At 66.3% G+C, this 65,812-nt stretch overlaps 5 protein-coding genes across 6 annotated transcripts in view; 3 read left to right on the top strand and 2 right to left on the bottom strand.

Moving 5' to 3' along the window:
• The window catches only part of SCN2B (sodium voltage-gated channel beta subunit 2), a gene marked incomplete at both ends in the record, with an annotated part of 4,244 nt that extends 2,925 nt beyond the window's left edge, over positions 1–1,319 (top strand). For both annotated transcript variants that reach the window (XM_082010019.1, XM_082010018.1), the window contains 3 exons: positions 132–298; positions 716–926; positions 1,120–1,319. In XM_082010019.1, coding sequence (XP_081866145.1) covers positions 132–298; positions 716–926; positions 1,120–1,319 — 578 coding nt within the window. The remainder of the gene's footprint in view (positions 1–131; positions 299–715; positions 927–1,119) is intronic.
• A 7,222-nt stretch (positions 1,320–8,541) lies between these two features.
• On the top strand, positions 8,542–14,125 carry SCN4B (sodium voltage-gated channel beta subunit 4; the record flags this gene model as incomplete). The annotated part of the gene is made up of 5 exons (XM_082010021.1): positions 8,542–8,605; positions 12,300–12,463; positions 13,167–13,392; positions 13,655–13,784; positions 13,908–14,125. 5 exons carry the CDS (start codon positions 8,542–8,544, stop codon positions 13,999–14,001), a joined length of 678 nt encoding a protein of 225 aa, XP_081866147.1. The 3' UTR covers positions 14,002–14,125.
• A 3,547-nt stretch (positions 14,126–17,672) lies between these two features.
• TMPRSS4 (transmembrane serine protease 4) lies at positions 17,673–26,467 on the bottom strand (the record flags this gene model as incomplete). Its single annotated transcript, XM_082009932.1, has 14 exons — positions 17,673–17,684; positions 17,968–18,117; positions 18,301–18,440; positions 18,615–18,710; positions 18,910–19,076; positions 19,343–19,505; positions 20,004–20,044; positions 20,170–20,271; positions 21,212–21,341; positions 21,449–21,601; positions 21,791–21,904; positions 21,985–22,015; positions 25,875–25,882; positions 26,404–26,467. The coding sequence occupies 14 exons, from the start codon at positions 26,465–26,467 to the stop codon at positions 17,673–17,675; spliced, it is 1,371 nt and encodes a 456-aa protein (XP_081866058.1).
• A 10,499-nt stretch (positions 26,468–36,966) lies between these two features.
• On the bottom strand, positions 36,967–41,171 carry IL10RA (interleukin 10 receptor subunit alpha). The gene is made up of 7 exons (XM_082010017.1): positions 40,751–41,171; positions 39,648–39,768; positions 39,344–39,522; positions 38,885–39,051; positions 38,415–38,565; positions 38,103–38,227; positions 36,967–37,994 (listed from the first exon to the last, which is right to left on the bottom strand). Exons 1-7 carry the CDS (start codon positions 40,812–40,814, stop codon positions 37,005–37,007), a joined length of 1,797 nt encoding a protein of 598 aa, XP_081866143.1. The 5' UTR covers positions 40,815–41,171; the 3' UTR covers positions 36,967–37,004.
• A 4,450-nt stretch (positions 41,172–45,621) lies between these two features.
• On the top strand, positions 45,622–54,948 carry TMPRSS13 (transmembrane serine protease 13; the record flags this gene model as incomplete). Its single annotated transcript, XM_082009931.1, has 13 exons — positions 45,622–45,642; positions 50,687–50,858; positions 51,221–51,322; positions 51,948–52,070; positions 52,157–52,286; positions 52,556–52,648; positions 52,738–52,781; positions 53,089–53,248; positions 53,393–53,565; positions 54,019–54,117; positions 54,379–54,521; positions 54,668–54,820; positions 54,934–54,948. 13 exons carry the CDS (start codon positions 45,622–45,624, stop codon positions 54,946–54,948), a joined length of 1,428 nt encoding a protein of 475 aa, XP_081866057.1.
• Between the last annotated feature and the right edge of the window lie 10,864 nt (positions 54,949–65,812).

Here is a 65,812-nt window from a genome sequence, read left to right as displayed (position 1 = left end):
AGGGTGAGCTCTGCGCAGGCAGCTGGCACGCGGGGCGGGATGGGGAGACCGCCTCAGCCAGCAGGACGGCTGCTTGTGCCCCCTTTCTAACTCATCTGCATCTCTGCTCTTGCTCTCCGTGCTTGCGGCAGCGCCCACGGGATTGGGCATGGAGGTCATGGCTCCCGCCACCATCAATGCCTTGAATGGCTCCTCCGTGAAGCTCTCCTGCACCTTCAACTCCTGCTACAAGGTGGAGAACAAGCAGTTCTCCCTCAACTGGACGTACCAGGAGTGCAGGAACTGCTCTGAGGAGCTGGTGAGTCTCGCCGGGGCTGGGGATCTGCGGAGAGGTCCCGGGACCAGCTTGAAGCAGTGGGTGCGTTCCTTGGGGCCCCCGAGCCTTCTCCTGATGTGTGCTCCTGCTATCCGGCCCTCCGCCGCCGCAGGGAAAATTAGCCACCGCCTGCGTAACGAACCAGGGGTCAGGGCAGCTGCCCTGACGTGGCAGGACAGGCAGGCGCGAGCAGGGAGAGGCGCGCGAGGAGACCCTGGCCCTGGCCACTGCGGCAGCCGGAGCACGGGGCCGTGCCGCTCGCGAGCCGAAGGGGTGCTGCCCCGCTCGGGGGCGCGCGCCCGGGGCGGTACGTGCAGGGGAGGGGGGTGCCCGGCCGGGGAGGCGAGCGCGCGGGGTGCCAAACGCCGCCTCACCTCCTCTCCCACGCGGGCTGCCCAGTTCCTGCAGTTCCGGATGAAGATCATGAACAAGCAGCTGGACCGCTTTGGGAACCGGGTGGAGTTCACCGGGAACCCCACCAAGTACGATGTGTCCTTCACCCTCAAAAACGTGCAGCTGGAGGACGAGGGCACCTACAATTGCTATGTCCTGAACCCCCCGGACCGGCAGCGGGGCCACGCCAGCATCAGCCTGAAGGTGCTCACCAAAGGTCAGTAGTACAGCTGTCACCCATGGGTGCTGGCTGGCTGGCTGCTCCACCTCGTGCCCTGCCTTTACCCTGCCTCGCACGTGCAGGTTTGCTCCCCGGCGGTGGGAGCGAGAGCCCTGCCTGTTCCCCGTTGCTCCCTCTGGCTGCCCCAGCTGGGGGCCGCGTGCCCTGAGCCTGTGCCCTGTCTCCCCAGAGCCCCCGAAGCACGACTCGATGGTGGCTGTCGTCGTGGGCGCCTCTGTAGGTGGCTTCTTGGCCGTGGTGATCCTGGTGCTGATGGTGGTGAAATGCGTGCGCCGGAAAAAGCAGCAGAGGCTGAACACGGATGACCAGAAGACGGAGGAGGAGGGGAAGACAGATGGCGAAGGCAACCCAGACGAGGGCACCAAGTAACGCCCCCCTGCCCACCCCTCCCTCTTCGCCCCTGTACAGCGTGACCCCTCGATGTGCTTCCCAGAGCAAGGATTCCTGTTTCCCTAGAGCATCCCTCCTTCCATCTAAGTACCCAATCCCGCCTGGAGCAGGGCACGGAGAGAAGGTGCCCGGAGCCCGGCCGCGGCGGGCAGGGCAGGGGAGGGCGGCTGAGGCGCAGCGAGGCCGCCCCTGAGGCTCAGCTGGCACCGGCTTGTCCCCTGCTCCCGCCGGGCACGCTCCGAGTGCTGGGGACGGCGTGGCGCGGGAGAGGGGGAAGAGCACGGTCCCCACGCACGGAGGGGCTGGAGCAGGGGGTGCCAGGAGGGGCAGAGGGGGGCCGGGCAGCCCCTGCTGTCTGCGCCCTGTCCCACTAGGAGAAGAGAGTGGGGCCAGCAGCCGTCGCCCTCGGGGCCACGCCTCGCCCCCGAGGCGCTCCTGCTGTGCCCGTCCCCGAGGGATCCCCGATAGCTGCCCGTCTCCTCCCTGCAAGTCCCGCGGGCCAGTGCCGAGGGTGCTGCAAGAAGAAGTTGGCGCTCCTCGGGGCCTGTCCCAGCCTGCTCAGAGGCCGATGGCTGGGTAATCGCCGCTAGCCCACGCGCCGTCTCTGAGCTTTGCTGGTTCTCGGAGCCGCTAATGGCTCCGGGTGCGTAACGGACGTACCCTTCTGTCCCTCGGGCTATTTTTGGGCCTGAGCATCTCGGCCAAAGGTGCTGGGCTGGCTTCTATAAAGAAGCCGTCTCCTTCTCGGGGAGGGTAGTTCTAATGGAAAATGTTCTGCTGATGTGCCAAACCGAGGCGGTGGGGTGCGGCTGCTGGGGACGAAGAGCTGCTGGGAGGAAGAGGAGATTTTGGGCGCTTGCAGGGAAGGACTGGGCGCAACCACGGGCCCAGAGGCAGGACAGCTCTGTAACCCCCGAGCACCCTGTGATGCTGAAACTGCCTCCTCCAGCCTCGCTGCAGAGCACTGCGCAATCCGTAACTGCCGCGGCAATGCACTGCCAGCCCGCCCGGCCGCGGGCCCCGCAGCGCCCGCTGCCGCCTGCCTCAGCCCCCACCGTGCTCCCGCGCCTGCCCGGCTTGCGCCGGCTCCCTCGGCCCACCCCGGGAGCTGCCCTGCGTGCTCCGCAGCTCGTGATGAGCAGCGGCCTGGGCAGCTCGTGGGGGGCGAGAGCTGGCGTGAGCGAGCGGCGATGCCAGCTGGTCCCACCCCGCTGCGGTGCAGGGGATGCGGCGAGCCCCCGGCTTGGGAACCGGCGCTCCTGCCTGCCTCGGGCTCGCCGCGTGGCCTTGGGCGAGCCCCTGCCTCCCGTGCCAGACCTGGCCCGGGAGCTGTGCCGGCTGGAGCGCACGGGGAGCTCGCCCTGCGCCCTTTGCGGGTCAGACAGGGAGAACGGCCCGGGGAAGTGTCCCCTGCGGCCCCATGCCCGGGCTTGTCTTCTCCCACGGCAGGCGGGATGTGGGGCAGGAGAGGGGCAGTGCACGGAGCCCCACAGGCCACTGCCAGGGCCCGGTGACGGAGGTCCCCCGTCACCCACAAGCAGCACTGCCAGGGCAGAAGGGAGACCTTTGCCACACCACCCGCCGCCCGGCACTGCCGCGTCCCTGCGCGGGCGCCGTGCCAGCAGCGCCGTGGGCAATGCCGTCAGGCCCCGGGGATGAAGGGACGGCCGTGCGCTCCCTGCTCTGCCCCCATCGCGTGCCCTCTCCACCCCGCTCGACGTCGCCGGGCTCCGCGCCGCTCCCCTTCCCGTCTGCAGCAGGAATGCGCCGTGTCTCGCCCTGTGGCTTCCCCCTCTCCCGCGGGCTTTCCTGCCCGGGGAGGGCCGGGCTGAGGCTGCCTGCCCCACGCCGGATGGCTTTCCCCGTACAGTGCCGGGGGGGAGCTGGCCTCAAGGCCGCTTCCCCGGGGCCGCCTCCCGCTCGAAACCGGGCTGCGAGCGGCTCCGCGCGGGACTGAGCTGGCAACTTCGCGGCCAAAGGCCTCTGACTGTTGCACATGACCAGTCTTGCATCTGCCTTTCATCTCTTTCATGCACTACCCTTGGATTGCAACTTGCCAATGCATCTGTATGTACATAGCTGTACACAACAGAGAGTCTCTACAAATATATACGTACACACAGGAGGTGCTCGTCGTGGTCATGACTACAGTTTCACGTTTGCGCCTTCTGACGGGTTTCTTTTGCCACGCGCTCCGCTGCGTGTAGGATGTTTTTATTGCTCTTTGTACAGCTAAACAAGCAAAAGAACAACAAAACGCGACCTTTGCGCTCGACGCTTTTGTGAGGCTGCCTGCGGAGGGGCAGGGCAGGGTCCCTCGCCTCTGCTCTGCCTGTGCGTCTGTCCAGGGGGGGAGAAGGCTCCTGCGTGCCCGGAGCCGGGTCCCGCTGCGGCAGCAGATTTGCCTTGGGTGCCGAGGGGGCCCGGGGCAGCCTGCGCTTCCGCAGCCCGGTCCCCGGGAGCTGCCGCAGAGCCGGGTGCGGGCGGGAGAGCGGCCGGTGCTGCCTGAGTCTTCCCGCGCCGAGATTGCAGGGCTGCTCCGCGGGCGCTCCGGCAGTGAGCTGGAGCTGCTCCCTGCCCGCTTCCCCACCTCTGCTCTGCGGAGAGCTGGGACGGCAGCCGCTCGGGGCAGGGCAGGTGAGGCTCAGCGGGCTCCAAAGGAGCCCGGGGCGTGCGCCGGGTGATCAACACCCGTAACCGGGCTGCTGTCCGACTTAGCAATCCGGCAACGCCGCGGCGGACGCGCCAGAGCGGCGCGGCACAACCGGGGCGCAGTTAATAGGCACATCCATCAATTTACCCGCCGTGGGGACACAAGGGTGAGGGCAGCTCTGACAGCCGCCCTCAGTCGTGCCTCTCCCAGCTGCCCTTCAAGCAGGGCCGCCCGCAGCCCAAGTCCGCGCGCAAGCAAGGTCTGTCCAGCGCGCCGCCCCGGCGCGTCCCTCTTTCCCAGGCTAACGCTGCCTGCCTGCCCGCCCTGCCTTACCGTCCCCAGCGACCCCACCTCACGCAGCCGCGGCGGCTCCGAGCAGCAGGGTGACAGTCAGCAGCACCAGCGCTCTGAGCTGTTCCCAGTGCCGCCCGCCTGGCCCGGGCGCTGCGCCCCGCACACCTCACCGTCTGCCCGCGGGGTTAACTCTGCGGAACACTCCCACCTCCCCGCAGGCGCCTCTTCCTCCCTGGAGGAAGGGCACCAAAATCACCTCCGCTGCCCTCCGCCAGCCCAGGCGACTGGTACCGGCCCCTGGCAGGGAACAGCTTCGCAGCGGCAGAAAGGAGCCGCGCTCGAGGAGGGTGCGCGGCTGTCTACCCACCCAGCTTCGGAGGGAGCCAGCCCGACGGAGGGGGAGTACAGCCGCAGGCGAAGGGGGCGGGGGGGCCACAGGTTCACAGTTTGCGGACGCCTCTGGGAGAGTCGCTGGCAAGAAACTCGTGAGGCAGGCAGGGACGCAGGCACTGTGGGGTCGCAGAGGAGAGCCCCGTCGGACAAGACGAGGGTAAGTTGTCATCACCGCGAGGGACCGAGGGCAGTGACTGCACCCCCCGCGGCGCCCGGGCTTCACAGATTCGCCGGAACCAGGGACAGTCCCTTTTACAGACCACACACATTCCCTTGCGCCGGGTGGGACTAGAGGCGTTGAAGAGCAGGAGAGCAGGTCGGGAGACGGCCGGGGCCTCTGCTCAGTGCTCAGTGCCGTGCAGAGAGGCTCGGGGCACCGCTGGGTGCCTCAGTGGGAGCCGAGAGCCGCTGGCCCTGCCATGCCGCCTGTAGCCTGGCCGCCCTGCTCGTGGGGCTGGGAAGTAATGAGGGGGGTCCTGGGAAAGGGGACAGCCTGGGGCCGTGAGCTCGGGGAGCTGAGGGCTGTGAAGGGCAGCACTGGAGAGCCGGAGCCGGGTCAGGCAGAAACTTTCTCCTGGGACACCGGAGGGTTGCCTCAGTTTCTTGCAGCTGCCTCTGCAGTGGCTGCCTGCGGACGCTGCTCCGCGTTCCCCGGGTGAAAGGGGGTGAGGAATCTGCCGCCCAGGAGGGTGGCCAGCTCTGCTGAGGGGGGCAGCGGGCAGGACGGCTCTGCGCAGGGAGAAGGAGGCAGGGAGAGGGGAAAGCATCGCTCCGAGGGAGAGCTGCAGGCAAGGGACAATGGCAAAGACAGCCAAGCACTCACCCGCAGTCTGTGTGCCCGGGACCTCTCCTCAGCCTCCAGCCTGGCGTGCCTGGCCCAGCCGGGACGGTCCTGCGGAGCGTCTGATCCCTGCGAGCGCCTGCCGCCCGCTGCCAGCTCCCGGGCTGCCAGGCCACCTTGTCTTTTAAAGGTCACAGCCAGAGGACCTTGCAGTAAATATAAGGTGCTGACGGGAAGCTCCGTTCCAGCATTGCCATCCCGGAGCCCTGCATCTCCCGGCTCTGGGAGGTTTGGGAGGGGGCCAGGGCCATCGTCCCGTTGCTGCCGGGAGTGGGGCCGGGGCTGCCCCGGGCAGGACGCTCTAGGGCAGCCGGGGCCAGCGCAGCGCCTGCTGCATTGAGCCGGGAGGCTGCAGCCCAGCTGCTCTGCTCAGCCCTACCCCGCTGGTACCCACGTGGAGGGAAGCAGGAGCCCTCCTCAGAGAGCAGCCTGGCATTTTAACCCTCCCAGCTCCATTAGTGCAAGGTGAGAGGGAGTGCGGCGTACACAGGGGCCTGGCAGCCCCTGTGACTCCCCCCCGGCAGGCTGCGGCCCAGCTGGCAGGACCCCTGAGCTCTTCTTCCTCTCCCCCCAGGGAGGTGACAGTGTCCGAGCAGAAGAAGGGTGCCCGCCTTCCCTGAAACCAGACCCAGCAGCCTTGTGCTGAACTCAGCAAAACAAGTTTCCGCTGAGCCGCAGTATCCCCGGGTCCCACGCCAGACATCTCAGCATCATGCCAAAATCCCAGGGCCAGCTGCTGTGAGTGCCCTTCCCTGCCACGGCCCGCGGCGCTCACCGAGGCCAGGCTGTGGGAGAGCAGAGCCGTTCCCAGGCCCGCGGCAGATGTCTCACGAGATCAGTCGGCCGAGGAGACTGGCCAGAGCTGCCAAGTGTGACAGCTCCATCAGGCTCCTGTGACAGGTAGCGTCCCCCTCCGAGCCCTCCTGCCATGCGGCGGGAGCGGGCAGCACGGCAGCGGGCTCACCGCCTCTCCCCGGCAGGGCACGCGGAGCCCTGCCTCTGCAGGGACGCTCAGCAGGGAGACCGTGGCCACAGAGGCCTCTCGTCGCGGAAGAAGCTGGGTACCCACCTGCCCAGCACCCCCCGTTTGTGCCAGTGCCCGCAGGAGCCCTTTTGTGTTTACTGGCTGGGTGCTGCTACTGTTCCCAACTTCCCTGCCTCCAAAAGGGTTTAGGGCTCTGCTGGGGGGCTTCCCAATGGCAGCTTGGCCAAACCCATCCCAACCTTACCCGCCTTTTTGGAAGCAAACTTGGCAGACACCTGAGCATCCCGGGAAGGAGTCCTCCACACGTAATGGCCTTTCCCTGCACCAGGGTACGGCTGCTACTGTTTCAGGTCCCCGGTGCTGCAGGTCTCTCTGCTCCTGCTCGATGGATGCTGGAGGGTCCAGCCTCAGCCTCATCTGCCCCCCCACCTTCAGCACCTGTGACCGCGGCCCGAGCAGCCGTCATGCACCCTTGCAGGGCTGACAGTCCTCCGCCCCTTCGGACCGCTCTGCCGAGCGGCTCCCCAGAGCTGTGCCCCCCCCCCGCAATTAGCAAGGCGCCAGCAGATGCAGCGCTCCTCCTCCTCCTGCCTCGGCACCCCGCTTGCCTGGTCACCAGCGCCTGCGGCTCCGCTCAGCAAGCCGTATCCATCACCTAGCCGTATGCGTCCCAGCCGCCCAGCGAGACACCTTCTGCTGCATCAGCAGTGCTCTCTACACTGCTCCCGCAGCGCCGGCTGCCAGCGCTGCCCAGCCCGCTCTGCCTGTACTTTTCCTGTCTCTGTTGCCAGCTCTGCAGCCCTGACTCCTCAACCCACTGGCACTGCTGGCATCCTCTCAGGGTCCCCTGGGATGCCCTTGTGCCCTGCGAAGCCTCCTACTTTCCCTCTTCCCTCCTGCCTCATGCTCCCGGCCACGTGGGAAGGAGAGCGAGCTGCAAAGGGGTCTGGAGTGGGGCTGAGGAGTTTCTCAAACTGCCAAGGAGCTGAGAGGCCGTGGCACCTGGACATGCAGGCAGGGCCCTCGGTGGCATCCCTGTGGGCGAGCTGCTCTCACATCCAAAAAGAAGCAGTCCTGTTCAGGGAAGCCATGCTGTAGTGCGGTACCCAGCAAGGGAGGCACAGCCCTGCCCGGTCCCCGAGGTGAGCTTTGCCGGGACACACGCCTTGTGCCAGCAAGGACCACAGCCCGGAGAGACGGTCAGCGCTGCTCCTGTATCGTGAGTGCGGCAGCACCTCCTCCCCCTTCCCGGTATGCCTGCTCTCAGGATGCGTCACCTCCAGCAAATTGCTGCTCTGCACAGGGGTCTGGTTGTCTAATGGACCTGGGCGCAGAGGTAAAGCTCTATCTCCGCACACCGTGTCATCGGAGGCCGCCATTAGGAGGGCCCCTACCACCGCCTTTTGGGATGTGGTCTGCTGAAGGTTAGGTCTAATGGATGTGAGGGTGAGGAAAAGGTGGTGGAGACGTGACTGGTGTGCAGCCAATTACCCGGGAGCGAGGTCACGGTGCGAAAAAGAAGTTTGCAAAGTGTTCCCTTTGGCGCCGGGCAGATCGCCCCCGCAACCTCGCCCATTGGCGTCGGGCTCGGTGCCCCCGTCGGCGGCTGCCGAGCGGCCCGCTGCCTGCCTTGGGGCTGGAGGGGTGCCAGTAGCCGCGCGGGGCCGCAGGGCAGGGGGGCTGGCGGCATGCCCCTGCCCGGGGGCACCCAGCGCAGCCGAGCCCCCGCCTCGGCCCCTTTTGGGGGGTCCCGGCGACGCAAAGCTGGCCCCAGGGCAGCCCGGGCGGGGGGAGCGGGGCTGGCCGGGGGCGTGCGAGCGCAGCGGCACGACCGCGGGGCCGTGCGGGGCCGTGCAGGGGCCCGGCGGGTGCGGCGGGGGGGGGCGCGGAGGAGGGCGCGGAGGATGCGCGGAGGGGGGCGCGGAGGAGGGCGCTGCGCCGCCCCGCCCGGCGCGGCCCCGCCCGGCGCCGCTCGCCCTCCGCGGGGGCGGCCAGAGCGGGGCCGCTGCGGGCCGGGCGGGAGCGCGCCGCAGCCATGGCCCCGGGCTCGGCCGCCGCCCGCCGCCGCCCCGCGCCGCGCCTGCTGGCAGCGCTGCTGGGTAAGGGCCGGGGGGCTGCGGGGCGCGCCCCGAGCCGCCGCTCCCGCCGCGGAGCGGAGCGGGCACGGCCGGCGCCCCGGCGGGGACCCTGCCCCGGCGAGCCGCGGGCACGGCCGGCGCCCCGGCGGCACCGCGGGCTGCCCGCGGCTTCCAGCCGCCCCCTGGTCCTCCCGAGGCGGGGTGACCCTCGCTAAACCGCCCTCGCTCCGCGCTCGGCTGCTCCGCGTCCGGCCCCCCGCGCCGCGCGGCGCCGGCCGCTGCCGCTCAGGCGGGTTTGCCGTCCGCAGGCGCTAATGCCGGTCGCTCCGCTCCGCTTACGAGGAGCTCGGGGCGCTGAGGATAAGTGACTTGCCCAAGGTGACTTCGCAGCCGAGTCCGAGCGCGGGCTCCGAAGTGCCGGCTCCAGCCCCCTGCCCTGCCTGCACCAGCCGCTGACACCGCCAGCGCTTCCTTCTGCGAGCACTGAGGCTGCAGCCCGCTTGGCCCCGCTCCGCTCTGCTGCTCTGCCCGCCGCTGCCGCCCGCCTGCTGCCGGCAACCGGGGAGGTAGCCGTAGGGAAGCAATGCACTGCTTCAACGCAGCCGCCAGCGCGCCCGCCGACAGGTCATTCTTTTTACAGTTCGTTTTGTAAAACAACCATTTGCATGCGCTTCTCCCCGGCGCGGGGACGAACCCGCACCGCGGGGCCGCCGCTTGGAGCATGACGCCCGGGCCCGTGCCCGAGGACGCCCGAGATGCCCCGGCTGCAGGGTGCAGGAAGGAGTTCGCAGCCGTCCCCTCCGCGCTGCAGCCCTGGGGCTGGTTCCGAGCCACCCGCATCACCCGTCGCGCAGCGGCTGCGCTCCTGCTTCTGTAGGTCATCCTCGTGTCGACGGGCACAGGGAGCCTGAGGCCGAGGGCTGCCTTTGCAGCGCTTGCCGTTGGGGAACTCCCTTGAGAGGCGTTTTAGAGGGCGTAGTTCTTAAGTTCGTTTTACGTGAGCTGGAGACACGAAAAGACGTGTGAGTACCTGACTCCCTGCAGGATTTGGGTGCTGGGCCCTGGTTGAAAGCACCTCCTCAGACAGGTGCAGCGCTAGCTGCTTTTGGCGTGGGGCTGGCGGCGGGGTGGTAGGAGAGGCTCGGGGATGCTGGAGACCGGGGCACTTGGGGGTCTGGGGTCCGGGCCCTTGTCCCGCAGGTTGCTCGGGTGGGCTGGGAGCCTGGAGGGGGAGAGGGGAAGGGCAGAGTTTCTGGGCAGGTCTCTCTGCGTCCGTGTGTTTCGGGGACGCCGAGCTCTCCAGGAGTGGCGGTGGGCTCCTGGCCGCAGCAGAGTCAGAACACAGCTTTTTGCATCGGTGCCCACAGGAGGGGCGAGCAGGGGCGAGCCCCGGATGTCCCGGCCCAGAGGACAGGCTGCCTGGGCGCCGGCCGGCCTGGGGGCTGCTCCCTTCTAATGTCGGTGAAGAGCCTGGCCAGCCCGCCGGGCATGGCTCCCTCTCTGTGCCCAGAGGTCACATTGATTTTTACGGGCAATGAAAGTTTTTGTGGAGCAGCTTTCTCACAGCCGGCGGCGGCGGCCCGTGGCTTTTCAGGTGAATGCCGTGTGCCCTCTCCTTGAGGGCAGCGGTTCTCAGACGGGTTCCTGGCAGGCTGCAGGAACGGTGGGGGGCTGCCAGCAGCCCGTGAGGGGAAGGTCTTGCTCTGGGCTCTTGCCCGGGTTGGAAGGCTATTGCTGCTGGGGCTGGGTCCCGGGTTGTGCACCCAGTGCTACTGCATGTAGCTCGGTGGCTCTGGGACCCCTCGTCAGGGGGCTTGCCCCGGGTGCTCACCCCCTCTGCGAGAGCAAAGAGCGGGCAGCCAAGGCGCTGGCAGCAGCGAGGGTGGCTGCTCCCCGGTCCCCTTCCCTGGCTCTTGGGCAAGGCTTGTGCCTGCAGGCCTGGGAGGGGGCCGCAGCCCCGGAGGGTCTCGCCCTGCGTGCTGAAGGTTGGGGCTCTGGTGCTGCAAAGTGCAGCAGCTTTGGGCGTACGGAAAAGTAACGGCAGCAGCTGGTGTGGCAGGTTCAGTCGGTAACCTCCCAGCCTCCCAACGTGCTTTCCTCTGTGCTTTATTTAGTGGTAACATATCACTTCTGTCTTCCTGAGACCACAGCGTGACAGGAACAAGATCAGCCTCCGTTTACCCCAGACATTCAATTCAGATTACGTTCAGGACGTTGTAACGGTGGCAGACAGGATTAAAAGTGTTACAAGCTGCAAGGAATCGTCTTTCCTGTAAGTAACTGTCCCCTTGCAGCATCCTGCCTGCTCAGGCATACCTGCAGAGCCGGGCGTCCCTCTGCTACCTCTTACTCCAGGTAGCAGCATGGTTCCCCCGGGACGCTCCCGGCTGTGAAGTCCCCTCTGTAGCGTCCCCAGGGCTGGTCTTTCAGCCTGACAACTGCAGGAGACCTCCATCTGGTGGGAGCCGCTCCCTGACGTTAGCTGAAGCCTCTCGAGCAAGATGAAAAGTGCTTCTTTGTAAAGTTAAATAGCTCCTTCCCTGCAGAGCTTGCAATGCAGCACTGCAGCAGGGCTCGAAGCCCAGGATGCAGGGCTCCTGGGCTTGGCTTGGGCTGCGACGTGGCTGGGGAGTTGTTAGCACGGGCATGTGTGGGAGAATAAATCAGCCGCTGAAGCGGCTGCAGGGAGGCGTGAATCTGAAGCCGAGGGCAGTGCATCCAAGTGAAGGGGTCGGTGGAGCTGGGGACCGGCTTGTGGCTGTGGCCCCTTGCCTGGGCTGTCGGGGTGCCCAGGGGAAGCTTTGCAGGGATGGCTGGGTGCCTTTGGTGGCCGAGGTCTGGGAAAGGGGAGGATAGCGCTTTGCTGGGTTGTGTCCGCCTTGGCCCTACCACGTCATACAAGCGGAACAGGACCCCGGTGGGAAGGGCAGTGGGGGCTGCTCCCCCGGCCCGCAGCAAAGCATCCCCGTGCCCGCCGGAAGGGGTTCGTGTGGACGCCGCCGGCCCAGCCCGCTGCACGGTCCCCTGCGTGGGACCCCGGCAGCTTCCAGGCATGCCCTCGGCTCTCGCAGCTGGGCACGTAGCGGATCCTCCACACATTCCTCCCTGCCAACGGGGAGGAGAGGAGCGGGAGAGCTGCGTCCTGCGGTTTGAAGGTCATCCGTCGGCTAGAGCGGGAGACGAAGCTCTCCGCGAGGCAGGCGTGAGGGGTGCCGCTCCGGAGGTCGGCACAGGCGCTGGCTGGCTGCGAGCGCCCTTGGCTGGGGTGGGGGACGGGCGGACTGGCAGGCGTCCAGGACAGCGACGCTAATTAGCGCCCGAACTCCCCGCTTGAAGAACAGAGCGCTCTGCTTTGCTTTGGGCTTTTTTTTCCCCCTCTAAGGTTTAGCCGAAGGCCTTGTGGATAAGACGCAAGTCGGGGCTTTCATTTGCATGCTTTGTTCGTGGCGGTATTAGGGTTCCCTTTGAATCTGCGCTGGCTCCGGGGGTGCCGGCCAGCCCCTGCCGTTCCCCTCCCGCCGCCCCCCACGTGCTCCCTGGGAGGGGGTCACCCCTGTGGCTGGTGCTGCAGCCGGCGGTCCAGAAGCGGTCCCTCGCACCCTCCTCCTCCCTGCCCCATCTGCCCCAGGGCGCACGGCCGCAGCAGAGCCTGGGGCAGCGGGCTGGGCCGCGGCCCGCGCCGTGTCCTCACTCTCTCCTCCCCTCTCCCCGCCAGGTTTGCATGTCTTCGCCATCGCCTTCGCCTTGGAGGTGTCGGTGGGGAAGACCAACACTGTGATGGCTCTGAATAACTCCAACGTCCTGCTGCCCTGCACCTTCACCACCTGCATAGGCTTTCAGGACCTGGTCTTCACCTGGTATTTCAACTCTACAGAGATGGTGGGTGGCTCTCCGGGCTTTGCCTCTGTTTTCCTGCCGGGTCCTTTTGTACTTTCCCAGTGCAGACCAGCACCGCGGTTCTCACAGGGTTCCCGTTCTCCTCTTGCAGGACGCCCGTCCCTCCGAGTGTCTCCAGCTCTGGGGGGACGGAGCTGCGCAAACGGGGGGATTCAAATACCCCGGCACACCTGTGCTTTCGGCACAACGCCGTTCCGGATTTTCTGCTGCCCACAGGCTCCTTTCTTTTCATAAATTGGTCGTATGTTGGCTGTTCAGGTGCAAGTCTGCGCTTTGGGCAAAACAGGGTTAACTTTTTCCTCCTGCGCTTGCTCTGAAATACTAAAGGTTCCGTATAGATGTGCTTCCTGCTGGGAATATTCTGCTCTTCAACTCCTTAGCAGGAGGGCTGGTTTAGAGCAGCTCTGTCCTCGCAGGCTGGCCAGCCCTGCGTGGCCCTAGAGCGAAGGGCCTCTCTCTGCCCTGGGCTTCTCCCGTCCTTTGCGTGGTCTCGAACGTCGCTGCAGGGCAAGTCAGATCGACCCGGGTCCCCCTCCGCGGCAGCGGGGGTGCCGGGACGCTCGGCTGTGCGCGTCCGTGCCTGCAGAGGTGGGGCAGGGCACCGGCAGGAGAACTCCAGCCTTTCCCTCGCCGGGGGCTGCGGGGAGCCCAGCTGACCCCGCGTCCTGCATCCCCGCCTCTGCAGATTTACCACGGCAAGATAAAGAGCAAAGCCTCGGAGCCCATCCTCGTGGGACGCAACCCACGGGTCGACTTCGTCGGCTCGACGACCGGGAAGGACAACAACATCTCCATCGTCCTGAAGAACGTGGAGTTCAGCGATGCTGGGAAATACACCTGCCACGTCAGGAACCCCAAGGAGAAGAACGCGCAGCACAACGCCACCATCTTCCTCACGGTGGTCCAGAAGAGTAAGTGCGGGCCAGGGCTCCCGTGCCCCGTGAGCGGCACTGGGGCGGCGGGGGTGCAAACCCGGGCTGGCCCCCCTTGGCTCACGGTTCTGGCGGTGCACGGGGTGTCCTGGCCTCTTGGAGGTAGTTGGCATCCCTGAAGGGCAACGCTTGGCTCCGTGCCGCCCTGTCCTGGGGGCCAGCGGCCGGTGGAGGGGGTCCCTGCTTTTCTGGGGGCTCCCTGCTCGCCGCCTGAGGCCCCTCAGCACCTTCTCCCCTGCAGTGGTGGAGACGGACAACACTGTGACGCTCATCATCGTGGGCGTTGTGGGGGGGCTCATCGGCCTCCTCATCCTCTTCATGCTCATCAAGAGGGTTGTCCTGTTCATCATCAAGAAGACCCAGGATGGGAAGTGAGTGCGGGTGTGGGTCCCGGCACCCTTCGGCGGGTGCTGCCGTGGGGCGGGGCCGCGGGGGGGCCGGGGTCGCGGCGAGGGGGGCCGGGGGCTGTCAGCTGCCTGTGTGCTCTCCCCCAGGAAGGAGTGTCTCGTGAGCTCGTCGGGGAACGACAACACCGAGAACGGCTTGGCCGGCTCCAAGGCGGAACAAAAAGCGCCACCGAAGGCATGAAGCAGCGGCGCCCCGACCCCGGCCCGCCCGGCAGCGGGGACGAGCCTTTCCCTTTTGTTTTCTTTCCAAACCGCCGACGCTTGAGACATGTTTCTATTACACACGTGCCTGCAACCTGCACTGCTTCCCGGAGAAGACTTCAGCTGCCGTGGGGACCGGGAGCTTCTTGCGGACTCGGACCGGGACGCCGCCGGGACGGAGGGAGCCGCCCGCTCCGCTCTGGGCGAAGGCAGGGAAGGGGCCGGGTGCTGGGGCGTACGCCGGTCTGCAGCCGGGCGGGTGCCGCGCCGCCCGCGCTGCCCTCCCGGGGGCGCGGGGTGGTGGGCGGCCGGAGGCCCCGGCGTGGGGGTAGAGGCTGCCCTTGGCGGGGGTAGAGGCGGCGGGGAGCCTGGGGCGTCTCGTCTGACCCTGGCGGTGCTGAGCTGGGGCGGGCAGGAGCTGCCGGCCTCATGAGGAAGGTTTCTGGAGCAGAGCGAGGACGCACGAAACTCGCCGTAGGGGTAGAGGCTCCTGCCTTTGCCGCGCTTCTCCTGGGTCCGGCCCGGGAGGAAGGCAGGAAGCAGGGCTGTCGCGCGGGGCTGGGCTTCAGCTCTCCTGTTAAGCACGCTCGAGAACCGAGTTGGCGAAGGGCTGGTGGCTGTCAGGGCTGTCATCTCTTCCAGCAGGGGCTGGGCGCCGCGCTCCCGCCGGGCAGCCTGGCCCCGCGGTGCCTCGGGTCCTCCCGCGGCAGGGCCGGGGGGCCGGCGGCCGGGGCTGGCCGTGTCCCGGCGTCGCCGCTGGCCCGCGGCGGGAGCACGGCGGGGTGAAGCTCCACGTTCCACCCTCGCTTTGCCCCCGCGCAGGGCCATCCCCCGGGGGCGGTGGGGGGCTTCTCCCCCGGGCAGCCTTCTCCGGAGGCGCTCCCTGCGTTTGTGCTGCTGCTGCTCTTGCTCCTCCTCCCCTCTTTAAAGCTCGGCACTCAGAGCAGCGATGCTTTCGATGCTGACTCGCCAAGGCTTCACTCGTTACGCGGATATTTTTTATATTAGACTCCAGTGGGAAAATGGCTGACTGCGTTTCCCTTTCACCCGAGGAAAACTGTGGCACTCCATCCGCCATGCAGGGAGGGAGCACGGTCGAGCCCTGGCGAGGGGAGCCGGGCTAGGGCTGCGCCAGCCCGCTCCCAGGCCTGCCACCGGCCCGCTGGGTGACCCTGGGCAAGTCGCTCTGCCTCTCCATGCCTCAGTTTCCCCATCTGTAAAATGGGGATAATACTGCTCTACCTCACAGGGATTGTTGTGAGGCTTCCTTGGCTAACATTTGTGAAGTGCTTTGAGACCCTCGGATGAGGGGTGCCGCAGAAAGCCAGAGGGTCTTTGGGAAGGGTACCCGCAGTGGGGACTCGGGAACCCAGCCCCCTCCCCAAGGAGGGGGGATGTGAGACGTGAAGGGAACGAGCCGATCCTACAACTGAAGTTGACAACAATGTCCTTTACGATGTGATTTGTTCCTAATATCTCCTTTCTTTGTGGGCGTCTGCCAGTGAAGCTGCAGGACAGGCAGCTCCCCCGTCCCCACTCAAAATTGGGAATCGAAGCTGAGCCGTGACTTCGGGGCTTGCACCCCGACAGAGGTGCCGGAGCGGAAGGTAGGCAAGGATTTAGTGGGCAAGGCAAACAAGGAAAGCTCGGGTGCTACCTTCTGTGGAGACTGCTGCGGGAGAGGTGGGACCCCACCCGCCCACCCGTGGGGGCGGTGGTACGGCTGGGCTCGGGGCACCCGCCGGAGCGGGGCCGTGCGTTTGGGACAGGAGGCAGGTACAGGCACCCGGCCCCAGGCAGGTTTCCTCAGCTGCTGCTTAGACGGGCAAGTGGGAGTCGTGTCCCTGGGATCCCGGTCCCCTCCCTGAGGATCTGTGGGACCCTCAGGCAAATCACTTCTCTGTGCTTCAGTTTCCCCATCTGTAAAATGGGGACAGTAAATCTGACCTACCTCACAGGTGGTGTGAGGCTCCCTGCATCGCTTTGCAAAGTGCTCCGAGATCCTGGGGCGAAAGGCACTCTGTAAATGCAAAGTATCGTTAACATACCATCGTCACGCATGAGAGTCTGGGCAGGAAGGCATGAGACCTCCCAGTTGCCCCCAGAGACCCCCCAGCCCATCCTTGGAGGAGACCTCCGGTGGGAGAGGAGAGCGAGGGGAGGAAGGGATTTTTTTAAAGAACTATTTTTAGCTGTCCTAACCTGTTGGCCTTTTTTAGACGGTATCTGGACACGGTTCCGCTTACCGCAGGATATGCAGTGCTGTACTATGCACGGATTACCCCTCTGGCTTGAGGGAAAACGTCAGCGGCACCCGCTTTGGAAACGTGACTCGGTCTGCGTACGCGTGCGGGTGCTGTGCGCGGCGCGGGGGGCCGCGGGGGAGCGGGCCGGCTTGGGAGCTTGTGCCGGCTCCCGCGGGGTCCCTGCTGTCACAGGGGCTTGGGGGGGCTGCAGAGGCTTTCCGGGGCGCGCGGGGGAGAAGGCTCTGCCGGAGGCGCGTGCTGCGACAGACACCTATGTCTATTAGCATGTATAAATACATGTAGGAGATACCTGCGAATAAACACGGGATGCGTACGACATGCTGTGTGATGACTTACAGCACATTTCTGCACCGTAGAGGTTTAGTTAGCTTCGCCTTGAATGAAATAAAGTTTACGTTTACTAGAGAAGCTCGCTCTAGTCTGGGTCGCTGTGGGCGTGCGTTTAGGCTTACCGTGGCCCCCCGGGGCGCGCGCGCCGCAGCGCAAGCCCCGCGCCGAGGCAAAGCAGCGGCATTTCCCTCACGCGCCGAGCACGGGCCGCGTCCGTTCCCTGCGGCCGCCTGTCCCGGGCGTCCCGCTGCCGCCGCTCCGCCTGCGTCCCGCTGCTCCCTCCTTCGGAGGGGCACTGTTTGCAGGGCGCGCGGGGCGATCGCCCAGCGCAGAAGGCTCTCCGAGCGCAGCTGCCGGGAAAGCAGGACCCCTCGCCGCCACGTTGCACGAGAATGGCCCTGATCTCCGCTGGGGCTGAAGCCACGCTAGAAAAAATGGATTTAAAGCAGTGCCTAGCACTGCTGCTTGTCTGATCTGCTTGTCCGACTGAGCGGCCGAGGTCTGCGCCGCGCTTTCTTCCTTGTGCGCTGGAACAGCTTGTTCACAAGAGCCAGCAAATAAACCCTGCCTTGCGCTGGGAAAGCCGCTCCGGCACAGAGCAGGGTATTGCAAAAAGTAGCCCTGCAAGCGAGAGGGACAAAGCCTTCAGAGGCTGCGTGGAAGAACAAATACGTCTTTTAATGGGGGTACTCTCCAGCACAAACATCATTTCTCTCCGTGTAACGGTAGCGAGCAACAGCAGCTTAGCCCCACAAGAGCCTTCCTGCCACAGCAGGGTCGGCGCAGGGCGATAGATTAATCTCTTTCCGGAAGGGAGCTTGAGCCCATCGGATTCCTTCACGGTATCGGTGGCCGTCACCCCGGGCCGCCCTTTGCCGCCTTGGCTGGCCTCTGGCGCGCTAAGCCGCGGCCTGCCGGCACGGGCTCGAGAGGCACCGCTCGTCTTCCGTGCCTTCCGCTCCACTTCCCAGCTGCTGCCGGAGCGGAGACGGCCAAGCGCGTAGGGATGGGGAGGCAGGCTGGGGGGGGGGACACACACCTGTCCTGGGGGGTCTCAGAGCTCCGACTGGAAGGAGAGGGAGAGAAGAAATTGCAGGCTTTCAAGGGCAGCCGAAACCGGGAGGAAAAGGGAGTCGCGTCCTGAAGGAGCTGGCTCGGCTCCCGCATCTGTGCAGCCGAAGGGGGCCGGCCGGCTGCAGCCCCGCAGCCCTCCGGGCACTCCGCCGCTGCGGTTCCCCTCTGTGCGGAGCCGCCGAGGGGACCCTGACCCTTCCCCACCGCCCCCCGAAACCTGCGTGCCAGAGCAGCCGCGCGTGTTGCTGCGGCGCTGTCGGCACTACGGCACTGACCCTCCGGACGGCGGAGATCCAGTCGAGGTAGGCACGGACGCTGGTGTAGACGCCGGGCGTGCTGGGGGTCCCGCAGCCCTGGCCCCAGCTGACGATGCCCACCACCTGCCAGTGCCCACCCCAGTAGAGCAGGGGCCCGCCGCTGTCCCCCTGCGAAGGACGGCGTGCCTGAGCGGGGGCTGGGGACCCCCGTCCCCCCGCCCGGCGGGGGCCGGCGCTCACAGCTGCGGCCTGCGGCCGTGTCCCAGGAGCGCGGCTCTTCCCTGAAAGGGGCTATTTGGTTGATAGGTGCGGACCGACCCACCCCCTCTTTCCGGAGCGGGGACCCCCCACCTGGCAGGCGTCCACCCCGCCTTGGGGCAGGCCGGCGCACAGCATCCTCTCAGTCACCTCCCCGTGGTAGGCGGCCAGGTTGCAGCGCTCGTTGTCTACCAGTTTCACCTCCGCCTGCTGCAGGGTCTCCGACAGTTTGCCTGCACGAAACGCGGCCGCTCGGAGGGGCCCCCCAGCAGCCCCAGGCGAGCAGGGAGCCCACCGGCCCCGTCTCCTCCTGCGGGCGCTGCTGGGGGGGACCCTGCCCTCGCCCCCGGGGGCTGCCCCCCGTCGCCGGCGGGCGCAGCGCTTGCCCCCTGCGCTGTCCCGCTCACCGTGCTCCTGCGTGTAGCCCCAGCCCGTCACCCACAGGGGCGCGCCTGGCACCAGCTCCTCGTCGAAATAGGGCAGGCAGATGGGCTTGCTGCTGTCTGGAAGGGAGGGGTGAGGCGCAGGAGACGGCTGGGGAGGCTCGCGGGGAAGGTGGCGAGGCACCGCTCGCGCACGGCCCCCCCGCGCCGCCGCTCGCTGAGCGGTGCCACGCGGGGCACCGGTCTCCTAGCCCGCTCCTCCGCGCCGTCGGAAGACGCTCGGAACCCTTGCTCCAAGGAGGTGTGCGCCACGCCTCACCTGAGACACGCAGCGGAGACCGCAGCTTCACCAGGGCGATGTCGTTGTCCTTGGGAGAGGCGGGCGTCACCTCAGCCAGGAAGACCTTCTCCACGGCGAGGGTGGCGGTGCCCGAGAGGAGGTCGGAGCCGGCTTGCACGCGCCACCTCTGAACGATGGGGTTGTTCCTGCGCACAGACGCGTCTGTTACCGCTCCCCTCTTTCCCCCCCGTGACTCTGCTGCGGGGCCAGGCGGCAAAGCCCTGCCTGCACGCTGCCCCGCTCCGCCTCAGTCAGCCGCGTCGGACCGAGGGGCACAAAGCCCCGCGCCGACACGTTCGTTATGGGACATTTAAGCCACACGTGGCTTAAACCCAGAGGGACTCAGCCTGGCCTCGAGGAGCCGACCCAGCCCCGGCACGTCGGCGCCGTGGCGGAGAGGTTGCCGACTCACTTGAAGCAGTGCGCTGCCGTCAGGACCCAGCTGGGGTCGATGATGCTGCCCCCGCAGATGTGCATCTTCCTGTACTGCAAGCTGACCTGCCACGGCCAAGCCTCGATGGCGGCCGGGCTCCCGCCCAGCACGCGCGGAGTCCTTACGCTCTCCCCGCAGCCTTCTGCCGGGCGCCGGCGCAGCGACAAAGCAACACGTTAGCTGCGGCGGCGGGGAGAGAAAGAGCACCCACTCTGCCCTCCTCCGCCCTCGGGGTGAGCGGGGACGGGGGCTCCCGCGCCCCGCAGGGAGGGGAGACGCCTCGGCCCCGTGACACTGCCCGTCACCCCTTTGAGGGCCGCTCGGCACACCCCCTCTTGTTCTCTGTTTGCCGAAATGGGTTCCGCCATTCCTTGCCCACCGGGCAGATTAGTTTAATCGGGGTAATCCATCCACAAAAGCAAACCCATCCAGGCAGCCTCTCTTAGTTGTTTCATTTCTGGGAGCTTTATGCTGGCTTAAGAAGGTGAGCAGTAATTAAATCCGACTTTTCCCATGCAAACAGCGCGGGAACCCGGAAGGGCTCAGGCCGGAGCCGAGCTCTGGCGGCCGCAGCGCAGCACCGGGCGCGGCACGAGGCCCTGCGCGCCCGCGAGGCGCGAACAGCCCTGCTGATACTTACTGGAACACGAGAGCGAAACGGCCGACCCAGAGAGGCATTTCCTGGAGGAGGGAGGAAAAGGGCTGGATCGGGCGGAGGAGAGGCTCCGGCTCCGCGGCCAGGCACGGCCGGCCGCCGCGCAGGGTGAGGGGCGCGGCGGCCACCTCTGGGCAGCCCCCCCACTCACCTGCCCGGCTCGGGCACCTGGAGGCTGCCGTCGCTCAGCACGACCTCGCGGGGAGGCAGGGGCTGCCCTGCGCCCGCCGGCACCGCCCGGAAAGCGGGGGTGCTGAAAGACACGGGGGAGCAGGGGTCAGGAAGCAGACCCCGGGGTGCGCAGCCCCGGGCACGGGTGCTGGGGCGGGACCGGCACTGGTGCGGACCCCGCGCCAGCGCGCAAGAGGAAGACCCCGTGGAAGAAGGGGGTTCCTTGGGACAGGGCCGGGGGCAGGATGGGGGGTCTGGCCGCGGAGCTCGGGAGCGGGGCCGGGAGCGTACTGAAGGAAGGGAGACTACTCGCGTTCAGGGGCATCCCTGCTGTTGCCTCTTGGGCCGTTTCAGCCTGTGCTCAAAGCCGCGATCCCCGACTTTTTGGAACTGGAAAATACCATCTGGGGCTCAGTCTGGGCTCCTAGAGGGGCTCAAACACCAGAACCCACCTTCTCCCGGGCACACCCCTAACTGAACTCAAACTCCCCCCTAACCCAGCGCCGATGCCACGCACGCAGGGCTCGCGAGCTGTTTCCCCCAGCCTCGGCTTTAGCTGAACGCAGCACTCCAAACCCGCCGCCAGCTCAGGGCAGAGCGCGAGGCGGGCGCAGGTGGGTGGCACGGAGCTCCCCCGCAGCTGCGCGGCCCCAGCCCAGCACCACACCCCGGGCCAGCTGCGGCTCTCCTGGGGCTTTAAAAGGGGAGTGCGGTGCCCCGGGCCCCGCCCCAGGAGAGCTGCGGGGAGACTGCAAGCGGGTGAGGGCGAGGCGAGGGGTGGGAGCCGGGCAGGGTGCCTGTGGGCTGGGGACGGAGCGGGGGGCACGGCGCTGTGCTGACGTGGGACGCTGCCAGGGCTTCTGGCGCAGAGACCGGCCAGCCCCTGCGTGGCGGGGCTGGACTGAAGCCGCTGGTGCCGAGCTCCGAGTGCTTTAGAGTAGCCGGAGCCCTGCTCAGAAAGCTTTTACGGGAGAGGGGTGGATAAACCAGGCGAGAGAGGCCCGGAGAAAGCAGCCCTGTACCTCCTGTAGCCCATTTGCTCGCAGGCTGCTTTCGCCAGCACCGGGTTGAAGTGGTCGTGGCAGACGCAGGACCAGGCTCCGGTGTTTCTGTTAAGCACCTGCAGGATGGATCTGTCTTTGGAAACGCGGGCTGCAGACAGGCACAAAGTCAGCTTTGTCACCGGTGACTTTCCCAGGCGGAGGCCGGCGGCGGCGGCCCGGCCCCTCCGGAGCTCTAGCGGGACGTGCTGGACTCACCGCCAGCGGGCGGCCCCTCAGGGACCCACTGGGGACAGTCGGCCTCGTCCTCGCCCTGCGGGCAGTCCACCTGCCCGTCACAGACCCGCCGCAGCGGCACCAGCTTCAGGGGCTGTGTGCAGAAGAAGTAGCGGTAGTCCAGGTAAACCTTGACTGGAGGGAAAGGGGGAGCTCAGCGCTGAGCTCCTGGTGCTGGGCGGGCTCAGGGCTTGCGCTTGGGGGCTCGGCAAGAAGGTGGCAGAGCCGCTCCCAGCTGAGCCCGGGGTCCAGCACCGCGTCTGCCGAGCCGTGGCTGCGCCCAGCCCAGCAGGAGGAGCGGGGAGAGGAGAGCGGGAGCCGTACCCAGGAGCCCGACTGTAACGAGGCAGGTGAGGATGAGCGCTGCTGCCAGCACGGGCATGCCGATCCGCCTGAAGGACTCCAGCGCCGTGGAGGCTTTGCGTCTTGTGCCGGCACCTGCGACACAGAGGAGCGTGGCCCTGCCGCGCCAGGCCCAGCACGGCGGCACCCACGCCCCCGGCTCCTGTGCATATTACCTCCGCCATTCAGCCGCTCGGAGGCTGAATCCTGCAAAGGAGAGGGGAAAACCAGTTACCGAGCTGAGACTTCAGCCCAAAAGCAGTTGGCAGGCGGGCAGGGTCTGTGGCAGCGTGGCTAGCTGGCCCGGTGGCGATTCCCGTGCCAAGCGCCCAGCTGACGTGATCAGGCACCCCGGGGAGGGCAGCCCAGAGAAAGCGGAGGAGCAGCGGGGGGGTGGCACGTCCTGGTGCGACAGCACTCAGCTCTGCCATCACCTGGGATCACCGGCCGCGGTGTTCCCGTGGTCCTCACCTGTGCAATTCCAGTAACCAGCTGTTAATGTTACAGCATTACTATCGTTAATGCACCGGAGGCTTAAAAAGTCACGGGCATTATGCAAGAGGCGCTTTCTGATGTGCCAAGAAACCCTGAGTCAAAATACACACGCCTGCAGGTCTGTGGCACCCAGACACGCCACGACGGGGGCTATATTCTTCAGCTGGGCCAGCACAGGGTCAGAAACTGAGTGGCACAGCCCAAACCCTCCCCAACAGCCTGGCGGAGCCTCCGGAGAAACCAGCCCGGCCCATGGGAACAAGCGCTCTCAGGGCGGGGAGGGAGGGCTGTGCCGCTGCCAGGACACGCAGTAAACACAGCCCCGGCAGCCGCCGGCACTGGAGCGAGCGATGAATAAGGTGTCGAGCCTTCTTGATATCTGCAAAATTATTTTCCTGTAATCGCCTCTCGTATGAGATGCCCAAGTGCCGTAAGGAAGGTCCCGGGAGCTGAGCTCAGCGGGCGGCTTGGTGCTGGGCAAAGATCAGAGCCACTTTGGGGGGATTTCAGGTGGACACTGCACGTTCCGGTTGCCCTGGTTTGCAGCCATGCTTGTGCCGTGCTGTTGAGCGCTGCTTCCCGGCAGCTCGCGGCTGGAAAGCGTGCTCCTGCCCTGCTGAGGCTGCGGGAAGCAGCGCACTCGCTTTTCCCTTTAATGCCTTTCCAGCCCTGAGCGAGCTCTTTTCCTTTGCTGTTGCTTCTGGACTCTCCCACAACAGGTAAGACTTGAGCTTTTTTGCAGAGCCCGTACCCAGCATGAACAGAGGGAGATCAAAACCGCTGCAATAAACCCAGAGAACCAGGAGCACGATTCGGGTGGGTTTGGGGTCTAGAAGCCTTTGCTCTGCTGGCTGCTGAGCTTCGGGAGCAGCTTTTCTCTGGGCCGCAGAGGGCTGGAGGCAATTGCATTCGTGGTCTCAGAGAGGCCCCTGTGCAGTCTCAGGGCTCGGCGGCTGGGGCTTTGAAGAGCAGCGGTGCGGTGAGGCCGTAAAGGGGCCGCGCTCCAGCCCAAGGCTGGTAGGAGGCACTGCTGGAGCCCTCCCTCCCCGAGTCGCTGCGTTTGGGCATGTTTAGCCACGCGCAAAGACTCTACGAGCAGGTTTTTACAGGCCAGTGCCGCGCGATTACTTGTGGGCTAACGCACAAAGGTAGCTCGGATTTAATGTGCTGCCTGCTCAGCCGTTGCTGCCCCTCGCCCAGCCGGGAGGTGTTGCCTCCCCGTCACAGCCCCGCTGCACGGCCTGGGCCGCCAGCTTCGGCAGCTCCCCAGCCCGGGAGCAAGTGGCAGGGGAGGGCCGGACCCTGCGTGGTGCTGTGGGCACGTGGCTGTGCCCCAGCACGCAGCCGTCGGGCTCTTTTGAGGAAACGCCGGGGGCCTTTCTCCGAACAGCCGGGCTCCTCTGGCGCCCGGCCCCTGGGTGGGCTCTGCACACCCCTCGGGTCTTTTTGGCTCCCGCAAGGGCACTGCAGTGCTACCAGGGGCTCCCAGCTCCTAATCAGCTCCCCGGGGCACAGACCCCGGCTCCTGGTGGCAGGGAGTCAGGGACCTGCTGGGAGCAGGAGGGCAGGGTGGGAAGGGGAGCGTGTCTCCTGGACCTCCCTTCCCGAGCCGCTTATCTGCCGTGCCCGGTGCCTGCGGGAGCCCTGCGAGTTTGGTAACGCCGGCCCGGCTTGCTCCCAAACACCACCTACGTACACCCTCCAGCGCAGCCAGCCCAGGGCACGTGGCGCCGGTCCTTCCTCATGCTGACCTCTTGTGTCACCGTGGGCCTGGGCCGGGCATGACCCGGATAATGGGATCGTAACGGTTCCCTGCAGGAACGGTCCCAGGGCCCCGGCCGCGAAGGCTCCTCCAGGCTGCACGGTACGGCCAGGGCTCTGCGGCGGCGACGCGGCTGCCCCCGCCTGCCTACGGGCCCTTTGGGATGGGCCAGCACCCACGCTCCGTTGCCTCTGCTTGTGCCTGTCGCCTCGACGGGCGTCCAGGCTCCTTTCCGACAGCCCCGTGCAGGCCTGGCGCGGGTGCAGGAGGGAGGGATGATGCTGTGGTGCTGGCCGCCTTCCCACACCGACAAGGCATTGCCTGTTGTTGACGGTTTTTTCCCTCCCTGATTTTCTTCAGTCCATGAACGTCCTCGGTTTCAGAGCGGTTCGCAGCCCCAGGGGCTGGCGCTCCATGGCTGCCCACCTGCGCTCAAAGCCCGCGCCAAGCAAGGGCTGCACCGGTGAAATTCAAAGCAAGGCAAGAGCTGTGCCAGCCCCTTTCCTGGCGTGCAAGCACATGGTTTCTAGAGAACTCAAGGCTACCGTAAGTAATTGAGCTCCCTCGCCGTGTTGTGTGGGAGCACGCAGCCTGCACCCCAGCGGTGGCGAGAAGGGGGAGAGCCGCTGTGGTGCACCGAGTAGCTGCGCCAGCTGCTCCTGAATGAGGGAAGGTGGGATGTTCCTGTGCGAAACCCGGCTTCAAAGGGTGCAGGGCGCTCGGATCGCCGGCTAGCTGCCCGGCTGCCGGGGATGTAACCCATGCTGCCGTGCAGGGGGGCGAGTTCCCCGCCCTGAGGGGCTGATGTCCCGGTGTGGTGCTGCTGGAGGGTTTTGTGGTGCCCAGCGAGCTGGGCCGTACGTGGCTGCCCTCTCTTAGGGAAGCCTTTCCCTCCTAGGGAGGGACTGCGTGCCAGGCTGGGGTTTGGTGGCCGCGGCTTTGCTTGCAAAGGGCACCGCAGGAAGCCGAGCGTGTCCCTTGTGCTGAGCAGGTGGAGCGGCGGTCCCGCAGTGGGAGCTGGGCTGGGGGGCAGGGGCGCCGGGCTCTTGCCCAGGCCTCGCCCACGAACCAGCCCCTTCTCGGGGTGATAAGATGTTCCAGAAAGGCACGTTCCCCTCGGCAAGCAGACTTGCGAGACACACTGCCTTACTCGTCTGCTTCCCGGTCTGGGAGGCGGCCGAGGCAAGCCGCAGAGAAACGTGGGAGCGAGCGCCCGTGGGGATAGCCAAGAGCCGTGTCCAACAGCCACGGCGGGGCGTCGAGAGAGACGGGTCAAACGGCTCCCTGCCTGGGCGCTGCGGGGGGCTATGGCCAGGGAGCAGCAGCTCTTCTGAGCCTGGGCTGCCTCAGCCCCAGCAAGCGGCTCCTGGCAGACCTGGGCTGCACACGCAGGCAGCCGCGGGGCGTGCGGGGTGCCGGCTGCCCGCTCCCGGGGCGAGGGGCTGACGTGCTGGGAGGGCGCAGGGCGGCGGGCGAAGCTGTCGGTAACTCACCATGTTCATCCAGCTCTGACGCGGTCGTCTGCCTGCAGAAACCTGGCCGATACCCTCCAGTCGGGGGCCCGGGGCGGCTGGGGGGCCCCCGATGCCCATGGAGCCCCGGCCGGCGGTGCTCCCACCGCCCTGTGCCTGTGCCGCTCTGCCCGCGCTGTACTAACACTGGGGTAGGACCGCCCAAGCACTCCTTAACACCCACAGCAGGAGCTGTGAAACAGGAATTATGATTTGTATTGTAATACAACACCGGTCTGTCGGCAGCACCAACCCCTGCGGTAATCTCCCCAGCATCTGCCACCGGAGCGTGACTCACCTGCAGGGCTGCTCGCACCAAACAGCTTATCAGGCGTGAACTGACTGACAGAGCAGGATTTTTCCTGCTCCTCTCCTGATAAGAGGAACCACAGCCATCCCGCTCCTTGTCTCTGCCGCCTTGCGGCGGGTTGTTCTTAAACAGAGGCTTATAGTAGGTGGAGGAGGAAAGGAGAAGAGTTTACACATGAGGTTACCGGGCCATTATATGCTCCTGTCTCTCGGGTCACTTGGTCTGCGTGTCCCTGCGCAGCCCCGGGTCGCGGCTGGCAGCACCGGAGTGAGGTTAAAAGGAGAGCGCGTAGGTGCCGGGTTACGTCTGGGGGCGCGGGGGGTGCTGGCAGCGGCTCGGTGGGCGCGGGCAGGGGTCCGGCTGTGCGGGAGTAGTGGGTGTCCTGGGCAGGCTGCGTGGAGTCCTTGCTCCCGGGTGGGAGCCGGGTGCCCACCCCTGCCCGGTGACTGTAACAGCGAGCGCCCTGGCAAGGTGGGCAGGGCAGATGTTTGAGCGTGGTCCCTCCCGACTCCCTTACCTGTGCTCTGGGAGAAACCTCCCTCTTTGTTGTCCGTGCTGTGGTACAGCAGCACTGCAGGCATGCCGGCTGCCAGTTCCGACCTCACTGGGATGCTGCGGGGCCCTTTACGGAGGCTTAGAGGCGGGCTGTCCAGGGGGATGGGCTCAGGAAGTGGGGGAGTGCGGTGCGAGCTCAGGGATGGCCGTGCCCTTCTCCCGCAACTCTGATAGAGGCCAGGACGCTGTTGACCGCCTTGGCCACCTGGGCACGCTTCCAGCTCATGTTCAGCCGGCTGTTGACCAACACTCCGGCTCCTTTTCCACCGGGCAGCTCTCCAGCCACTCCTCCCCAAGCCTGTAGCGTTGCATGGGGTGGTTGCGACCCAAGTGCCGGACCCGGCACTTGTTGAACCTCATATGGTTGGCCTCGGCCCATTGATCCAGCCTGTCCAGATCCCTCTGCAGAGCCCTCCTACCCTCCAGCAGATCAACTTGGTGTCCTCTGCAAACTTATTGAGGGAGCACTCCATGCCCTCATCCAGGTTGTTGATAAAGGTATTAAACAGAACTGGCGCCAGTACAGAGCCCCGGGGAACACTGCTCGTGACCGGCCACCAACTGGATTTAACGCCGTTCACCACAACTCTCTGGGCTCGGCCGTCCAGCCAGTTCTTTGCCCAGCGAAGAGTACAGCTCTCCAAGCCACGAGCCGCCAGTTTCTCCAGGAGAATGCTGTGGGAGACGCTGTCAAAGGCTTTACTAAAGTCCAGGTAGACAACACCCACGGCCTTTCCCTCATCCTCTAAGCGGGTCACCTGGTCACAGAAGGAGATCAGGTTGGTCAAGCAGGACCTGCCTTTTGTAAACCCATGCTGACTGCGCCCGATCACCTGGTTGTCCTGTACGTGCCGCGTGATGGACTCAAGATGCCATCTTACAGCCCCTGAGCCCTGTTTCGGGAAAGCGCTGTGCCTTAGGCAGGTGCCGAGGCTGCTCGTGGAGCTGCGCACGTCTCTGATGCAAAGCTGGGCTCCGCGTCCAGCAATAATCGCTCTGGGAGGAAGAGCGGCTTGCTTTAGCAGCGCTGCCAGGCAGGACGGGCGTTTAGGTTTAGGCGTGCAGGAGCCGCTTGCTCCAGCTGGGTGAGGGCAGGCACAAGGGAGCGGGCTGGGGTCAGGGAGTCTGCGGGCTGCGGCCAGCCCCGCTGGCAGCCGGCTGGAGAGCCTGGCCTTCTGCAGACTCACGCTGGAAGTGGTGGGTGTGCGGGCTTTGCTGAGCAGCTAATTACCCTCTCCTCCTTTTGTAATCAAGCTTACCCAACGGCCGGGGAGAGCTGCTGCTGCCAGGTGAGTGCACTGTGCCAGCGGGAGCCTGCGGAGCGTCCGGGACCTGCAGCTCCTTGGCCGGGGAGCCGTGCCAGCTCGCCCCTGCCGCAGCGGGAACCCTGCCGGCTCTGGGGAGAGCGGGCAGAACAATCCGGTAGCCTGACCAGGGATCCTGGCATCTGCATGTGGCTCTGCAGGTAAGGGACACCTTCCCCACGCTCACCGGTGAGGATCCAGCCCTCCCGGGAGGTGTGGGGACCGTGGCAGGCTGCAGTCTCGGCTCCTGCCTGCGTGGTCCGTGGGAAGGAGAGTGGGCAGCGGCAGCCGGCAGGTCCAGCCACACGCTTTGTGCAGGAGGGTGCCCGGCGCTGCCGCGGGAGCTTGCAGCTCGCAGAGCGGCGTAAGGGGCTGCGCGCAGCAGCGGGGACCTGGGCAGAGGGCTTGCGTCCCTGCTCTGCCAGGTGGGTCCTGGCTGGGGCAGCACAGGCAGACGGCTGGGCGGGCACCTGCTGCAGCGTGAACCGCAGCACGGTGGAGCCAGCTCTCCTCTCCAGTCTGGGCCTGCCTGTCCCTTCTCAGGGAACAAAGTCGAGCTTAAAAACAAAAGCAGCTCAAGAGATGGGGGCTGCCGGGCCAGCAGGGATTGGACAGAGGCTCTGGAGCGAGCTCAGTCCCGTGCATCCGGCACCACCTGCACAACTGCAGCCACGGAGTCCCCCTCGAGGCATGGGCTGCCTTCCCAGAGCATCCCAGTGCCAGCCCCACGTGCCTCGTGGCCGAGCCCTGCTGCGGTGGGAGGGAGAGCAGCCCAGGAGCACCCGTGGGGTAGGAGCTGGCCTGGCGGGGAGCAGCTCTTCCTCCTTCGAGGTTGAGCGAAGGCTTTGAGGAAGCAGCTGAGGTTTGCAGATGTTATGTCACAGCTCCGCACGCCTTCGGGGCTTTGCTTCCTGGACTGCAGCTGAGTTTCCAGGTCATCACCCTTCCCTGGCCTCTTGCGCACAGAGCGCTGGCGTGACGCAGGCTTTCGGGCACCCCGGCTCCATCTGGGGTCAGGCAGAGGCCAGGCAGGGCTGGCCCAGGGCTCTGCGCAGCCACCAGCCTCCCCGAGCCACATGGCCGCGCGCCCTGTCCCTTTCCTCTCCGCTGCCCGGCGAGGAGCAGTCCCGGCCTCGCGGTCTGAGCCGGGCGCTGCCGGCACACATCATCCCCTCCACATACTGGCCAGCGTCCCCACGTGTCCCAGGCGTTGCCCCTGGGTCTCGGTGCAGTGATGCTCGCTCCCGGGGAGGGTGCTCAGGGGCTTGGCTCCTGCCCTGGCCGCTTGCGCCGTGGCACGGCACAGCCGGCGGCTACGTGCAAAGCGTGTGCAAAGAGGAGGGTCCGGGGGGGGCCGGATTTTTGCCCCTGGCTGCCTGGTTTCCGAGCTGTTAATGGTCATCCCTCTTTGCTCCCTCCTACCTGCAGCCACGGGAGATGGTTTCCCCTTCCTTCTGCAAGCCGGCGGTGATTGCCACCTAACCCTGTGGCTCCGGGCTTCGGGAAGATGATCGAACAACAGCCGTAAGCGCGTCGCACCGGGAGGCGGCTGTCACTGGGGGTGGCGGGTGGGGGATGCCCTGTCACCCTGGGGTCCTGCCCTCCCCATGGGCGCCCTCACCCTGCACAGTGCCAGGACCTTTGTGGGTGTCCCCAAACGCCCAAGCCCAGGTTCTGTCTGGGACCTTGCCCCCCTCCTGGCAGCTGCAGAGGACACAGCCCTTGGGCACCGTGCCGGGGCTGGACACCCCTGTGTCCAGGGCGTCCCTGCCCCCAGGCTCCCGGCGCGGCCATTTCAGCCTCTGCCAGGGTGCCTGTCCCTGCCAGCAGCGCGAGGGCAGAGCTGCCCGCATGGGTGGGGAGGCTGGGCTGCGAGCAGCCGCCCCGGGCTGGGGCACGGGCGCTGTGCGTCCATCGCACGGGGAGCGATGTCTGCTGGAGCTCTTCCGCTTTCTCCCCTGGGAAGCAGTTGAGCCGGCGGGCGAGGAGCGGTGCCCGGCCTCGCTGCAGCACGGGCGGTGAGCTGGCTGTGTCACCGGGAGAGGAGGGGACGGGCAGGACGTGCCGGGCTCCAGCACGCACCGGGCTCCGCGGCAGCAGCTCCCAGCCTGGGCCAGCCGCGAGCGGTTCCTGTGGCACGGCGCTGGGCGCCAGGAGATGGACTCCGGGGCGGGTGAGTAGGTGGCCTTTTCCCCCCCTTATGGAGCAGAGGTGGGGATGTTTTACGGCACGGGTAGTGGCTTGGTACCCTTCCCTTCCCCTCTGCTGCCTGTGGAGCTGGGGCTTGGCTGCTGGTGTGGCTCTGCCTCGAGCCGTGCTGCTCAGAGGCACCTCGCTGGGACGCGAGGACGTCCGCTCCCGAGGGCGTCGGGGCAGGGAGCGCTTCCTGCGCGTGGCACAGCGCCGGGGCCGGGAGTGAAGCCGTCATCCTCCCACCAGCGGTAGGCGTGGGGAGAGGGCAGTTTCGGCAGCCGGCTGATTCAGGGAGGCTATTGCAGCGCGCTCCTCCCGTCCCGTGCTGCGTGAGTCACTGCTGCATCAGGCTCCCTGACCTCACCCACGCCGGCCTGTGCCCGCGCCCGGGCTCCCGGGGCTCCCAGCTGCCCCCGGCCCAGCAGGAGCGGGGCGCGTTGGCTGCCCACGTAGCCCGGCCCCCTGAGCCCGGCCGTGGCGGCCCAGCAGAACAGAAGGGCAGGCTGGTCCCGCTCGTCTGCTGCATAACTTGGGAGCTGGCAGCGCGATGCTCTGCGGCTCCCCGGGTGTCTGCCGGATCCCATCGGGTAGAGCAAGTGCTGCGGGATGACCTGGGACGTTGCTCACTATGTAAACACGGTGACCACAGGGGAAATGTTCTCACTCCTCCGGCATCTGTCTAAATTTAGCTGCTGTTAGGTCATCCTTTTCCGCTGCCTCCTCGCTCCCGATGCTGCAGGGCACAGCACCCTGCCGGGTGCCTGCCCCAGGCCTTCCGCGCGGGCAGGGGAGCGCGGCGGGGCTGACCACGCTCTGGGGTGGTGGCCAAACCCTGCTGTCACCTCCTGGGCGCAGCAGAGCCAGCAGCCCCCGGGCCGTGCCCACCCCCACCCCTCCCTGCATTTTGCTAATGGGCCACACTGGGACTGACTGGGCGGCTTACTGGTCAGGGAGGCCCCGCGGGTGCGTGGGGATGCCGGGGTCCAGGCAGACGTGAGAGACGTTGTGCTGCCTGTGAGATGGGCTCATGCTGGAGCCCGCTGTGACAGCGGAGAAGGGTCCGGGATGGCGTTTGCGCAGGGTTTTGGAAGAGCGGGAGCTGGTGGCAGCTGGAGAGAGGTGTGATTAGCGGCCCTGTGCTGTACGTTGCACGAGATTTGAGCTGTGCACCAGGCGAGCTGTTGTCAGCAGAGAAATGGCTGCTCATCGGCTGCGCCTGGGCATGTCGGCATCCCCCTGACAACGCCGGGAGCCTTGGCCGGCGCTGGGCCTCGCGCTGCAGGCGGGCAGGATGGAGGGGGCGCAGCGCTTCTGCAGCGGCCCTGTGTGGCCCCGTCGTCGCCCGGCCTCAGCCCTGACAAACGCATCCTCTAGAGGGAACTACCTGTCCAGAAATGGGTCTGCGCGGCTGCGCAGGTATGCCAGTGGGGGCAGACCGGGGTACGGCACCGGTACGGCACCGGGTGGCTGAGGGAGCGCGGCGGCAGCCAGCCCCGGCGCCACAGCTGTGGCACCGTGCTGCTCTTCGGGCTCTTCTCCGCTCAGCCGGGTGCTGCCGCGCCAGCAAGAAGCACCGGAGCTGTGGGACACCCCGGCCGCAGGAGGTGACAGCCAGCATGTGCCTCGTCGACCCCAGCCCTGGTCTGCTACCCCCCTGCCCTGCCGGCACTTCTGCTGCCAAAACCACAGTTGCATTGCATGGCCAAACCCTGCTGATCACCCATGGCCCCCTGCGCAGCCGAGAAAGGGGCTTCACCCCTGAAGGGTGTGGACGGGGGGATACAAGCGTTGTCAGGGTGGCCAGGCGCACCCCTCCCGCACTGCGATGGGCCCTGGGCACGGCCAAGAGCTGCTTGGGGGCTGGGTGAGCTGAGCTGAGCCGGGGAGAGCGGGGGGTGGTCCTGCTTACGGGGAATGTGGGCTCCTGTTTACAGCCGTTCCCGCCCCAGGGCACGGCCAGGACCCCCAGCCTCCCAGAGGCGCTTGTCTGCAGAGCCCCTTCTCCCTCCGCTTTACAGGGCGAGAGCCCGTCAGCGTGCTTGGCGTTGTCTTGGGTGTCGGGCTGGCCTTGCTGATCCTGGTGCTTTTTGGCTACGCCTTCGTCCGGTGGTACCAGAGGGGCCGGTGCTGGCGCCGTGAGTACGGGCAGGGCGGGCGGCGGCCGGGCGGGGAGGGCTCCAAAGGGAAGGGCTGCAGCGCCCGGGAGGTGGGGCGCACGCCTGCCCTTTGCTGGTCCCGGGGGCTGGGGAAACCCGCGCGCGGGGTGGCTCTCGGGCAAGATGGGGGCGCGCAGAGGCGGCGGAGGGGGACGTGCGGTGACGCCAGGTGCGGCTGGCGGGCCTGCCCGCGCCCACGCCGCTGCTCCGACTCGTGGCGCGGCGAGCTGATGGCGCCGCACGGCGCTCGGACGCCTCTCCTTCCTGCCTGCCCAGGGCCCGACTTCGTCTTCAACCTCTACCAGCCGCGGTGAGTGAGGCCGTGCGCGGAGCTGGGGTGGGCTGGGCGCTCCCTTCGTGTGGGGCCGAGGTGCCGCAAGCCCTCGCCAGTCCCAAAGCCGCCGAGCTCTGCTGTTTGCAGGCACTGCCTGCCTGGGACGGAGGTGCCCCGGGGAGCCCCGGCTGCCCGGGAACGGCCCCCGCCCCGCAGGCTGGCAGGGCCTGGAGGGGGGCCGGCAGCTCTGTGACGCCTCTGCCTTCCCTGCAGCGGGCTGGGATCGGTGGCGGCGGAGCTGGTGCCGCCGTTCAGCATCAGCGGCTCGCTGAGCGGGGTGGGGAGCGGCTACGTGCCTTTCCACGAGCGGGGGCCGTGAGGCGGGAGCCACGCTGGCGTGCAGGTAGGACATCACCCCGCTGCTCGCCGCCCCGTGATGGGTGAGCGGGTCCCCGGCCGCGTGTGCCCCTCGCGCGGCCCACAGCAGCAGCGCCGTTGCGGCCGCCCCGCGGTGCTTGGGAGCAGCCAGCGCTCGGGGCGGCTGCGGCAGCGGGGGCCTCTGCGGGGAGCCCAGGCGCTGGGCGAGAGTGCTGCATCCCAGAATTTCCGTGCTTCTTCGTAGCCCCTGGTCATCGCAGCTTTCCCTGGGATAGTCCCAAGGTTTTTCCTGCAAAAGTCCTCCCCAGGCCTGTGGGGCATCAGGGGCTTTCCCTGGGTTCTGGTTTTATTTCACCCCCACACCCCAAGCAGGTTTTGGTTTGCGTTTCCTTTCCGGTGCCCGGCGGTCCTTGGCGTGGGACCAGGCCTGTGGGGGGAAGCAGCCCCGGGCTGGAGCTTGTGTGTTCCCTGCGCCACTTCCCCATGCTGCTTCCCACCCACCCTCCAGCGGCAACAGAAAGCGCAACCAAAACCAGCCGTGGGGAAATTCCTCTTGTCTTGCTTTTTTAAAAAAAGCCCCTGTATATGCTGGATTTCTACTGAAAGTTATAGAATCATAGAATCAGAGGATGGTTTGGCTTGGAAGGGACCCTAAAGATCGTCTAGTTTCACCCCCCCCGCCACGGACAGGGACCCCTTCCACTAGACCACGTTGGTCAAAGCCCCGTCCAAGCTGGCCTCGAGCGTTTCCAGGGACGGGGCATCTACCGCCTCTCCGGGCAACCTGTGCCAGTGCCTCACCGCCCTCAGAGCGAAGAATTTCTTCCTTACGTCTAATCGAAATCTACCCTCCTTCAGTTTAAAGCCGTTGCCCCTTGTCCTATCGCTACGCACCCTCGTAAAAAGTCTCTCCAGCTTTCTTGCAGGCTCCCTCCCTTCAGGCACTGGCAGGCGGCTGCAAGGTCTCCCCGGAGCCTTCTCTCCGCCAGGCTGAAGAAGCCCAACTCTCCCAGCCTGTCCTCACAGCAGAGGTGCTCCCTCCCTCTGATCATCTTCGTGGCCCTCCTCCGGACCCGCTCCAACAGGTCCACGTCCTTCTTATGCTGGGGCCCCAGAGCGGGACGCAGGACTCCAGGTGGGGTCTCACCAGCCTGGAGCAGAGGGGCAGAATCCCCTCCCTCGCCCTGCTGGCCGCGCTGCTGTGGGTCCAGCCCAGGACATGGTTGGCCTTCTGGGCTGCGAGCGCACGTTGCCGGCTCGTGCTGAGCTTCTCATCATCCAACACCCCCAAGTCCTTCCCCTCAGGGCTGCTCTCCATCCCTTCTCTGCCCAGCTTGGGACCCAATGTCCCAGCAAAATTGGAACAGTGCAGTTTCTGTTTTTAAAAGAGCATCTCCATCTGCTCCCTGCAACTCTGGATCTCCTGCCGGCTCTCCCTGGCCATGGGCAGCACCGGAAGGTGCCCGGGGCCGGCTGCCATCCGCACGCCAGCGCACTGGTGCAGCCTCCCCTTGCTTGGGATGGAGGAAGAGGGAGCTGCCTTACCCCAGGCTTCCTCAGCACGCATCCCCACAGACCCCCACGGCTCGGAGACACCCCAGCCCTCGGGACCGGCAAGGAGACCTTGGGCCGGGCTGTTTGTGATCGGGGCAGCGGGGGTGCAGGCAGCCAGCGAAGGAGGACGGCGGCGAGCTACAGAACTGGGCAGCTGGCTTTGTGCAATAGGGGAAAATGCCGTAAGGAAATGAGAGTGCTTCAGACTTCCCTCCTCCATCAAATATCTGGACCAATGTGGAAATTTGTCCTCCGCTCTGATAGTGCAAGCAACCACCTCAGAAAGCCCCTGTGGGCTTTCTCATGGCTTTCTCATGCCAGCGGCCTTCAGCCTCGGCAGAGCAAGCTGCCGTGGAAGTGCCCGGAGCACAAGAGCGGCCCTGGCAGGTGGGGCTGGCGAGGCACGGGGGCTTTGGGGCTGTTTCTTTGCAAACTGTTTCCTCAGAAGGAAAACAAGGAGAAACTCGGGAGACCACGCGGCTGCTCGTAGGGAAACCGGTGAGGACGGAGCGGAGAGCTCCAGCCTGCACTCCGGCTTGTAAGGGAGCCGGCGGCCGGCCACGAGCCCCTCCCTTCTTCCCCATGCCCGCCGCGCTGGGGGCTCTGCGCCCCGTTGTTGGGAGGGTGTTGGAAACATTTGCGCGAGCGGGTGCTGGGAGAGGAAAGGCGTTTCTTTTTGCAGCGCTGCTCCCTGCTGCAAGGAGGAGTCGGAGCCGAGCGTCCTCCATGCCTTAGGCCGTGACTTAATTCAGGAAAATGTGAGCATCTGGGATTTCCAGAGAGCCGGAGAGACTGTGCTCTCGGCTAGCGAAGCCAAAGCGCGTGGTCTGTGGCTTTCTGGCAAACTCCTCTGGCTTTCGTGGAAAGGGAAGCCCTGGCCGCTCACAGAGCGGGAGGGAAACGCCGCCTCAGCGCCGGGTGCTGCCCCGGACGCTGCCGCTGGAACCTTTCGCGGCGAGCAGGAGCCAGCAGCACGCAGCACTGCACGGGATCCGGCCACAGAGCTCGACGTCATTTCAAAGGAAGGAAAAAAAAAAAAAAGTCACGCTTAGTTCTGATGAGACTTTTTTCAGAGGAAGTTGAAAAAAAGAAAGCAAAAAGCCCTGACCCCCAAAATACCCAGAGGCAGAAGAGATGGTGGAAATGGAAGGGCAGGAGGATGCACGGGCTGGCAGCGGCGGCGCTGCTGCAGCGGGGCGCCCGCCACGGCCAGCAGCTGGGTCCTCCGCGTGACGCAGGGAGCGTTTCTTAAGTGTGAGTAGCGTGACGTCAGACATAGCAGAAGGAAACGGCAACACATCAGCAGCCCTTCTCCTGACTGCAGTGATTCATGTTCTCGCCTGAAAAAATGCGCTCCCCGAGCTGGGTTTCCACCAACGGTTTTAATGGGACCGTCCCACCGTGAAGGATCTTGGAAACTAAGTGACTCTTGGAAAAACTCTCCAGTGACCGGGCAGTAGGCAAATGTAGCCCACGGTAAGTCGTTCCCATCTCATGCTAGTTTTCATTCTGACAGAAACTATTTCTGCCCTGCCCTGGGGGTGCCCCTGTCCTTCTCTGGTGCGTGGTCCCTGAGCCGCTGCCCCGCGGGACGAGCGCACCCCTGTGAAATCACCGCAAGCTGCCCAGGTCCCTTTCCCTGCTGCTGCTCCAGTGCCTGCTCCCTCAACACGACACGCGCCTGGGACAACTACCCTGGTCCTCAGATGAGTGTGACGCTCTCAGCGGGCTGGCTTGGTTCTCCTTTTTCCAGCTGCGATGTGGAAACCCTTTTCCCTACGTGAGGCAAAGGCACGTTGCCCTTTGCTGCCGGGGAAAGTCCGTATCTGAAAACAGAAAGCGCAGCTTGGCCTTAGAAGAGGGTGTACAGATGAACGGGCCACATAAATAACACGCCATTCTTTCTGTATTTACAAATTAAATAGAATAAATAATGTCTGTATTGCAATAGTGGCAGAACATGGACCATAGTGTGGGCAGGGCCGCCCTGGCTCATACTGGGCTCGTGTGGCAGCTGCTGCACGCATCCTGCACCCTGCCAGAGGTAGCCAGCACCCCTCTGCCAGAGGGGCCGAATGCTGAGGGGTCTCTGTAGGGTCAGGAAAGTCCCTCACTCCCTCCAAGTGAGGCCAGCCAGCGTGGGAGCTCCGCGCTCCCGGCAGCCGGATGGCTGACGTCAGGCTGCTCTCCACTGTCGTCTGCGGTGTGAAAGGTTCAGACGGCGTTGCGGCGTGGACATCAGCTGGAGGAGCCCGGTGCTCACCCGTGAAAGAGGAAAGTGGGGAGGGGAAGCGCGGGGCTGGTGCCGGCCCCAAGGGTGGCCCTGAGCCCGGCGGCTGCGAGCCCCGCGCTGGGCTGCTGGGGAGGGCAGACGAGGCAGGATCGCCCTTTGGAAACGTCCTGGTGTGTATCCTTGGGCTCGGCGGCCAGCAGCGGTGGGGGCGAGCCCGCCCGGCGCAGCCCGTCCCCACGTCCCGTTAGCTCTGCGCCGGGGACCGGCCGCAGCAGTGCCGGGGCCAAAGCAGCTCCAGAAGTAGCTAAGCCGGTGCTTCTCTTGGCCGGGGCACCGCTCAGTTTGATGCGATAACATTCAGGAGTCGGCGGTAGCTTATCGGAGTAGCTGCTCCCCGGGGGCAGTGGCTAGAAGAGGTAGTTGGGCCGGCGCGCAGGGCCGGCGGCGCCCGCGCCGCAGTACGGGGACGGCTCACAGGCGGCTGTCCTTGCTGTCCCCGTTGAGCAGGCTCAGGGGGCTGATCTGCGGCGTGAGCCACTCGTCGGTGCTGAGGCTGGAGATGAGGGGCAGCGTCCCCAGGAGGTCAGTGGTGAAGATGCTCAGGTCGAAAGGAGCTTTCAGGAGCTCGGGGCTGGCTTTGGAGGCCAAGGGAGCACCCGGAGCCCCGTAGCTCAGCGGAGTGGGTGCTCGAGGCCCCACGTGGCTGGAAAAGTCCCGGCCAGCGGGCTCCCGAGGGGTGCCCCATGGAGCAAGGTCCTGTGCGTGGCTGCGGGGGTGCTCGGGAGAGCACTGCTTCAAATACCCTTTGGCCACAGCCGGCTCGGAGCACTCCGGGTCCAGCACGGCGCCCGTGCTGCCCCGGCCCTGCGGGGGTCCCGCGCAGCCCGAGAAGGGCACCCCCTCGGCTGAGCCCTGCCTTGGCTCCACCGTGCCCTTGGACTGCTGCAGGTACCCACGGAACGCCACGTCTTGCTGGCTGTCCCGGCTGGCGGCGGGGGAGAGGCCGAGCTCCCCTCCGCGGGACTGCCTGGCCTCCGCGGGGCTGCTGGTCCTGCCGCCGGAGGAGCACGTGGGGCGAGGGCAGGTGCCCTCCAAGCCCACGCCGCTGTCGTTGCCGGCGGGCAGCTGCCGCTGGTAGCCCTGGGGCCTGGGGCTTGAGGAGCCGCTCGGTTCGGAGTGGGAGGTGCGCAGGCAAATGCCGCTGTCGGTGCTGGTGCAGCTGCTGTCCCCGCGCCCCGTGGCCCCCGGCCCCAGCAGGCGCACCCGGTCCTCGGGCCGTGCTGGGAGCCTCCAGCCCTTCTCCAGGGGCAGCTGGGCTGTGCCGGCGCTGCCGTCGGGGCCACTGTCCTGCTGCGGCTCCTTCTGGCACAGGAACAGCTGCTGCACGGGGTCTGCGTCCGGGCTGCCCGAGGACGAGGACTCCTGCTCCAGCCAGAGCGAGCTCTGCTTCATGAAAGACTTCTGGGAGGGAGAGAAAAGAGGTGAGTGGGCCGTGCTTCGTCCCTGCTCGTTCCCTGCCTCTCCCACCCGCGCCGGCCGCAAAGGGTGCCGCGTGCCCGGCTGCCTTACCAGGACAGACGGCGGCCTCACGGGCTTCTTTATGTAGACGCACACCAGCAGAGCCCCCAGGAGGCCCAAGAGCAACACGGTGACGACGGAGGAGCTGACGATGCTCAGGACGAGGTCTGTGCTCCCTGCAAGAGAGGACGTGCCCAGGTGAGGGGGGGAAGGCGGAGTCCTCAGTGCACGTAGCACAAAGGTCCTGCAGTGGGGGCACGGAGCGGCCGCCCTGGTGTGGACCCCCGCGCCCCCAGGGCCAGGAGGCTGAGGAGGATCCGCGTCCCGCAAGGCCTCCCCTTCCCTGCCTCCCCCGCTGCTTACAGTCTTTCTCGCTGATGGTGACGCACTGCTCGTCGGTGCGCGTGGCGCGGGTGTGCCGGCTGGCCACGTCGGGCTCCACGCTGATGCAGTACTCCGTGTCCCAGAAGAGGTTGCTGATGTTGAACTCCGGGGTGGTCTCCACCACTTCATACTGCAACGACCAGAGCGCGGGCTGGTACCCGAGAGCCCCCCTGCGCCTGCGGGCGTGCTGGGCCCCGTGCCTTCCTCCCTCCTCCTCCTCTGCTGTCCCCTGGGGAAAGTCCCCAGGGCACTTAGCAGGGCGGCTGACAGCAGCTGGACCCAAAATCCCAAGAGCTGGGGAACCTACCGCAATAAAACGCATAGAGAAATCTCTCCGCGATGTTGTGGCTGTGAGAAATCTCCATACTAAGTTTTACAGAAGACCGGACTTTAAAAATGGCAGCGCGTGTGGCAGATGGGGGCAGCAAGGGACCAGCAACGCATCTCACCGTCTGGTTGTCCTGTGCCCTCCTGACGTGCACCCGGTATCGCCTCGTGTGCTTCTGTATGTCGTCGTATTTCACGGTGAGGTTCCCGGCCCGGAGGAGCAGCTGCAGCTGCACGTGGATGGTGTTGCCCGAGACGGAGATGCTCTGGCCCGACAGGCGCAGGCTGGCTGGAGACAAGTCAGTTGGACGGGCACGTTAGGGTTTTCTGCTCTTTGTGGCAACAAGAGCCTTTGCAGCAGTGGGCTGAGCGGCGACCGTTCCTCGCCGCCGGCGCTGCGCGTCCTAGGTTTGCCCCATCCCATCCCGCAGCCCGGCTGCCCTCCGGGAAGGTGTGAAGAGAGGGACATCCCTGCTCTCATCTGTCCCAAAGTTCTTCGCCAGCAGTTTGGCACCCTGACCTCTGCCATCCTTGAAGCCTCCTGCCCGCGGCCGCAGGGTGGAGGCAGGCACCCGACCTACCTTCTTGCGGGGAGAAAGAGTTGGTCCTTTGCCACGGGGACGTGCGGTTTCCAGACACGGCCCTGACCCGCGCGTAGTAGCGCAGGGCAGGATCCAGGGTGTAGTACGTGAGGTCGCAGGAGTGCCCCGAGATCTTCCTGCAGTTTGAGATGGCTATCCAGGGGAAATTCATGCCATAGCTGTGGGGAGAAGCGCCCGGGGTGAGAGCGGTGCAGGCAGGTGCCAGGGACCCAGTTGTCACCGCTGTCGGTATCGGAGCCCGGGCAGGGGCCGACCCCGCTTGCGCCCCCACCGCCGTACTCACACTTTGTGCTCCACTTCGTAGCGGACGTCCCTGGGGGGGTTGCGTCCCGGCTCCCACCGCAGCAGGTGATGCGCTGTCTCCGCAGCGAAGCGCACGCGCGTGGGGCTCGCCAGCTTCTCACCTGCGGGACCGAAGGAGAGCGTTAGGCGAGGCGGCACGGCGTCCCGTCCCGCTGGTGCCCGCAGGAGCTGGGCAGAGCTCCTTGCGATTGCCTCCTCGATGGCCGGCCTGGAGCTTCACCCCCCAAAGCTGACCACGCACCCAAAAAGCTGCAGGCTCAGCCCTCGCTCAAGGATTTGCTCAGGCTTGTCCCACTTCCAAGACACGGTGTTTGCTCGTCCCATCCCCGTCCCCCCCCACTTTTTCCCTTCCTCTGTCTTCTGGGGACAGCCTAGCTCAGCCCCGCCGAGAGGATCTGGGTGCTTTTCTGGCCCAAGAAAGGAGCCTGCTGTATTTGCGTGGCTGACCGCCCCCGCCATTTACTAGCAGCTTTGTTTGGATTCGGCTTTCCTGTTTTGCTTATCTGCTGTCTGGAAGAAACAGACTTTTTCACACCTCCTGCCTGGGTTTCAGTATTGTCACCTGGCAGCAAAGCAGCGCCAGATAACATCCGTCACCCTTTCTCTGCTGGTTTCCTCAGCAGCTGCTGTCTGCCGGCGGACGCTGAGCCGCGCCGCTGCCCGGGAGGACGGCTGTCAGCAGAGCACCGCGCTAGCGACCGCAGCGTTTCACCGCCATATGAGGCACCGCGGCCCATGCCGGCGGAGATAAGCGAGGTTGGTGCCTCTGGACCAACGCAGCCTTCGGGCTCCCGAACAGCGAAGAAAGGCGAGGGGCGAGCAGGGAGCCCCGGCCGTGTCCCGCTCCAAGCAGGCGGGAGCCTGCGGGCACCGCCGGCCCGAGCCCCGAGCAGGCAGCAGCGGTGTCCGAGCTGCAGCTCCCGACCACAGCCGCTCCCCGCGTGCCTTCCCCCGTCCCGGTCCCCGTTGCGGTGCCGGGATCTCGGGCGCGGAGGGGAGCCGAGCAGCCTGCCGGGAGCCGTGGGGCTCAGACACAGCGAGCGGGAGGGGCTGAAGGCCACGGCGTGGGGAAGAGAGACTCACCGTCCATCCGCCGGGCGAGGAGCAGTGCCACGCACAGTGCCAAGGCTGTGGCGGAGGGGGCCATGCCGGCTCAGCATCCCCTGTGGGCGCCGGGCTGGGCGAGCGGGGGGCCGAGCTCTGCTGCGGCGAGCTGCCGAGCGCTCGTTTTTCCTCTGGAGGCCGGCTCAGTGACGTCTCGGAGGCGTTAGCGCGGCGGGAGGAAAGTAGCTGTGTAGCGACTTCCACTTTTATTTTTTTTTTACTGTCCACCCACTCACCCACGGCTCCTCTCTCAACCCAGGCTGGGCATTTCCTACCAGCAGCCTTAACGAAGAGCTTTTCAGGGGCTTTTCTGAACAAAAGGCTACGTTGCTGACAAAGGGAAAACAGGAGTAAATCATGTGTCTGCCCTTGCTGCCTCGTTATTAAATGAGGCGGTAAAAGCACAGCACAGGGGTGAGCACCCAGGATGGCCCGTCACAGGGATTTTACTGAGCATGGCACCCGCCCAGCAGCGTCCCCTTGGGCCAACGCCCTGTCCTGCCAGCGGCTAAAGCCGGCCGGATCACAGCCAGCCCTGGAGCCCCGGGAGGGGGTTCTTGCTTTCCCTCCCTTTGGGCTCAGCCTGTTCCCTCTTGCTGGGGCCGAGTGCCAAGCTCTGTGCTATTGCATGCCCTGCAACCATCGTGTGCATGGGTGGCGGGGCAAGCTCCGAAGTCGGGTGCCACCGCACCTGAGGGGGCCCCGGTCCGGACGCGGTGCGCGTGGCTGCGGGGCTCCGGCGCCACGGCGATGTCCTGCCTGTCTGGTGGCACCGGCCTCAGGTGCGAGTCTTCGGCTTTGCCTTCTGGCAGGCTGAATTACAGCGGAGCTTGCTTGAGGGCTTCCCTGGGGCTTCTGCAAACCCAGGGGCCCTCACGTGATGGAGGGCGATTCGTCTCCAGAGGAGGAATTTCCCACGGGGGAATTAGTGGAAAGGACGCAGATAAAAAGAGCAAGAGAGACCGAGAGTGTTCTGGACGGCCTGAAAAAGCTTCAGAGCAGCCCACGGCTCGGCGGGCGCAGGGGCGCAAGACCTGGGACCTTTGCCACAGCAAAGTGGCTCCTCAGAAAGCCATCTTAAATGCCCGAAGTGAGAGATTTCTGCTTTTTCCCCTGACTCGTCCTTCCTGTTAAAGCCCACGGCTTCCACGAACTCGCAGCCTTGCCGGAGCACCAGCAGCTCTGTCAGCTGCAGGGTGGGTCCGGCGGTGCCTGGCGGCAGGACCTCGGGCACGGCACGGCGGCATGCCTGGCTCTCGTGGCGCCCGGGGACACGCAGGCTGCGGCTGCGCTCCGCCGGGGCCCTGGGGAATACGGGCGTGGGGTGGCGGCACCGGGTGCCCGGCGGCGGGGAGAGGCTCTCCCTCGCCAACGGCCGTTCCTTTGCTGAGGGCCAGCCATAGGGATTGGCGGCGGGCACGGCTCCGGCAGCAGATCCCCACCCCGGCTTGGCTTTATTCTCCCCTCTTTGGGGGAGCAGCTGATGTCCCGTCGCTCTGCCATCAGCTCGTGACTCAGATCTGGCAGCCACTGAATTTAGGAGTCCTGAGATGAAGCGCAGCCCATCGCACACAAAGCCACAGGTCGTGTTTTGTGTAAAAAAATGAAAATTGAAAGCAACGGGACCAAAAATGAGGAAGGAGGGAGCCATGTAGAAAAGACAAGACGGGGCCGGTCCTGCAGGTGAGGCGATTCAGGGGCTTTGGGAGAAATGGTTGGCAATTTAGGGGAAAACGAAACAGGCGGAGGAGAAATGACAGTTCTGCCGAACGCTCAGATCGTGAGCGGCACAGCCACGCCGCGGTGCTTGTGCTGGCACCCGAGCCGCTGCACGGGAGCGGGCACTGCCAGGCGCCGCCGGAGGAGCCGGTGCCGGCACAGCGCGGCAGTGTGCCCGCACCGCGGCTCGCGGTGCAGACGCTGCCCAGGATCCCTGTCTTCTCTTGCTTTCCCCTCTTCCTCCATGAAACGTCGCTTGGCATCCTCGAGGCTGCAGAATTCATGTCTCTGTGCTGCCCTTGCAGCCACCAGCTCTGCTGCGAGGGGCCCGGGAGGGAGCCGCTGTCTCGCAGGGCGAGGAGGGCAGCGCTCAGCCCAGCCCGAGGCAGGCGGGCACAGCCGCCCCTGCCCGGCACGCAGCCCCGTCCCGCGGCCATGTGCCATGCCCGGGCACCCCGGCACAGGCAGGGACCCAGCGATAGCCACGGGCGAGCTTCGCATCAGGCGTGGCTGACCGCCCGAAGCCCCGTGTTAAAGCCAAAGCGTCACAGAAAAGAGCAGCCCCGCGTTTTCGGTGTCAGCAGAAGAGGTCTTGAGTTCACGGGGTCAAACCAGCCCTCGAGAACGCTGCCAAGTTTCCTTTTCATCTTCAAAACAATTGACTAATCTTGGAATAGGAATAGCCGTGTTTTTAATAACCTGGAAACCACCTGAGTCAGAACTGCACAGCAGGTCTTTCCCCAGAGCCTCTGCAGCTCCTCTCAGGGGCAGCGAGGGCTGGAAGCTGCAGCCGCCCCAGCCCCGAGCCCGGCTTCCACCGGGACCGTCCTGCCAGCCGCTAGCCCCGGGCACCCACCCAGCCAAGGGGCCGCCTCGTCCGCGGGGCAGGCTGCTGGGCGAAGCACGTCCTCGGCACCGTCCTCCCACCTCCCACCAGGCGCCCGCATCCTGGCGCCGAGGTTGCCGCAGCATCGGGAAGGCCACCACCTTCGGCACGGGCGAGGCTGGAGCGGGGCTGGGGTCCCCAGTGGCCCCCGAGCCCCGCGGGTGATGTGGCTGACCCTGAAGTACCCCCTTGCGGGCCGCTGTGTCGGCCGGCAGGGTGACACCACCGCGGAGAAGCCTAGCCCGCAGAACGCCCGGCGGGGCTGGTCCCTGCTTTTCCCTGCCCTCCGCCACTGCGGACCGCGGGGGGCTCGGCCCAGGGCGGAGGGGCAGGCTCGGGCAGCGACACTGCGTCAGGGCGCGGGCCGCAGCCGGGGGGCCGGTTCTGTGCGGCCGCAGCCCTGCCGCGGGACAAAGCGCCTCGCCTGGAAGAGCAGAGTTACCCTCAGCCCTCCCCAGTTCCCTCACGCCTGGAGGTCGGAGCAGAGAGCGGAGGAGCCGCCGGGCTCTCCGGGGCTGGCGGTGCCGGCTCCGGCTGCGCGTGCTCTTAGCACCTCGCTTTGCTAGCTGGGAGGGCAGGAGGGTGCAGCAGGGCTCACGGGAGCGGTTACCAGCAAGAAAACGCAAGGATTTCACCCGGGAGGCGTTGCGCACGCGACGTTTAACGTCAGGTTGCCGGCGTCGAGCCCAGGCACACGGTTCTCCGTAGCTTGTTTTCCGTGGGTGGCTTTGCAGAAACACCAGCAAACAATCATTCCTGGAGCTGCTTTCTGAGAACCCCTTTTCACGAAGAGGACGCGGCGCCTCGCGCAGGCACAAGGGCAAGGCCAGCTCAGGGCTGTCCGGGGACGCAGCGGGTGCTTGGCCAGCCCCTGCCTCCCTGCACCCCAGCGGGGCAGAGCCCTCGGAGGCACGGACAGCGGGGTCCCTCCCGGGCTTTTCGGCCTTGAAGTCAAGGGGGCTTGGAAGCAGGTTTCCTCCAAGCTTGGATGGCCCTGCTTGTCTCCTGCCCTTCCGATGAGCCGGTGTGGGTGGGGAGCCCAATGAATAAGGGACTTATGCTATGAATAATGCCGGGAGAAATGTGCCTGGAAAATAGAGTGTCGGGCTGGGGCTCACGGGAGGCACCACACCGCCAGACGGAGCCTGCCGGGACCGGGCCGCCGGAGAGGGTGCCCTCCTCCCTGCCGAGCCTCGCACCGCCCGGCGCCAGCCCTCTCGCCATAACCTCTTATCCCCCGGGCTGCTCGTCCACACACCGGCTGAAGCTGGGAGCCTCCCGGTTACATGAGGCACGGGCTGCACCTCTGGGAAAGCAGCTCGCCTCGCTGCCGTGCCGTGCCGAGCAGAGACCGTGGTGCGGCCCCGGCCAGCAAGGAGTGCAGGCACAGGCTCCCCACCAGCCTCCTTCATCCGCCCCGCAGCCGCTGCTCCGGCAGCCAGGGGCGAGCGGGGCACACGGCACTGCGAGCCGCAGATCCCGGCGTCAGAAAGCGCACGATGGAGCTGAGCTTTTTTTCCTTTTAATCTGGATAATTTTAGCCGTTTCTCCCAGGTGTGAGTTCTGGGTTAAGCAAAGCGTCTCCTAGCTCACGCCCACAGAGGAAGCGGGAGACCGCTGCTTTCTCCTCGCACAATTCCATCAGCAAAGGAGTGAAAGAGCAGCTAGAGAAACTAGAGGGAAACGATCTCTCATTTCACTGGAAACAAGGCGTTCTGGACTTCTCGGTCTCCGGTTGGACGCGGCTGCGCATCCCCTCCTCTCCCGTGCTCAGCTGGCGCTCGCAGCCCTCGCTGGGGCAGCAGAGGTGCGGGCGAGCGCGTGGCGGGCACCGGCAGAGAGGGGGGCACTTGGGCGGGCAGCCAGGAGAGAGGTGAGGAACCCCCGGGTGTCCGGGATGCCACTGTCCCCCAGGGCCGGACCTCGTCTGCTCCCAGACCTTCGGCCGCAGCCGAGGCTCCTGCTGCTCCTGCCCAGCGCTCCCCAGCGCCTGGCTGGGGCGACCGGCAGCAGAGGCAGGTATTTTGCATGCTGTGCCTGGAGCAGTTGGGAAACAGGCAGCGGTGGAGCTGGGCGGCAGGTCGGACTGGTTTCCCTCCGCGCCCGGCGCTGGCACTGACGTAGAGCCCGCTCGCCAAACAGATTCTGCCCTGTCCCCGCGGACCTGACTTCGCTCTGCACCGCGCTGCGCAGCGAAGGATGGCTGTGCCGGAGCTGTGAGCCCAGCCCAGCCCTGCAGCGGCCGATGGACGGGAAAACCTCTCCGGTAAGGTGCAGGAGCTCCTCCAGCTCTGAGCCGGCTGGGAGTACTCTGGCCGTATGGACTCGCTTTCCTCCGGGTTTGGTGGAGGGCCTGGTTTCGCCGTCCTGCTCTCTGGGGCGTTGCCTTCGCGGCAGCCTGGTGCTGCCGGCGGGGAGGAGGACCCGGGGCGAGCTGCCTGTGGGGCCGCTGCCTCCGGCACCCCCTCGGCACGCAGAGGGAGGAGGACTGCCGCCAGCGTCCCTGGTGTCGGCCCCGTGCCGGCAGAGGCGGCGTCAGGCACCCCCGGCACCACTGCTTTTCCATGCTGGAGGGATCCACTGCGCCAGCAGCTTTGCGAGCCGGGGGGGACCGGCTGGCGGGGTGGGTTGACACTGCCGGTGGGGGCCGGTGCCGCTTGGCACCCATGGGGCTGCACGTTCCTGAGGCCTCTGGCACCTCCCACCAGCACCCCGGTAGCAGTGGCAGCACGCTGGTGGCCCCAGCCCCTGCTGCTCTCCCTCGCCCGCTCTCCAGGCTCTTTTCGGGCTGGGTGGCCGGGGCCTGCCCAGTCTCGGCCATGGGGCCTTGCCGAGCATCCTGTCATGAGGAAAACATCCATCCCCGGCTGGGCACTGGGCTCAGCCCGCCCGGGTGAGGCAGCGGGTAATTACTGTGCCGAGCGCTGCCGGCTGTGCCAGCGACGTCCGGAACGTGCAAAGCCGGCAGTGACGGGGTGGATGGGGCTCGAGGGGAGGCAGGGCCAGCTGTAAAAGCCACCGTTTTCCTGCCCCTTTGTGTGCGGGTGCGTCAGAGGCAGCCGGGAGCGGAGCAGGCTCGGGCCAGACCCTGGTCCCGAGGGACCCAGCACCATGTTGCAGGGTGATCCCGGCTCTAGGTGGCCCCGAAAGCAGGCAGCGGCACCGCGTCTTGGTGAGAGCGGGGCAGGAATTGGGATGCCCGCGTATGGAGACAACTACCCAATATCGGGCAGCCCCCCCGGGCCAGCTGGGCTTCGTCGCGTGGATTAAACGGGCCGTCAGGAGTCCCAGGTGCCACCCTCGGCTCGGCGACTGCAGGAGTCGCTGCATCCTTCCGTGCCGCCGTTCGCCCGTCCGTGGAGCGGGGTGAGCAGCGATTGCTCACCCCCTGGAACACTGTCTGATCTCTGCCTGAAGGGCTGCTCGCCCCGGCCGGAGGGCAGCCTGTCCCTGGCCAGCTCGGGCTGGCTCGAGCGACACGGCTCGTCATCCGCGCTTGCCAAAGGGCCCTTGCGTGCTCTGGGACGTCGCCTCCCCGCGCGTCGCCCCTCTGCGGCACCCGGGGCTCGGCAGCGTCCTCCCGCAGCCCCCGGGAGTCGTGGCCCCAGCGGCCCTGCCCAGCCCCACGCCGTCAGCAGCCGGGGGCCGCGGCTCGGCCTGGGGTCCGCGCCCTCCCAGGGCGGCAGCGCGCAGCTGCGGCGCTCGAGCGGGACGGCTGCGGCGGGAGGCGACGGGGGCTCTGACAGGCTCGGGAGGGTTTTGTCCCGGGTGCGCGCGAGGACAAAGGCGCCGTTGTGTGCTCGCCGAGCTCGTCTGCCCTGCGCGAGCAGCGCTCCGCAGCCGGCTGAAGGGGCCGGTTCCCGGCCCCCGACAGCGGGCCGTGAGCCGCAGAGAGGGCTGGGGCGGCGGGGGCTGCCGAGCTCAGCTGGGAGAGATCAGCACCCATTTAGGCAGCTCCTTGCAACTGATTTAAGCCAGGCCGCTTCCCTCCCCTCTTGATGCTCCAAATTTTGGGCAGCTGCCGTGCCCTTCTGCTCCCCTGGGACACGGCCGGGCCCCGGGTCCGGTTGCAACACCCCAGGTGTTCCCAGCTTCTTCTGCTCTCCCTCCCACTCCGAAACTGCGGGTGACTGCTGGCTGGTTTCCCTGCCTGCCCTCCCCGTCCCGCATGGATCCTGAGCCCGGAACCCGGCCCGCCTTTCCCCCGGTGTTTGCCCTCTGTTGGCGTGGGTTTGGTGGCCTTCCCGCTGCGGCAGGGGGCACAGCCGGAGGTCCGTGCACGAGGCAGCTCGGGGTGCAAAGGGGATGGCCTTCTCCGGTGCCGCTGCCTGCGGTGTCGGCGCTTTCCCCAGCTCTGCTGAACGCCGCAGAGCAGAGCGAGGCAGTGTTTGTGCTCGCGGGAGGTTTGGCAAAGGGCTCGCGTTGCAGGCGGGCACCGTCCGCTCGTTCCCCGGACGTCCCGGGTGGCTCCCCCGCCACGGGAAGGAGCCGGTTGCGCTCCCCCTCCCCACGCCGGCCATTCCGGCTGCAGCCTGCAGCAGCGCTCGACGCTCTCGCGGCCGGTGGAACCTTTGCAGAGAGGACGTCAGGAAAAGGGCTCAAACCGCAGCCACGCGTGTGAGATAGGCATGGCTCCGGGTCTGACTTTTACTCAAAAGCCAGCAAGGGATGAGTAAAGGTTTTGTGGGCAGGAGTCGCAGCTCACTCGCTGGCGTAATGCACGCTCCTCGGCAGAAATACCTTCTAAAGCCGCTGCTGTTTGTCCTCCGCACCGGCGGCTGTACAACAGCAACCAGTTATGCTGGTTACCGGGCACCCATGGTAAAAGTTTTGTTAGCTTCTGCGATGGACCTAAACAAAATAAAGCTTGGACTTTAGACTTTTAAGGAAATAAGTAGCTAATACTCCACCCAAGCGTAAGAAAGGGCCTGTGTTTCCTGCTAAGGAGTAATAAGAGCAATTTAACCTACGGTGTACTTGTGTGTTAATCTGAGATGTTTGTACACTGGAGATGGAAACGCATTAGCATCCGGCATCGCTGGCGTACCGGTGAAGAAAACACTGGCTGTGTTTCCTAGTACGATGGCGGGGTTTGTCCTTAGCAGCATTGTAATCCTGCTGATCCGACAACCGAAGGGTTACGCTTGCAGCAGGATGAGGCACGCGAAATATCAGACGTGCCGAGATAGCATACAAATGCCAACGTAAATGATACCGCCTGGGTATTTACAGACGCCCCATTCACACGTAGATAGGAGAAGCTCTTTTCCTAGGAAGGCTTCCCAGCACCTGAGCGGCGGTGCGGGACGCGCTGCAGCTCTGGCTCTCTTGCTGATGCCGTACGCTTTTTAACAACGGGCGCCAAGGGTACCCAGGGACGTTTTGGGGTGCGGGCGCATGCTGCTCGCTGCGAGAACTTGCATCCCATCGCCGTGACTGCTCAGACTCGTCAGGGGAGGACGCTGCCGGGGCGGTCTCCAGCCCTGCCGGCTGCCGTGCCCAGCCCCACAGAGCACACGGAGGGGTCTCCCGGGCTCGCCGGCACCTTTGGGAGAGCTCATGAGAAGGCAAGCCTGCGGCACAGCTGTTCCGGGCTTGCCCACGTGCCGCTGTGAAATTCAGGCGCGGGGAAAACTGGCCTTCGGCTGCGGGCTGAGCAAATTCGGGCTTGTTATCGGTGTCTGGTGGGGCAGGGGTGAGAAGGGGTGGGTGATGCCGTGGGTGGCCGGGAGATGTTGGCGGTGCCTGTGCCGAGGGCTTGGCGGGAGGAGGGCTGAGACCCTGTGCCCCGGGGTGGCCCTCTGCGCCTCGCTGCTGGCCAGGGCTCTGCGGCGGCTGCGCCTGGCCTGCCAGCAGTTCCTAAGGCACGGTTCAAGAGCTGGCGCGTCCCCCGCGACGTTCGGTCGGGGCTGAGCAGACCGCGCGCGGGGAGCGCGGCACGCGTGGCCACGCCGGGGCGCGTGACTCACGGGATAATGCCCAGGAAGTTACGCCACCGTGTTGCGAGAAAGGGCACAGCCATATTGACAAAGCATGAGCCTGAGCAGGCTCCCGACGTGCTCATTAGGGCCCTTGATTCCCAGCAGGAAACATGAGGGTAGAGAAAATCCAGCTGGAAAGAGGCGACTCGGCAGCGGCTCCTGCCGCTCCTCCTGCTCTGCCCACAGCCCCCGTCCCCTCTGCCCGTGCCCAGAGCCGTGCACCAGCCCAGGTGCTTCCTGCCAGCTTGGCAGGGAAGGGGACGTTTTCTGGTTATGGGGAAACGTGATCTCCAGTGGCTGCAGGGCCAAAAATCCCCTGGGTGCCCCTTCTGCGGGACAGCAGCGACATTGGCTGTAGGGACGGACACGGTCCAAATCCGACTGGCAACGGTTTGACCGGCTTCCCTCGAGCAGCCCGCTGCCGCCGCCGCGGTCGGTCACGGCTGCGTGGCGCGGGGAGCAGCGCCGGGAGGCGGCGGGCAGGAGGAGCGAGGCAGCGTGGGAAGCACCTGCCGAGAGCGGAGCCCAGGCCGGGTGCCGCTGCCGCGTGCTGGCTGGCGATGCCCTTGCGGTACCGTAAGGCACGCAGCCGGCTCTTACCGCCAGAGACGTAGCTGAGATTTTACAAATGGTGGATTTTACAAATTTACAAAAATGGTCGGCGTTTATTGCGGGCTTTGTACACAGGTCCTCTCTGGGGGAAAACGAGAGGCTCTCGCTTCTGTAGCTGATGGAAGCCGACGGAGAGTTTGGAAGAGTGTATCTTGAGGAAAGGAAACAAATACATATTCTTTGGCAAATTCATGGATCAGGAGTGACACAACTGCAGAACAGCATTCCAGGGTGCAGGACGTTTCAGGGCTTGGAAAACACTGATTATTAAGTATTACTAAATAACAGCTGGAAATTGCACTGTATTTTTCAAATGGCTAATTAAGGATAGATGCATAAATTGGGGCACTAGCCTCGTGGAACTGGGCCACAGCGTGACTGTCCCGATGCCAGATACCCAGTTGATTGCACCCATCGAGGCGATCGGTTTGGGAAATTTGGCCAGCACCCCCCCGAAGGGGAAAAGCTCTGCAACAAAGAGGGTTTCAGCCGTCCCGGCCAGGCTTCGCGGTACAGAGAGAGGCACCGCAGCAGCAGCTCTCTCTGCAGTTCACGGTCCCGGGGAGGAATAGCCACCAGCGGCAATGGCCGGCCGTGGCGGGGAGCTCGGCTCCGCGCCGCCTGTGCCTTCGCAGCTGCTCGGGCGGGGGGGTGGCAGCCACGGGGGCTCTGCAGCGGGCGACGGTCGCTGCCAGTAACGGTCGTCTCCGCTTGCAGGCCACGGCGTCGCCCAGCAGTGTCCCTCCCGGCCTCCATGCCTCCACAGTCAGCAGCATCTTCGGTGCCCGACCTCCGCAGCCTCGAGAAAGCGTCCTCGGCGTCAGCTTCAAGCCCTACAGCCCGGAGTCGGGCCCGGCCCCGGCCCCCTGCACCGCCTGTGAGAGCACACGTAAGAGGATGGTGCCGAGGGCGGTTTCTGGCCGCCCTGGCCCCAGCCCCACCCCGGGTGGGGAGGGATGGCGGGAGGCGAGGAACGGGCCCCTGTGCCCGCTGCTGGCACAAGCCTCAGCCACCGGCTGGTGTTTCCCTGGGCGGGGTGAGGGGTGCCGAGGGCGAGGGAGACGACCGTGACCATGGCGGGATGGAGGGACGCCACGGCGCGGTGCGGGGTGTGCGTGGCCCGGCTCCCCCACATCTCGAGGGTCCCCTGGGGAGCCAGGGACCTCCTGGTGCGGGCCGGTGGGCAGCAGGGTCCGGGGACGCCGGGGGGGGCAGCCGCTTCCCCTGACCCTGCCTCTGCCCTGCTGCCAGGATCCTCCATGTTCAGAGCTCCCTGCATGAGCCAGCGACGGCTCGCGCTCATCTTCTGCACGTCCGTCCTCATCGTGCTGCTCATCGCCCTCATCCTGCTGTGTGAGTGGGGTCCCGGCTTGGGCCCCCCGGGGGAGACCTCACAGGGGCTGGGGGCCAGCAGAGGCTGGGGACACCCGCGCTGGGAGGGATGTGCGCTTCCCGTTCCCTGAGCGTTCCTGACATCTGGTGGAGAGGCAGAGCAGGATGGCGGGGAAAGGCCAGCCGCGCTCCCCTTCCGCGGGCCTTGCTGCGGCGGGGCACCCCGCAGCCCCCCGCTCGCCCTCCCTGAGGCGCCCGGGCCCGGCAGGACCCTCAAACACAGCCGGCACGGCCGCGGGGGAACCACTTTAGTCCCCGTGGCATCCAGCTGCTGCAGCTGGAAGCATTCGGCGGGCTGAATGCATCCTTCGGCAGGAGCAAGCTCGCGGTGGGTGCGCTGGGAGAGGCTTGCAGCAGCGGAGCTGCGCCGCCGGGCTGGCCGGTCCTCCTTCAGCCCTCCGTCCTGCAGCTCTTCCGTCCTGGCTCAAAGGGCAGCCCTGCACCCCAGCCCGCGCCCGGGGCTTGGGAGCGCCCCTGTGCGCGGCGGACCCCCTCCGGACTCCCCTCCGGGGGGTCACAGCACCCTCGCCCACGGCGAGCCCCTGCCGGCAGCCCCGGCCTCACCATGGCGTGCGCTTGCTTCCAGTTATGTTTTGGCGGTCGCAGACCGGCATCGTGTACAAGGAGCCCGCCGAGAGCTGCAGGGACGGCCCCGTGCGCTGCGACGGCATCGTCGACTGCTCCCAGAGGAGCGACGAGCTGGGCTGCGGTGAGGCACCAGCAGCCGGGCGCGGTGGGAGCGAGGGGGTCCCCAGGGCGCCGGGTACCACTGACCCGCCTGCTCCGTCCCCGCAGTGCGCTTCGTGTCCGACGAGTCCTCGCTCCACGTCTACTCCAGCACTGAGAGCCAGTGGCTGCCGGTGTGCAGCAGCGCCTGGGACGACTCCTTCTCCAGAAAGACCTGCCGGCAGCTGGGATTTCAGAAGTAATTCCCCGGGGCTCGGGTTGTCCTGCTCGGGCACTGGGGCCCTGCCAGCCCCCAGGCGTCGCTCTGGCCCCTCTGCCCTGGCCGGGTGCACGGCCCGCTGTGCTCTCTCCCCCAGCGCTGGGCTTTTCTGCCGGCGGGCTGCGTGTCTGGCGCTGCTCTGGGCGTTTCGGTCCATCCCCCGCCGGCTTAGCCTGCAGAGCCTCTCTGGGAAGGCGGGGACCAGCGCCCAGCGAGGAGGGACCCTCACCGCCTCTCTCCCCTCCCAGTGCGTCACAAACCGAATACATCCCCCTGCACGTCTCCGGCAAGAGCCTCACCGTGACCGACGAGCGCGAGACCATCCAGCAGAGCCTCAACAGGTACCGGCCAGCGTCGGCTCCCGGCCTTGCCCCTGCCCAGGTGCCGCGGGGCCGGGGCTGAGGCTGCCTCTCCCTCTTCTCTCCTGCAGCTCACAGTGTCTCACGGGAAAGTACGTCTCCCTCCGATGCACAAGTAAGGGGCTGGCTGGCAGGGCACCGGCCAAGGGCGGGCGAGGCCAAAGGCAGGCTGGGGAGCGCCGGCCCCCGTTCTTTGCACGGGGTTGGGCACACAGGGCGTCTTCCAGCAAACCTGCTGGGCAATAGAAAACCACGGAGACTGCATCCCCCATGGAGGCTGCATCCCCATGGTCTCCGCAGGCCCCTGTGAACGTACTGAGCACCGCCGGCACCGCCGGCACGTGGTGGGGATGCGCTGTGCACACCCCCACCGGGCTTGCCTCCCCTCTGAGCCCTTCTCTCAGCCCCGCTCTCCCCTGCAGCCTGTGGGCAGAGGATTTCTGGCCGGATCATCGGAGGAAAGGAAACCTCCGTGAGCAAATGGCCCTGGCAAGTCAGCGTGCAGTACGGGCCGATCCACATCTGCGGCGGCACCATCATCGACGCGCAGTGGGTCCTCACCGCAGCCCACTGCTTCTTCATGTGAGTGCTGCCGCAGGCAGCTGCCCGCAGTGCCGCCGTGCAGCCCGGGGGCGCCGGCTGCGGCCGGCAGCCCTCGCGCCGGCGCTCAGCCCGGCCCCGTGCCCTGCGCCTCACTCCTCGCTGCCCCCACCTCTCCCTGCCCAGGAACAGCATGAAGATCCTCGACGACTGGAAGGTGTACGGTGGGGTCTCGGACCTGAAGCAGCGCGCAGAGGGCGTCCCCGTCTCCCAGGTCATCATCAACGCCAACTACAGTGACGATCACGATGACTACGACATCGCTCTCATGAAGCTCTCCAGGCCGCTGACGCTCTCAGGTGAGGCCTCTCAGCTTGCCATTTGGCCGGGGCTGGTGCTGGGATGGGACAGAGAGAGCCTGGGGATGGGCGGGAGCCAGAGACAGCTCGGGTCCCCTTGGAGCCCTGGGCTGCGTGGGGCTGCTGCCAGCTGGAGCATCCCGCTCTGCTGCGGCCACGCGGCTTTCCCCGCATGTCCCGGGGCCGGGAACTGGCCCGTCCTCTCCTGGCGGGGCCCGGCGCGCACGCAGCCGCGGGCTCAGCGGCGCAGCCGGCGTCGTGCTGCTCGCCGTGCCCCGCGTGGGCGGTGCGGCGGGGGGCCGGCAGGGACCCTGCCTGGGTGGGCGCAGAGGGGAGCGTTTCGTGCACGCCACGCTCCTCCCTAGCCACGGGGCTGGTGACTACGGCGGCTCTTTTGCTCCTGGGTGACTCATTCCTCTCTCCTCGCCTGGTTTTCATCGTGCCTCCCTCCAGCCCAGGTTCGCCCAGCCTGCCTCCCCATGTACGGCCAGCGATTCCAGACTGGCAGGTCCTGCTTCATCACCGGCTTTGGGAAGACCAGGGAGAACGAAGGTGAGGGAGGCCGCCGGCTCGCCACCCGCAGCTCCCGTGTGCCGCGGCCCGGCCTGCGAATGCAGCAAGCGTGGCTCTTGCCGCTGTGTCCGAGGGCCGTTCCCGCAGGGGCGGCTCACAGCGGTTGCCCTCCCGGCTGCGCGGCTCTGCAGAAATGAGCCCTGCAAGAAATACCAGCTTCCTCCCTCTCTGCCGCGGAGGGGCCCGGGGGCAGTGGGGGGACGAAGCCCACCCTGCCCCACGGCTCCTCCTGCCTTGCAGATAACACGTCCCCAAAGCTGCGGGAGGCTGAGGTGAAGCTGATCGACTACAAGATCTGCAACAGCGACAAGGTGTACGAGGGCTACCTGACCCCGCGGATGATGTGCGCCGGGTACCTGCAGGGAGGCAAAGACGCCTGCCAGGTGAGCCGGGGGCACGCGGTCCCCGCCCGGCAAGGTGGCGCGGGACCGGCAGGGCTGCCCGCCTTTCCCGCACGCTGGTGTCCCCTGGCTGGGGACTGGCGGAGGGGCGTCTCCTGGCTCCTCACCCCTCTGCCCCTCTGTGCCAGGGAGACAGCGGAGGGCCCCTGGTCTGCGAGGACAACGGCCGCTGGTACGTGGCCGGGGTGACCAGCTGGGGGACAGGATGTGGCCAGAAGAACAAACCGGGCGTTTACACGCGCGTGACAAAGCTCCTCAGCTGGATATACAGCAAAATGGAGGTGAGGGGCCCGGCAGGGCTGTGCTGGGGCAGGGAGGCTTCTCGGGTGAGGGGCTGTCCCCCCCAGCCCAGCCCCTGGCACCTCACCCTTGCCCTCCCCTCTCTCCCGTGCAGAGCGAGAATGACTAAGACCGGGATGGACGCTTGCCCGGGCTGTGCATCTCCGGCCAGCGCGGGCCCCCGCCCTCGGCGGCCGCCACGGCACGATGCTACCAGCAGATCCCCCGCCTCTCTCTGGACTGTCTGCGCAGCCAGGGATCTGTCGCTGCCCCCAACCTCTGAAAATACAGTGCCTGCAAAGTGACTCTGCCCTCGCCGAGCGCAGGGGAGGTGGCCTGGCGGCGTCCCGGCAGAGCCCCCAGCCAGCCCTGGCGCGGCAGCGCGCAGGAGGTGGCAGCTTGTGCCGGCGGCTGGTCGTGCCGGCTGGCAGGCAGCTCTCCTCGCCCTGTGTCTGTCGTTCTTCTCCTGTAAATAGACGTGTCCGGACTGGGGTGTCGCGAGTGCTTCCTGGCAGGACTGCGGCACGCTCGGTGGGCGAGGGGCTGCTAGCGCTGCCCGTCGATGCGGTGGAGGTTGATGTGGATGGAAGCGAGGAGCAGGAAAGCCACGGGGTGCCCGTGGCGAGGGAGCCCTCTCCTCTGGGCGCGGCCGAGGCTCAGCCGGCACGGCACGGCTGTGTGCCACGCCGCCGCGCCGGCGGGCAGCAGCTGCCCGCACCTGCGAGGCCGCGGTCCCTGTTTGCTCCCAAGGGCTGAGCAAAGGGGAGCCCCGCGGTACAGTCACGCCACTCTCGGGGAGGAGCAGGAGTTGCTCTCATGTTTGCAGATAGGTTTGGGAAGCGCCTTTTAAAGGAGAGAAATGCCCGTCTGTTTATTTTTCCGTGCCGCGGATACGGTCAGAGCAGGCCTGCGTGCAGCCGGTCGCGGTTCCCCCTCCTGCTCGGATGAGGGTTTCGGCGGCGCTGTGGGGCAGGTCCGCGCGCTGGGGGTGGCTGCAGAAGGGGTGACAGAAGCCAGCGGCAAGCCGAAGGCCAAGGTGGAGCGTGAGGGAGAGCAGGCAGCCCTCCCCGGCAGCGCCCAGCCCCTCGCCAGCGTGAGCCAGCCCCCGGATCTCACAGGTCTTTGTTCAGGGACCGGTGCCGGATGGCTTCTTCCTCCCTCCAGCCGCTGAGCGTGCGGGGTTCGCGTAGCCGGCCTTACCTCCCTGGCTGCGCCACAGCGGGGATGCGCTTCCCCCCAAGGAAACGAGTGCCCGCGTCTCCGCGCGAACGCTTTGAGGCACGCAAGGTGCTACGGGAGAGCCCCAGGATGGCAGCGTCGGCGGCCGGCGGGTGGGCAGAGGCTGGCTGCCCCTTTGCCCGAGGCCGCGCTCCTCTCCCCGGAGGCGCGGTCAGCTGCGGGGAGGGGTCCTGGGGAGCCTGGCCGCCCGACACTCTTCTCAATAAACGTTTCGGTAGTGCTCCGCGTGGAGACGGCTCTTTTGGACAGGCTGGAACGGAAGCTGGCGAGCCCCGGAGCCGTGGAGCTCCAGGGCTGCCCCCCTGCTCACGGGGAAAGGCCGCGTGTGCTGCGGTGGGCCCACGGCCCCCGCGTGCAGCCTGCGGGCGGGGGGCTGCAGGATGCGCTCGGCACCCCACCGCGCACCCACCGCTGAGCTGCGCCGCGGCTCCTGCCATTCCTGCGGGCGCGTGTGATGGAGCGGCTTTTCGCAAAAGCCCTTCCTGCCCTTCGCCCTCCGGGGCACCGGGAGAAAGGGGGTGGTTTAGGTCTTACGGGAGCTTGGCAGTAGACGCCCGGGTATGGAGGTGATGTAGGGACAGAGCTGTACGGGGGTCAGGCCTCCGGGGGGGGATCCATGGGCGTGAGCCCAGGGGAGAGCCGTATCAAAATGCAGCTTGTGAATGCTGTGGACCACAACAAACCCCTTTTCCGAGAAGGCCGCACGGCCTGTGCAATTGCCCCACGTTAGAGGAAGGGCAGTACCGAGCGTTTGGCCTCGACTTTTCCTCGGGGGGAGGAGAGGTTATGTGCACTGGTTCTTTGTAACGCACCGTCTTGCAGCTGCAAGCATTAAGGGAGGGACGGGCGCTGCAGGCAGCTCGCTCACTCTCTTGGAAATAGTCCGAGGCTGCCTCACGAGTCGGTCTCCGCTGGCTCCAGCAGCGGCGGCCCCTTCTCCCCCCGGCACAGCGGCGCGACGGCCACCCGCTGCAGCCCGCCTCTCCCTCCCGGTTCCTCCGGTTCCCCAGCCGATGCGGGTACCGGGCTTCGCAGGGGCCAGGCAGCCCGGGTTCTCACCCGCGCCGATGACAGCGGCGCCTCGTTTCCCAGCAGCGTGATGGAGAAGGCCGTCCCTCCGCGTGCGCAGGCTCTGGAGCCGCGCGGGCAACCTGCAAAGCAAAGATGAGAAATTCTCGGGGCGCGTGGGCTGCCGCAGGCACGTCCCCTCCTCACCTCCTGGGAGCATCCCCCGGGTTCCCCGAACTGCCCGCCTGCTATGGAAAAGGTTATCAGCAGGCAGAGAGCTGCGGTTTGCGCTTGAATTTTGGGATAGCGGGTCTGGTCCGGCCCTACGTGCGCAGAAAGCACCTACCTCTCCCCGGGCCTCGGAGCAGCACCAGCGCAGCGCTTGGCGGCTGCTCTGGACCTGCACTGAAACAATAAGAGTCGTCGCCTTTTGGGAAACACTGAGTCAGCCCGACCTCAAACAGCTTTTCAAAGAAGCAACCCAGAAACCTCCCACGGCATGTGCGAGCCTCCCGCGACGGGGGTGTGCCGAGGCCAAGGGGCTGTTTTTGCTGTAGGAGGTTCTTTGCTGCTCGGTGAGCTCAGGGGAGAATAACCTGCTGCGGGCAACAAGCTGCCCGGAGCTCAGGCCGGAGAGGGGCTTCGCCTCTGCAGCCGTGGTGCAAAGCCCAGCCTGTTCAGGCTCCCCTCGTAACGGGGCAGCCACCCTCGGCCAGCCCCGGGCCTCCTCCGCAGCAGGGGTGCTCAGGTGCCCTGTCTCAATTCGGGAGAGCGGGTGGCTCGGGGAGGCCGGTGCCCCACCTGCAGTTGGCTGCAAAGCCACCAGCCCCCCGTTTCTGCAGTGGTTTGCGGAGCTGCGGGGCGCCGGCCACGGAAGCGGCGGTGCCGGCGCGAGGGCGTTCCGGCCCCGGCCGGCGCACCGTGCCGGGTGCCACCAGCCACGCGGCTGGTGCCGGGCTCGGGCGCCTCGGTGGCCCTGCTCCGCCTCGTCCGTTTGCAGCAGAGGAACAGCTGTGGGGTGGAGGCGTTCCTCCCGGTACCACGGACCGGCCAGGGCAGGATACGCGACGCAGGCGCGACGCGGTGCCGCCGGGTGCCTCCTGTTGGGGGCTAAGCACCACCTCTGCCCCTGGTCACGGGAGAGGCAGCAGGGAGGAACGGGGGCTCTTGCTCCCGGGCAGCCGGCGGCACCGCGTTTCTGCTGACCGCGCTACAGCTGGCCGCCCTGCACGCGCAGCCGTGAAGGCAGCGGGCTTTTTTGACAAACAGAAGCAGTTGAGAAGGGGTAAGAGCACGTTGGTCTGATGAAACGGTGAATTCAGTGGGTCTTAAACGTAAGCTGGGTCCGTAACTTGTCCAAAGGCTCTCTGGGGGGCTTCTGCTGCTTCTCTCGGGGCTTCGCTCAGAAAAGGCGTAGCGTGTGCCACAGAGCAGCGGCTCGTAACGTCTTATTGCTGTCTGAGATGGCGTGCTGGAGAAGCAGATTCTTCTCAAGAGAATAAAACAAAAACTGGTACCTAGTAAGAGCTGATCTTGCCGGAACTGTGTTCCTGGTAACGGTGCCGTTTCAGCGCAGGGAGGACCTGCTCCTCTGCTGTGGATTTCACCTCCTCAGAGGTTATTGCTCTTCTGCTCTCTGAAATTGCCTCTCGAAGCAGAGAAACTATTTCAGCCCCTAATAGAAATTTAATTATTTCTTCTAAACCTGCCATCCAGTGCTCCCTCCTCCCAAGCCCACAGAAAGGTAGGCTGTGTTTTCCCGAGGGCTGACGTTTTCTAACCAGATGAGAAGCGCTTAGTTTCTCGGGAAGCTGCCTGGCTCCTCTTGGGCGCGGCAGCCAGGTAGGGCCCCTGGCACCTCTGCCTCGGGGAGGGCCCCGCTGGCAGCGGGGTTTGGCTCCTCTCTTGCACGGAACCGCCTTTCCCCTGCGTCCAGCTGGTCGGGGGCCGAGGGAGGCGATCGCGCTGGGCTTCGGGTAAATCCTGTTCACGCTGCCGATGCCCTTCTGGGCAGCTCCCAGCTGCGTCGCCGCTGTCCCTCGCGCGCGCTCTCGGCAGGTCCCGTCGGCGGGGGAACGGCCTGCAGCGGGCACACACCCCCGGCAGGCAGGCCCTCCCCTGCTCGCTCGGCTGCGTCCTGCCCTGGAGCATCTTCCCAGCCAAGGGCCGCCGAGTGCGGCCCCACAGCTGGCCGGGCCGTTTCGATATTCCTCTGTGCTTTGGAAATCATAGGCCAGCGTCCCCAAGGAATAGAAATTACAAAAATACAGCCTGGCGGGCACCGTGTGACTTACCGCCCATGAGCGGTGTTCTTCCCAAACTCTCCTTTTATAGCTCTTTGTTCTGTTGTGTCAAAACCGATTTGTTGATATGGTTTCAGAGATGATGTTTCTCTACAAAAATGTTTTTCCCATCGTTTCGGATTGGTTCCCTTCCGCAGTCGGTAACATCATCGCTTGGCACAGAGTCGCTGAACTTCAGCTTGTGCAATCGCCACGCTGGCTGCGCTCGGCCAGGGAGCGCGGTGCTCGGCAGCTTCCGAGCTGTCTGCTGCTTTGCCGTTCGCTCCCGGGGGAGCTCAGAGCGCAAGGAATCCCTCAGGCCTGATGCGAGGAGATGCTGTTGGGTTAAACGCAGCCATGTGGCTCTGCCCAACTTTTGTCACTGCTCGGTTCCCCTGACCATGCGGGGGGCTGCGTTGCCACCGAAGGGGCGGCTGGCAAACCTTTGCAACCGTAAGGGAAAGACCTTAAAATCGAAGGGGAAGGTTCTGAAGAGCAAGCGGCTCCTTCCCCTGCTCCCCGCCAGGCCTCGCTGCCCCAGCGTGAGAGGACGCAGGCCGAGAGGAAATCGTGCCCCTGTTGACGCTACTGGCGATGCTCCCGTTGACTCAACCAGCATGAGGAGACCAGCCCGGCCCCTTCAGTAGCATTGCTGCCCAGCGCCCGCCTGGCCTCGGTGCTGCTAGCCCGCGTGACACCAGCCAACGGTCTGGCCCAGTTTCGCCAGGAAAGAAGCCGTCGCTCTCTCCAGCGGCGCGGCTCTGTGCGGCAGACGTCTCCCTCTGCCGCGGCCCCGGCGTCAGAGCAGTGCGCGGGGTGCAGCGGGTGACAGCGGCTGAGGGGCGGGTGAGGCTGGAGAAGCCCGAAACTCGATTATAGCTGCTTGACGCCCGCCTCGCTCGCCGCAGGGTAACCGCCGGCCTCCCCGCGTTCTCCCCGCGCCCCCCGCACTTGACCGTGTCCAGCTCCTCCGCGTGGGGCTGCGCCTGCCGACCCTCCCGCGGAAGCGCCTTGCAGCGCCCGCTCTGCCGCTCCCCCCCGCGCCCCGGCGCCAGGCCCCCGGGTGGCGTGGCGTGGCGTGGCGGGGCGTCTCCCCGCGGCGCTTCGTCCCGCCCCGCGCCGGGTGGGACCCCGGGGGGCTCTTTCCGCTCCCAGCTGCGCCGGCGCAGGCCCCGCCCGCGCCCCTTTGTGCGGCGGCAGCTCCGCGCCGCTCCGCGCCGCTCCGCGCCCCGGCCCGGCCAGCTCAGGTGGGTGCGGCGGGGGGGTCCGGGGGGGGCCCGGGGGCCGCGTCCCGCCGTGCGGGGCGTCGCCCGGCTGCGCGGCGGCCGCCATGGCAGCGGCGGCCCCGCGGCTGCGCTCGCCCCCCGCGCCGGGGCGAGGGGAGCGGGGCGGGCGTTCCCCTCCCCGGGGACGCGGCAGCCGTCGGGCTCCTGTCGCCGACGGCTTTAGTGACGGCGGAGCGGCGGGACCGGCCCGGCGCTTTGTCCCGGCGGGGCGGAGGGGGCGGTTCGTGCCTCCCGAAGCAGCAGCTCTCGCCGGGGGCCGGGGGCCGCGCCCCTGACGGCGGGTCGGTGCGGGTCGGGAGGCTTCGCGGCGCGAAGGAGCGGGGCTCGAAGCGCTGCCCGGCACCCGTCCCGCGCTGCTCCGAGGCGCTCCTGGGCCCCCCTGGCGTTTTTGGCCCCCCTGGGATTTTTGCCCCCCCCCCCCCCCCGGGTGGTTCCCCTCCCAGCTGGAGTCGAAGGCGAGCCCCGAGTCCTGCCCGCGCGCAGCAGGAGCGCGCTTCTGAGGCGGAGTGACGGGGAGCGCGCGAGGGGTAGCCGCCGGCGTAAAGCGCGGTCGCCTCGGAGCCCGGCCACTTGTTGGAGCGCGCTTGGGGGCCCGCCGGAGAATCCCCCCGTGTCTGCGAGGCGTGGGGCTGGCTGCACCTTCCTCTCCTCGGGCTCGCCCTGGGGATCCAGCTGCCGCCGTGAAACTCATCCGTTCAGGTAAAATGCCGTGGAGATTCACGGTTTTGCCGGGAGCTTAGACTTTGGTGTCGAGGACAACCCACCGGCACAGCCAGCCGGCAGCTTTGTGTCCGGTTGTTCCCCCGTGTTTGCCTTTCAGGCTCTTTGTGCGCTTCCGAAGCGTAAAGAGGCCACCGGGCTCCGCGGCTGTCGTGTCGCCGCACCGCCCGAGCACGGAGAAGGGGCCGCTCGCACCGGGCAGCGCGGAGGCGTCCTGCCGAGGGACTGTGCTGCCTGGCTGTCCCTCCTCGCGGCGTGCGGTGGGGACAACGGCCGCGCCTGCCGGGACTTCGGTTTGCCTCGCGCTCGCTGGTGGTCGCAACTGATGGCAACAGCAAAGGAGAGAAAGGAGAAAATGTCCGCTCCGATGCTCTGCTGAGCGTGGCAGCATTGTGGTACCCCAGGGCACCCGGGAGCTTGGAAAGCTGCTCTCGCGCTGCTGTTCCAGTGTTTTCTGGCGATCCGGATTTCTCTCGCCACCAGGACCTGCCAGGTAACCTCTGCTTCGACCGACCGTCTGACGCTCGGCGCGCGGAGCCCGGGTTTATCCGGCGCGCGGGGAGGGCTGAGGAGCGCCGGGTGTGGCGGAGGGCGGGGCGGTTCAAGCAGGTGCCCTGTTTCGGTTTACAGCACCCGGTCATCTGTTAAGCAAATGAGGAGAGAAGAAGGAGCAGCAGACTCCTGACAGGAGGTGGTGGTGGTGTTTACGGCTTCCCTGGAGCTGAGGGCTGGGCTCTCGACGCCGGCGCTGCCGGGCGGCCATTAGCTCGGCAAGCGTTGCGCTGGAGGTTCGCCTCGAACGAAGGGCTAGCCTCGCCGTTCCGTGCCTGCCGCTTCTCGTCCGGGAGACGTGTGTTGTCGGGGTGCGCCGGGGACTGCACGCGAGCCAGATGCAGCCGGGCAGCTTTGGCCAAGGCTCCTTGATGTTTTGGGCCAGTTGCCTGGGGCTGGAAGAAGCCCTGCAGGAGGCAAGTTTAATGCTGGGGTGCGGGCGAGGGCTGCGACCCCCTGTGACGGCATGTTCTTGCAAGCATCGACCCGGTCCGGGCTGGTCCGTGCGTGAGTCTTGTTCGGCGGAAGCAGGGCTGAAGTTTGGGTTCCTGGGGCTCCTGGAGAGGGTTTCCTTTGAATATCCTCTGCTTTGGGGAGATACCCCAAACCTGGTCTTCTCTCCGGTCAGCCTTTGAATCGGCACCAAATTTGGGAAGCGCCGTCCGTGTCGGAACGGCGAGGGCTGGAAATCTCCCCTTCTCTCTCAATTAGGGACACGAGGCACAACAACGGGCGCATTAATAGGCAGATTGATGCTGACGTGAAATGGCAGAAGAGCACATCTACGCGTAGCTGGAAATGTCCTTTCACACATGCACACTCCTAAACGCTCCGGGCAACTGAGCGCTGCTGTCACGATCTTGGGGGCTTTGCACAGAAACTGAAGATTTTAACTAGGTCTGATCTTCGGGAGATGCCCTGAGGACTGCGGGCGGGCGGAGGAGGCTGCCCAGCGTTACGCTGTGATGGCTGAGACTTGACAGGGCTGATCTATGGGAAACAATGGAAACGGGACTTCAAGATCCAAGGCTGTTACAAATTTACCTGCCTCGCTCCGGCACGGTTTGCCGTGTTAGGGAGAGCTGCTCGGTGGGCCGGAGGGACTGGGTCTGTCTGCCCGGATTTCCCCCCCCATCCCGCTGTTCTGTCACACCCGCGCACAGGCTCCGCGCACGCACACCCGCTAACCCGACGCCAGGCAGGATTGCAAGGAGGGATTATGCAGAAGCGGGAGGCTGAGGGAGAGCCGTGACTGCGCCTTGCACGGGGCGAAGCGTCTTGGCGACGGGCTTGGCAGGGAGGCAGCAGGGCAGCGAATCGCCCGGGGCAGGGAGGGCATCCCTGGGCAGAGGGACCTGCGGCGTGCAGGGGCGAGGGCGGCTGCGTGGGCACATCGTGGCGGGAAATGTTTGGTTTTCCCTCCTGAAACTGCAGACTGGGTCGAGGTGAGAGGGAAGGAGAGCTCCGGGCACCTCTGCCCAGCTTTCGGGGCCGCTCTGCCTCCCTCCAAATTTAGGCCGATCTGGCCGTTTTAACGGGGGAAAAAAAGATGTTTTGGTTCGAGCCGCGTGCGAGTGCTCTGCGCTGCCCGTTGCCCGTGGTTTCTGCGGGCGTGCGGCCGCTCAGTTTGGTGACTGGGCTCGTTTGCGCTCCGGGACGCCGTGTTTGTTGTTCGAGCAAGGGCGCTGCCAGTCCTGACGGTTAACTCGTGCGGAGAGAAGTTTTAGCGTGCGGAAGCGTGTGAATTTTAGGAATCGCGTTAGAAAAACAAAGGACGTACGTGTGCTCTGTGCTGGGCTTGGCGAAAAAGCGAGCTCTGCCGCACTAAGCGCAAGAAGCCAAAAGCTGAGCAGAGGGCTGGAAACAACGGCTGTGGCCGAGCCGGGCCCCGCGGCTGCGGGGGAGCGAAGCCTCCGGCGGGTGCCGCAGCTGGGAGACGTTCGCTTCTGTTAGCGCTGGCAAAGCACGCCCGGGCAGCCGGCGACGCGGCTTTTCGAAGCCGCTCTGGGACCTCTGGCCCGCGTCTCAGACCCTCTCACCGTCGCCGGCGGGGCTGTCCTGTGCCGTAAGGCACCCTTCCGGGCGTCGGCGGGAGCACCCCGCGATGGAAGGGGCGTGAGGGTGGATGGCTCGCGCGTGATGGGCGACTCGGGCTGAGGGAGGGGGCTGTGGGGCGCGGGGCGAGCGATGCTGCCTTCGGGAAGTGCCGGGGCCGCAGGCAGGAAAGCTCGGCCCCTGGGAGAGGGTTCCCGCACGCCTTGGCTGGGGCGGCTGTCAGTAACGCGCGGTTCCCGAGTGCGCGCACCGGGGGACGTCACGGAGCTGCCGCTACAACAGTAGTCAAATAACGGCAAAATCAACGGTAAAAATCTGATGAGTGGCTTGTGCAAAAAATAAAGGCATCGTTAGTCCGCTGTAAGAGACAATTAATGCCGCTGCTGTAGCCGTGGCGTGTGCTGTATTGCGTCTCCTTGTGCAATACCCTCATATTGGGTAATGACACTGATTTTTGCGCTGGCAGCCTCGGCACTAGATAGATAAAGGACGGCAGATAAAGGACGTAGGAAAACGCACGGCTAGAAGTCACCGTGTCAGCAGCTGTTGGGTGCTTTGTACCTGTTTCCAAGACCTGGTAATTACCCAGAATGACGTGCCTCAGCAAACGAGGGGGCTTGTCTGGGCGCGGGGAGCCAGCGGCACGCTCCAGCGTGGCGTGGCAGCGCGGCCCCGTGCTACACAATGGCGGCAGCAGCTGCAGCAAGGGAAGTGAAACCCGCGAGCGTTCAGATAAGACACGTTTACTTCAAAACGACGAGACGCAGAAGGGGAGGGAAGGACGTGAATTATCGCGGGACGCCGCTTGTTACGACGAATTAAGCTGGCTCTGGAAACGTGCTCCCCACGTTCGCCGCTTCCTCCGCAGGTGCGATGGGAGCGGGCTCCCGAAGGCGGCACCGGGGACCAGCCGCGGAGCGGAACGCCGCTGGGGGCCAGCTTTGGCAGGCTGGCGGGCGCTGCTGAGCCCGCTCCACGCGTGCCGTGCCCGGGCTCCTTCACAGCGCAGACTGGGAGAAGGGGCCGCGGCGGGATCCGGGGGAGCCTGGTGCCCCGAGGAGCGGGCCTGGGGCGGCTGAGCTGCCTCCCCCCGTCGCCGGCAGCCGCGCTGGGCTGGGCTGGAGGTTGCGTCCAAATCGGGTCAGGCTCTGGAGGGGCCGAATAGCACCACGCTGGGGATCCGCATCCGTCAGCGAGCCGAATTCCTGCTCCGTCGAGGGCCCCTTTCTTATCGGCACTAATCCAGCGCAGCAGCTGCAGCAGCTCCGTAGCGCTCGGCGCTATCAGCGCCGTGCAGGGCGCCCGGTAACCCCCCTTCCTCTCCTGCGCCGGCAGCAAGCCCTCTCCGCGCTCCCGCACCATGTATGGCCACGGAGCCCCGTCCCCGGGGCGCTCGGCGGCTGCCTGGCCCCAGCGAAAGAAAACGCGCGGAGCCCCGTGCGCGGGCGGCCAGGGACGCGGCGACAACCCGCCCCCGGCTCCCGCTCCCCCGCGCCTCTGCCGAGCCCTCTCCTCCCGGCAAGAGGCGCCCGCCGGGAAGGGGCGGCTGGGTCCGCGGCGCCCTGTGCCGGCTGGCGGGACGGAGGGCAGCCGCTCCCCCGGCCCTGCCTGTCCCCGCGGGAGGGGAGGAAGGATGCTCGGCGCCGGCTACTGGGTACCGCGTGTGCTGGCGGGGCCCTCCCTTTGCAGGGTGCCCGTCCCCCATGGGTGCAGCAGCGCTCGGGGCACGGAGAGGGGCAGCCCCTGCCCGAGCTGGCAGGGAGCGTCACGGCCTCGAGAAGGGCCCGTGCTCCGGCGGGGTGCCCCGCACAGGGGCGGGGTGTCGGTGCTTGTGAAGGGGCAGGCTCAGCGG

Source organism: Phaethon aethereus (genome assembly GCF_964289735.1).
Source record: "Phaethon aethereus genome assembly, chromosome: 23".
Classification (NCBI taxonomy): domain Eukaryota; kingdom Metazoa; phylum Chordata; class Aves; order Phaethontiformes; family Phaethontidae; genus Phaethon; species Phaethon aethereus.
This window is presented reverse-complemented; position numbering and strand designations above follow the sequence as displayed.

Excerpts from the sequence above, each read along its gene's own strand:
- IL10RA (XM_082010017.1), bottom strand. The coding sequence starts at position 40,814 with ATGGCCCCCTCCGCCACAGCCTTGGCACTGTGCGTGGCACTGCTCCTC. Across the intron at positions 39,769-40,750 it reads CCTCGCCCGGCGGATGGACG|GTGAGAAGCTGGCGAGCCCC; the intron begins GTGAGTCTCTCT and ends TCGGTCCCGCAG. Across the intron at positions 38,566-38,884 it reads GGGCACAGGACAACCAGACG|TATGAAGTGGTGGAGACCAC; the intron begins GTGAGATGCGTT and ends TGGTCGTTGCAG.